Source organism: Phyllobates terribilis, unplaced genomic scaffold, assembly GCF_046119375.1.
Source record: "Phyllobates terribilis strain yellow unplaced genomic scaffold, ASM4611937v1 Scaffold_36__1_contigs__length_13169755, whole genome shotgun sequence".
NCBI classification, from domain to species: domain Eukaryota; kingdom Metazoa; phylum Chordata; class Amphibia; order Anura; family Dendrobatidae; genus Phyllobates; species Phyllobates terribilis.
This window is the reverse complement of record NW_027362796.1, coordinates 4,212,247-4,284,335: the sequence shown is the minus strand read 5'-3', so window position 1 is coordinate 4,284,335 and position 72,089 is coordinate 4,212,247. Positions and strand designations below refer to the sequence as shown.

The 72,089-nt window shown below is 45.3% G+C and overlaps 1 protein-coding gene across 1 annotated transcript; it reads right to left on the bottom strand.

The window, feature by feature from the left end:
• Positions 1–14,820: 14,820 nt before the first annotated feature.
• On the bottom strand, positions 14,821–67,407 carry LOC141182794 (uncharacterized). The gene is made up of 7 exons (XM_073660904.1): positions 67,347–67,407; positions 28,902–29,051; positions 28,593–28,772; positions 28,386–28,509; positions 28,205–28,302; positions 27,581–27,671; positions 14,821–19,890 (listed from the first exon to the last, which is right to left on the bottom strand). The coding sequence occupies exons 2-7, from the start codon at positions 28,971–28,973 to the stop codon at positions 18,362–18,364; spliced, it is 2,094 nt and encodes a 697-aa protein (XP_073517005.1). The 5' UTR covers positions 28,974–29,051; positions 67,347–67,407; the 3' UTR covers positions 14,821–18,361.
• Positions 67,408–72,089: the final 4,682 nt, after the last annotated feature.

Sequence of the window (72,089 nt, the reverse complement as noted above, 5' to 3'; positions counted from 1 at the left end):
CCCTAGTAATTCGGTCAAGAACTGGGAGTGAGAAGATGTGGCTGTTGGTTGTGGCACATTTTCACCTTGGCCACAGCCCCGTCCTCTGCACGCACCATCACCAGAACGTCCAGTTCCACGTCCCTTGCCACGTGCCTTGCCCATTGTAAATCAAGTAAAATAGCTTACACTCGCACTATCAATGGAAAAAGGGTAATAAAAAGGAGATTAGAACCGTGGAAGAGGAAAACCACAGTTCTATTTCTCTGGCCTACACCCGACTCTTTTAAACAATCTGAACAATCAGGGAGAAACTATTACTGTTTTTCTTTACGGAAAAAATACCAAAAGCTGGATAATAGAGATTTTTGAACGTGAAACGGCAAAACCACAGTTATAATTTACTTGGGTATACCTGACTCTTTGAAACAGATATATTTGTGTCTGAACAATCAGGGAGACACTATTACAGTTTTTTTTACGGCAAAAAATGCCAAAAGCAGGATAATAGAGATTTTTTACCGTGGAACGGCAAAACCACAGTTATAATTTACTTGGGTATACCAGACTTTTTTAAATAGATATATTTGCGGCTGAACAGTGAGCGACACACTCAAACTGTTTTTTTTTTAGGTAAATATGGCCCAAAAGTGGATAATACAGAGATCTGACCCGTGGAACTGCAAAACCACACTTCTATTTCTCTGGCCTACACCAGACTCTTTTAAACAGATATATTTGAGTCTAAACTGTCACACACTTTTTTTTTTTTTGGGGGGGGGGTCACCAAAAGGTTAATAAGACGGGTATTTGTGCAGTGTGAAGGAGGAAAAAAAAAAAAGAGGATTTAGATGAAAAAAAAAAGGATTTTTCCTGGCCCCCCAGGACCTGGAGCTAAGTCCAGAAATTTCAGAAACAGGAGCGCACAGGACTGTAATGTAGCTTTTGCTGGTATAACCACAGCATCTCCTATACAGCCTGCCTGCCTGATATCTGGGATGGATATTAGTCCTGAGAAGGTCTGTTTGTTTGATTTGGCAGCCTTTACAGACCCTACACTAACTATTTTGCAGTATATATCTCTCCCTAAATCAGCAGCCCTGTCCCTACACTGTCTGATCCCGGCCGTCTGTGTCCAAGATGGCGGCGCCCGGTTTTAAATACTCGAGGTGACGCTGTGCGGCCAGCCAATCAATGTAATGCCCACAACCAACATGGCTCCGGCATTACAGTGACTGGCTGGCAATCCCTGCATGTTCATTGGCTCTGTAAAGAGCTCCAAACATGCAGGGCGGAGACCTGAGCTCCCGCCCGAGTAACCCGGAAATGCTCGGTGCTCGCCGAAAATCCCGAGTAGCGTGTTGCTCGGGCGAGTACCAAGCAGTGTCGAGTATGCTCGTTTAACACTAACTTCCATCAAGGACATGGTATTCCGTATTCCAGCTCTTATTGGAATCCATTTCTTCCTAAAAGAAATGCAGTATCATTATTTTGCAATATACAATTTGCACTGATCAATGTGTACCCACAATTTTTGTTGTCTGCGGATATTTTTAACCATGTTGGATGCTGGTTGCACTAGGATCATAACTTGTCCCATGGTATCGATTATTTCAAAGGGACCCTCCCAGTTACTTTCCCAAAGTCCACTCTTCCTGAAAGATTTAATCATGACTAGAGCCCCTTTTTTGAATTTGGATTCATATGGTGGCTCCATCCTCTGCATTCATGTGGAAGAATGGTTTTCAAGTTTTCCTGCAACAATTGCAACCATTTGGACCTTGCAACAGCATCTTTTTGAGGTGTGGACAAAAATGGTTCATGTGGGAAAATCAATGGCATTTTCCTTCCTGTCATTAGTTCAAAAGGAGTAAACTGAGTTGTGGAGGAAGTTGTTCCTCTAACACTCAACAGTACAAAAGGTACTGCATCCACCCAAGTATTACCTTTGTCCAATAACATTTTGGCAAATCTGGATTTTTTGTCCTATTCATCCTTTCTACAATACCAGCAGACTGTAGATGGTAAGGTACATGAAACTGTTGTTGTACCCCTAGAATAGTACAAACTGCTCGCATGATCTTTCCTGTGAAGTGACTTCCTCGATCAGAGGTAATCATTCTTGGGATCCCCCAAGTACAAAAGACACGATTAACTAATGCTCTAGCTGTAGACAAAGCATCATCTTTCCTGACAGGTAAAATTTCAACCCATTTAGAAAAAACATCTACTACAACCAATGCATACCTGAGACCATTTTTACCTGATGGTAATGGACCAATGTAGTCGATTTGTAATGTAGACCATGGACCATCTGCTGGTGCGGTTCGCAGTAGTGGCGGCTTCTGTCCTTTTGGTCTTGGATTAATTTGGGCACAAATGAGACATGATTGAACAATACTTTGTACAGTCTCTTCCATCTTTTCCCAGTAAAATTTCTCTTTGAGAATGCCTAACAATTTCGGTTGGCCTAAATGACCCAAGCTTTCATGATTATATCTCGTGAACTCATCGTGTAGATGTTTTGGTACAACAGGACGCAAGTCCCTGTTTAAGTCATGACACAAAACCCAATTTTCATGAACAAAGGGAGGTTTTGGAAGCAACAAGAGTTGTATCTTTTTCTTGTTCTTCCGCAAAAGAAGGGATATGCGTGTCTGTTCTTTGAACTGCTGAAACCTCGAGAGGATCAGGTTCAAACATTTATTCTCCTGTCAGGGCTGCCTCTTTGGCTAACATATCTGCGGTTGCATTTCCAACAGATAATTCATCATCAGACTTTTTATGGGCAGGAACTTTGACAATAGCAAAACCATTAGGGGTTTTTGAAGCTATCTCAAAAATTGTTTTCAGTGTGTCACTAGGTACAAGAGTCTTGTTAGAAGAATCTACATAGCCTCGTTTTTACCAAACTGGCAGGTAATCTGTCAATGATCTCACAACATAGGAGCTATCACTGAAGATTACAATGGGACACTGATTGTCAGCCTCATTCAGCTGTAGCACCATTTTTACTGCTTCTAGTTCTGCCCTCTGAGCTGAAAAATTATTCTGTAACTTGTGTTTTACCACCTGTCCTCTTGTGGGATAAAAAATGGCATATCCTGTATAATAGTGCCCATCTGAATAGAATCTGGAACCATCTACAAAGACTGCTTAATCTGTTACCTCTGCCTACCGTCTGAAAAGTGATGGAGTCGGATCCTGAAAGGACTGGAGACAATCATGAGTTTGCCCTTCATATTGCATCAACTGAGGAAGAACATATTTGGCTTTATAATCTACCTCAATTTGATTGGGAGACAATGACAGTAACCAATGGGCAAATCTCTGATGTGACACACCTGGGATATTTTTCTCAATGACAAGTTTTAATGGAGAATGAGGAGTTTGCAGAATGATTTTGTTGAAACCAACAATGTGTTCAGTTGCTCTGACTGCAATGTTGATGCCTACCAAGTGTCTTGCACAAGTTTCAAAACCTCTTTCAACTGGTGAGAGAAGCTTAGAAAAATAGCCAAAAATTCTCCACTCTTCTCCCTGCAATTGTAACAGAACAGCAGACACCGCTGTCTCTGATGTGTGAACTTGCAAAGCAAATGGAGCTGAAGGATCTACTGTGGACAAAGCAGGTGCATTATGTAAATTCATTTTCAATTGTTCAAATGAGGTTTGTTGTTCACCATCCCAAGGACCAAAATAATCATTATTTTCACCTTTCAAAAGATCGTACAAAGGCCTGGCCTTATCAGCAAAATCCTCAATGAAATCCCTAGAATAGTTTACAAGACCCAAAAAATGTCACAATGCCTTGTGTGTGGTTGGGATTGGGAGAGAAGCGATTGCCTCTATTCTTTCCTGCAATGGCGGTCTTTTTTCTGGACTCAACAATACTCCCAGAAACCTGACCTCAGTCTGCATCAATTTGACCTTTTTAGTGTTCAATTTCAACCCTGCGTCATGCAACAGTTCAAACAATTCTGTCAAAAGAGAAACATGTGACTCCTTATCCTCAGTAGACAACAGAATATCATCCACATACTGCAGTATGCAATCAGGCCTAGAAAATCTGGATAATACCTTTACCTACGCCTGATGAAAAACACTAGGTGACAAATGTGCTCCTTGATGTAACCTGCAAAACAGATATTGTTCATCCAAGAAAGTAAATGCAAACTTGTACTGACAGCTCCTTTCAAGAGGTATACTGAAAAAAACATTACTGATGTCTAGTACAGAGAAATATTTTACCTTTGCATTTAGCCTTGCCATCATGTCATGAGTATCGGCAACAATGGGAGCAACATTGGGAGTATGTTTATTAAGCATCCACAAATCCAATATCATTCGATATGTACCATCAGATTTCAATACACACCATAAAGGATTGTTACTTACAGAGTTAGCCTTACGTATGACACCTTGAGCTAACAATTCCTGTATGATCTTAGACATAGAACCAATTGAATCTGGAGGCAATTTATACTGACGCTGTGGAGGAGGATCACGTCCTTCTACATTCACAATTACATCCTTCATTGTACCCACCTCATTCCTGAACTGAGCCCAAAGAGAAGGAAAACATTGTACAATATCAGTCAGTACTTCATCACCACCAGTTTCAGGCCATAAATTATCTGATGACACAACATCATTCATGCAAATGCTTCCAACATGGCTATATTTACTAGGGTCTATGACTATGGGTTTACGTCCATTAGAATCTTTCCAGATCACTTGATTCCCTAGATCAATTACCCATCCTAATCTCTGCATAAAATCTGTGCCAAGTATATTCTCAGAATCACGACAATACCAAATGTCAATTTCTGTTTTGAAAGAACCAGGTATTTCCAACATAACATTGGGAACGAGCTTTGCTTTTGCTTTTCCTTTTCCGCTGAATCCAATAATATTACAACTTGGAGATTCTGGTTTTACCATCAAATCAAGGTTATTAACACTTAATTGCGCCCCTGTATCAATAAGAAACACAGCACTTTGTTCTGCCAAAATCACATTGAGAAATGGTCTTCCACAGTCATCCAATGAGTCACAAATTCCAATGGATGGGGTGTGGGAGCATTCTTTGCTAGTCAGAGAGATGGAGATGAGAGCAGATCAGTGTCTTCTAAAAGCACTGTCCCTGCAATTTGACTCCTTCACTGTCATTTCTCTGATCTGTCTGATTAATGGAGCATACTGTGACTGTGTTTGTGTATTGTCAGTGTGAGGGTATGTGAGAGAATTGAATGGAGGAGCGGAAGGTTTGTTGGATGATTTTGGAATAAGTCAGTTTCCCTTCCAAGCTTACCTGTTCCTGGTGTACCTGCCTCTGATTCTGCTCTCAAAAATGTCCTGCCTTGCCACTTTAAGTGTTCAGGTATACCACAAAAATAACAATGGATATTGTTCCTTTGTGTGATATTTTTACCTCTATGTTCAGTGTAATCTCTGTTCCTAGATGTTAATGTGGGTTTAGGGTTTGGTTGATTTTCTCTGATGTCAGTTGTCTATCTTTTTCCTCATGAACTACAGCTATTTTTGCCTTGACCTGGTTCCGCTTCATGGATTTCCTAATTTTGTCGATAAAAGGTGTTGCCTCCTGCAATGATGTCTGAACACTAGTCAATGTCGCTGAAACAGGATCTAGGTACTTGAATTTTGTTACATACAATTTGATCATCGCTGTTGGTTCCTCATTAGGCCCAACAGGCATCACCATTCTATAGGCCTGTTCAAATTTGACCAAAAAAGCAAACAGGTCATCATGGACACTCGCACTCAATTGTTGCAAAATGTCAAGAGAGGGCATGTCTCCTGTGGTACATAATAGCAATTGTCTAAGTCTGTCTTCTTTTGTACTATGTGTCAGTTCAGTATCATCATTTAATCTGGGTGTAGTCTGTAATGTTTTTGCCATATGTGAGGGTAACCATACTCTGAATGTCTTGTTTTTTTTGTTCATCATTAAGATTGAATTTATTTATTTGTATTAGATTCAAAAATGTCTGCATTATCAAAAGCATCCATCTTCTCATTGTACTTTGGAATGTCTTTTACAATTTTCATTAATTGATCGTGTATTTTAAGATTGATTCGTGCTGCTCTGTCATGTAATTTTTTCCTTTGTAATTCATTTCCCTGTAAACCTTCTACTGAAATATCTGGATCTTGTGTGTCTGGTACAAATGATGTAGAGGTATTATCTTCACTTTTACTATTTAATCTTGTACTTACAGAAACCTTTTTTATGTCTTGGTGTAATTTGGACAATAACTCTGTCCGAGTATCAATTTGATCCAATTGTTCAATATGTTCTGCCAAAATCAAACAATTTGGACAATCAAAGTAATCCCCGTCAGCGTCTTGTGTCTCACTCAGTATGACTGGTCTCTTGTGTGTCCACCTGTTTGTCAGTATGAGTGATGTCCTGTGTGATAATCCATGCTTTCTGTGTGTCAGTTTTTTCAAAAAGCAAATTATTGTACTCACGGACCATATGCATCACATTTTGAAGTTTTCTCTGTAACTTTTTTACAGAAAAAAAACTTTTATCAATACTAAGATTCTCTGCTTCACATTGGCTATACAAACTAGACCATAATTGTGCATCTGTATGACTATGAACAAACTTAAATTGTATGTTACTTTTTTAAGAATAGTCATGAATAAAATCCATTTCTCACCTATGGAATGGCTTTTCCTCTCCTGGATTGATCCAACCGTCAATGGATGGTCCTTTGTGGCTTTTCTGTGTTCCGCAGACCTCCACGTGGTTGTATGCTTTGGAGACACTCCTCAACGTCCTGTAGATTCCGTCTGATCCTTGTGAATGTATGAAATTCCTAAGACTTGTACAAGTAGATTTTTAGCACAAACTCTCTCCACCCCCATTTGTACAAGGAGAAGGATTCCACACAAAAATAGCACAAAAAAAATCAGAACTGGCTGTGGCTCGCCATTAAGGTTAGAAAAATTAAGACTTCCTTATTTTAGGTAAGGACACGGTGAAGATAGAAGAAAAGCAATATTGAGTTGTGCGGATAAAACAAAAGCTATTTAATGTTCATTCAAAAGTGATTACAAAAATGGAAAAATAGTTCATAGCACACAAAAGAAGTATCAGGTTAAAAAGAGAAAGGAAGCAATTATAAGTTCTTACGTATCCAGTCTTAGAATCATGAGATGATCCGTGGTGGAGATTCTCAAGGTGTGAGATATCTACTCTCCATACAACTGTCTCTGCTTATATACCATCTTGCCCCATAGACATACATTGGAGACTATTTTTACAGTTTTATAACCCAATATGGCGACTTGCTGATATATTAGTAGCTTCTCCATATTAAGAAAAACTAGTAATGGAATATGCATTTTGACTACGTGCACAATTACCTCATGTTGACATATTTTAAACATATGGCTAATGATCATTAGTTATCTCCAAATAACCCATATTGACAAGAGCCCTATAGGTTTGACATATAGAACAGGTGTCTCTGCCAAGATCTTCAAAATATCCCCTCAGTCTTTTTCTGAAAATATTTAAACCTAAGCATGATTCGGACCAAAGCTTATGTTTTTTTTTTATCATAAGAGATTAATCGGCTTTCTGTGGCAACTTTGCTTCCATGTGCCCCATGCAGCCTGATTAATTGCAGAGATCATATGGGACGAAACATTTTGTACAGTTTTATTGTAAAGTGACATAAGTTTCTTTTGGCTGAGGGTCTGACTGGTGGTACCCCCACTGTTCCATAGGACAGGCTCTGGAAGAGGTCATGCTACATATTTTACAGAGGGGTAAAAATACTCCTCTTAGCAATTTTGATGAGTATGTTTAGCCAACATGATTTGCAGTAACCCAAATCTATAGTACATGGATAGGTATACATAATACTAAAATCTCACTATTAAGGGAAACTGTATCGTATAAACGAAGCTTACAAATGGTCCTCATTAAATATTTCAAACTGCAACCCATCCTTTTCATGTGTCAGGATGGGTTGCAGACTTAAGAAACAGCTCAAGAAATGCAACAATTGTCAGAGGAGCAGCGCGGGGTAATTGTTGAACAACCATACGTCACTCAGCCACTGGGCAGGGCTGTGACATGAGAACAAATATAACCTCCCCGCTGACTGAGCACAACAGGGTTTTTTTCTCTCCAGACTCAGTTCTACATGCTCAGTCCGTCGCCATTCCCTGTTGTAACGCCGTCAGGCAGACAGAGCAGAACGGGTATACAGTTAAGCATAGAGGAGGATGAAGCAGAAGAAAAACCCCTGTTGTGCTCAGTCAGCGGGAGGATTTATTTTTTATCATGTCACAGCCCTGCTCTTTGGCTACCTGAGGTTTGTTTGTTCATGACGCCGCTTCTCAGAAAGTTGAGACACTTCTCAAGCTGTGTTTCTTCATTCTGCAACCCATCCTGACACGTGACTAGGACAAACTGCACTCTGAAATATGTGACAAAGGCCATCTTTATGACATTGCTGGAGAACCCCTGGAGAACAGTTTTATTGTTTTGGCATATTTGAATGCTGTATCACCCCATGCATTAAAAGGAGAACAAAGAACTAGTTTGAAGGCTGCGATTAGTTATCACCTAATCCTTAACCCCGTCATGACATTTGACGTACCTATACATCATGGTCGGATGGGGTTTCCGACTGATGTTGTATAGGTACGACATGGCTATCATGCGTGGCACAGAAGCTGTGACAGCGTGATCGCTGCCAGGGTCTTGGCTACATGATAGCCAAGCCACAATTCTCATAGCCAGGTGCAGTGCCTGCACCTAGTGGTTTAACCCACTAAATGCTGCGATCGATATCAATCGCAATATTTAGTAGGCTAGGAGAGGTAAGGGATTCCCTCTCCTGTCCAATCATTGCCCCCAGAATGTCATCGAGAGGGCCCTATGGTTATCAAATCAACCCGAGGTCGTCATGATGACATCCAGTCTGCCAGCAACAGTGGTCTGCTTAGATGATGCCAGTAGCATGGGTAACTATCCTCCTAAACATGCCTCTCTTGGGCTATAAGCCTACAATTTTAAGTGGGCAGGTAGAAACCAACACTAAATAAAAGCACCCTTGGGCTGATGGGTGGAGTGCAGAGTCAGAAAAGGAGGCAGTCAAAACTCCATGGTAAACTGCAAGAAAACAAAAAACCTGACCAGCACCTCCATATAGTGTGAACAGGTGCACGCTGCAATGACGGCATAACATATAATAAGAAAGCACAGCAGCACACTGTAAGGGCCAAGACACATGCAAACACTGAGAACATAAGAGCTAAACTGCATTATTGCTAAATAAAATGTACTTACAAAAAATTAAGGTTCTTAGGCTTGTAGCCTAAAAGAAGCATGTTTAGGAGGATAGTTACCCATCATGCGGAGGTCACCTTGCAGTGGTTGATGGGCATACATAAATTTGCCAATTTATGTGCTAAGAACCTTCATTTTTTTGTAAGATGCCAGTAGCATGGTGTAAGAGGCTTATGTCAGTGTAACACTGGTGTGATGCATTGCAGTGATGGTGCATACAATTCTGTGACACACCTCTGGTGTCAATATGAGCACTGCACCCATAGATGTCTTCATTGAGAGTGGTTATTTATAAATGGGATCATTTAAGGGGGGTCTATGAAAGAGTTAAGCTAGCACCAGGACTCGTTCATCCAGAGCAGACGTCCTCAGGAGAGATTTGCTGCAGGATCAGCCTAGGGTCAGCGGTGCTAATACCCAGAGTCCATGTATATGCAGTAAGTGAATAGAAGAATGGTAGCACTCACCATAGGTATGTGGGATCTGCAATCTTTATTTGGATAGACATAAAGGAGAACTGGTGCAGGAGGAGTGCGGGGAAGAACGTTACTGGACTACGGCCATTTCACGTTTAATTGCGCTTCTACAGGTCCACTGTACATTATACGGATGTAGACCCGTAGAAGCAAAATCAAGCGTGAAACGTCCGTAGTCCAGTAACGTTCTCCCCCGCACTCCTCCTGCACCACTGTTCCTTTATGTCTTTATCCAAATAAATATTGCAGATCCCGCATACTTATGGTGAGTGCTACCATTCTTCTATTCACTTAAGGGGGATTCTGCTGTTCTGGAACCTCAGGGGCTCTGCCAATGTGACATGGCACCCACAAACCATAACAGAAAAATCTGCACTGTAAAATGGTGTTCCTTCCCTTCTGAGCTACGCACTGTGCCTCAAAAGTAGTTTTTGACCACGTATGGGGTATTGACGTATTCAGGAGAAATTGCATAATAAATTGTATTGTTTGTTTTCTCCAATTACAAACTTAGGGCCAAAGTAACGTTTTGGTGGAAAAAATGATATTTCTTTTGCTCAGCTCAATGTTATACAATTCTGTGAGTCGCCTGAGGGTTAAAAATGCTCACTACTCCCTTAGTTGAATTCCTCTAGAGGTGTAGTTTCCAAAATGGGGTCACCTGAGGGGGTTTCTGCTGTTTTGGCATGTCAGCGGCTCTTCAAATGAGACATGGTGTCCGCTACCTATTCCAGCCAAAATGGCATCCCTTCCCTTCAGAGCCGCGCAATGTGTTAGTTTTCCACCACATAAGGGTTAACAGCTTACTCAGGAGAAATTGCACAACCAATTTTGGAGTCGATTTTCTCCTGTAACTTTTGTGAAAATAAAAAAATTGGGGCTAAAACAACATTTTTGTGGGGAAAATTAGTTTTTTTTATTTTCACGGCTCATGAAGCACCTTGGGGTTCAAGGTGCTCACCACACATTGGAAAAATGAGAAATTGATGATAAACTTTTAACCCTTCTAGCTTCCTAACATAAAAAATTATGTTTCAATAATGGTGCTGATGTAAAGTAGACATGTGCGAAATGTTATTTATTAACTATTTTGTGTCGCAGAACTCTTAAGTTCAATGGCATAAAAATTAAAAATTTGAAAATTGTGAAACTTTCGCCAAATTTGTTATATTTTCACAAATAAAAGCAAAAAATATCGTCCTAAATTGACCACTAACATGAAGAACAATTTGTCAAGAAAACTCAATCTCAGAATCAATGGGATCCGCTGAAGCTCCAGAGTTATTACCTCATAAAGTGCTACTGCTCAGGAAGGTGAAAAAACAGGCTCTGGGGAGAAAGGGTTAATAGGACTTACAGGAGGAACCGGTCCAGAAAGCAGAAGATCCATTGAGTACCTGCCACATACAGTATTCTGTGATAGAACTAGGAGAGGAATAATGGCGGTGAGGACTTCTCTGGGCTTCTGTCCTTCATCCTGCAGTCGTCTGAATGGATCTAATGTGGACGGGAACCAGCTAAGCCGCATTCTGTACACAGCTGTTACCTCACTGTTCACACCACACAGAGACCCCAAAAGAGTCTCAGTGCTGAAGGGGTTAATGCCCCCCCAGCGCCCAGTAAAGGGGGATCTCCAGATACCTCCACCTGCAGAGCCGGTGGAGAAACTTCTCCGCAGTCAGTGACATTTCCGGCATTATTTGCCCCTCACTACTGGCACAATTACCCCGCGCCGCCTTTTCTACAGTTTTGTGTGTGGAATGTAACGTGGGATTTTCTCTGCTTGGAGACAAATAGACGACACATGAGGTGATTATTACCAGTTACCGGACGTCTACTATATGGCGGCATATGATTGTGCTATCCACTTCATACCAGGAGCTAAAATGCAGAAATCTCGTATGTTTAACCCCTTCCAGGGAGGGCGGCCTTGAAAAACTATATTCAGAAGAGTCCAGCTAAGGGCTCATACCCATACGTGAAAAAAAAATTCCGTATTCTGGACCGAAAAACGGAAGAGTTCCATGCGATTTTGATGAGAGGAAAATGCGATTTTTCGCACCTAACATCCGTATGGGTTTTTTTTCTCTGCAACTATTATTCTGCCATCATTTACAGGACCATTTACAGTGTTCTGTGCTACAGAATGATAATGTATCCATAAAAATCGGATGGCATATGGCTGGTCCCATTAACTTGCATTGGCGAGTCTCGTCCGATATACGCAGTATGCTGCGATTTTTTTCTCAGTCCAATTTCAGCTGAGAAAAAAAATCACAGATGAGATGTACCTCATAGATTAACATTGATCAGAGTGCAATCCGATTTATTATCGGATTGCTCTAGTCTGTTTTTCTTGCATAGGGCTCATACTCATCTGCGTGAAAAAACGGATGAGTGCAATCCGATAAAAAATCAAAGCATGCTGCAATTTGCCACATATATCGGACAAGACTCGCCAATGCAAGTCAATGGGCGCGAGAAAAAAAAAACGGATGGCACACGGACCATCCATATGGCATCCAATTTTTACGGCTACATTACCATTCTGTAGCATATAACACTGTAAATGATTATCGAATAATAGTTGCAGAGAAAGCAAAATGCATTGCATACGGATGTCATATGGATGCTAGGTGTGAAAAATCGCATAGTCCTCATGAAAATCGCATGACACTCATCTGATTTTCCGGTCCATATATCAAAACGTTTTTTTCACACATATGGGTATGAGCCCTAAGGGTCATATACGGCCATCCACCTCTCCAGTCACAGAGGGGTGGGTGAAGATCTTAGGCAGCACATTCAGGATGCTCAGGACAGTGCGCAGGAAGGTTTACCTATGAACAAGCTTTATGTACTGCCCTCTTTACGTGTAGATCTTTTTGATGAAGAACATGATTCCGTTTTAACTGGGCACGCGGGTTCGTCTGCCACTAGGAGATCTCTTTCTAGGTCCTTTTGGTGGCAGAATGCTCTTAAGGATATTGGAGAGTATGTTTGGAAATGCAAAGTCTGTTCCAAGGCTAAAGCCTCTCATCAAGCTCAGTGGGTTATTTCTTCCCTAACGATGTTTCGTTGCAGCCCTGGACCCACTTGTCCATGGACTTTGTCAATGATTTGCTTAACTCTGGTGGTATTACTGTCGTGTGGGTGGTGGTGGAACGTTTGAGCAAAAAGGTTCTTTTGGTCCTGCTTCAAAAGTTGCCAACTGCTAGGATCTTAGCAACTTTGTTAATTTCTCATAGATTAAATTTCATGGTGTTCCCAAAAATCTAATTTTTGATTCAGCGGTTCAATTTCTGGCTAGTTTTTGCTCCAGATTGGGTAATAAGCTGCTTTTTTCTCTCAGTCTATCATACCGAGACTAATGGTCAACCAGAAGGATGAACCAGGAAATAGAGCAGTATTAGTGATGTTTTGTCTCCTCTAATCAGGAAGACTGGGTGGAATTTCTGCCCCTTATCGAGTGTGCTCTAAATAACTGTTCCTCAAAGGCTACCGGGACCTTGCCTTTTTTTAGCTGCTGTAGTTTTAATCCAGTGTTTGGGAATATTTCAGGATTACAATCTTCCCTGCCAGAGGAGGAGAGATTTTGTCCCCAACTAATTAAGGTCTTGAGGGAGGACAAAAGGGATTTTTGGTAGCTAGTGACCAGGCCAAAAGTGGTGCTAACTGCAGACGTAGGAATGCTTCTATCTTTAGGGTGGGGGATTTTGTGTGGTTGTCCTCAAAATATCTGCACTTAAAGATCACATCTAAAAAGTTTGCACCTAAATTTGTAGGTACTTATAAAATTATTACAAATTTAAATCCTGTGACAGTTAATTTGCAACTTCTTATTACCTGGAAAATCATAATTCTTTCCATTCTTCTCTTTTCAAAAAATTTGAGGGGACCTCAAGACATAAATGAGGTGGATTTGGAAGGGTGTCGGGAGTATGAGGTAGAGCGAGTTCTTAGTTCCAGGTGGGTCAGGCGCTGTCTGCACTATCTCGTTAAGTGGAAATATTATGGTCCTTAAGGTAGCTCCCAAGTTAATATGGGGGATCTTCCTGCGATCAGATAAACAGATTATTGGGTGGGGCTGGGGAAAACCCAGCAGTCATGGTACACATTGGTACCAATGACAAAGTTAGAGGAAGGTGGAAGGTCACAGGGAATTAGGAGAGAAGTTGAAGTACAGGACCTCTAAGGTAGTGTTTGCAGAAATACAGCCGATTCCACTAGCGTCACTAGAAAGTTAGCGGGAACTTAAGGAGATAAATAAGTGGCAGGATAAAGGGTTTGGGTTCATGGAGAACTGGGCCTACTTCTGTTGGCTACAGGCTCTACGATAGGGACAGGCTGAACCTCAACTGGGGGGGGGTGCAGATGTGCTGCAGTGAAAAATGGTCAGATGGATGGAAGAGCTTTTAAACTGGGATCTGGGGGGAGGGAGGTTTTTTGTGAAAATAAGGGGATAGAGTAGACAGAGAGAGAGACAGTAGGGGTCAATGAGGATTTAGGGGGCTGGGACATTCAAGGAAAGTAAGGAGGCAAGAAGGAGTAATAAATAGTTAATAGTATTAAATGTCTGCTGGCAAATGCAAGAGGTCTTGCAAACAAAATTAATGAATTAGAGACTCTTAATGTCAGCCACAGATTACAATGTGGTGGGCATTACGGAAACCTGGCTGGCAAGTCACGACTGAGTGATAAACAGAGGATTACACTACATTCAAAAGGTTAGGAAAGATAAAAAGGTAGAGGGGTGGGTATTTTCATTAAATCCAACTTAAGACCTGCGCTAAATGACGACATTGGAGGGGAGCTTCGACAATGTAGAGTCAGTATGGGTAAATGTACAAGGAAATGCCAATAATGTAACGCTGTTAATTGGAATTTGCTACAAGCCTTCTAATATAGCTGAACATGTAGAGGATGAAATGCTGCAACAAAAACAAGTCATGGTCAAAGTGTTGGCTCCCTTGAAATTGTTCCAGAAAATGACGTAATTCTCCCAGAAAATTATTGCAATTACACATATTTTGTTATACATGTTTATTTCCTTTATGTGTATGTGAACAACACAAAAAAAAACAGATAAAAAAAGGCAAAGTGAACATAATTTCACACAAAACCACAAAAAATGGACCGGTCAAAATTGTTGGCACCTTTTCTCAAAATTGTGGGGTGTGGGTAAACAACTTCGTTTCAAGCATGTGAAACTCGTTCATACTCAATTGTGGCAAGTAACAGGTGTGGGCAACATGAAAATCACACCTGAAACCAGATAAAAAGGGAGAAGTTGATTCAATCTTTGCATTGTGTGCAAGCGTGTGCCACACTAAGCATGGAGGACAGAAAGAGAAGAAGAGAACTGTTTGAGGACTTGAGAACCAAAATTGTTCTAATCTTGAAATTCTTGATATTTTTCAAGTCCATCTCCAGAGATCCGGATGTTCCTTTGTCCATGGTGCACAACATAATCAATACATTTACAACCCATGTCACTGTAGCTAATCTCCCTGGATGTGGACAGAAGAAAAACTGACGAAAGGGTAGTCCAGATGGTGAATAAGTAGCCCCACCAAAGTTGCAAAGAAATTCAAGCTGTCTTGCATGCTCAGGGTGCTTCAGTGCCAACGTGAACCAGCCGTCAACATTTGAATTAAATGAAACGCTATGGCAGGAGAATAAGGCGGACCCCACAGCTGACACAGAGGCATACAAAAGCTACACTGCAGTTTGCCAAAATGTACATGAGTAAGCTAAAACCCTTTCTGGGGAAGCGTCTTGTGGACAGAAGAGACCAATATAGAGCTTTTCGGTAAAAGCACATCGTTCTACTGTTTAAACAGAATGAAGCATGCAAAGAAAAGATCACAGTAACTACAGTGGAATATGGTGGAGGTTCAAAGATGTTTTGGAGTGGTTTTACTGCCTCTGGCATTGGGTGCCTTCACTGTGTGCAAGTCATCATGAAATCTGAAGATTACCAAAGGATTTTGTGTGGCAATGTAGTGCCTAGTCTCAGAAAGCTGGGTTTGCGTTCTAGGTCATGGGTTGCCAGCATGGCAATGACCCCAAACATACATCAAGAAGCACCCAGAAATGGATGGAAACAAAGTGCTGGAGAGTTGTGAAGTGACCGCCAATGAGCTTGGATCTAAATCCCATTGAACACCTGTGGAGAAATCTTAAAATTGCTGTTTGGAGAAAAATATTAAAATTTGAGAGTCTTCAGTAGTTGATACCTTTGGCTAACTGAAAAATTTCAAGACTACTCAGGTCTCTTTTCAGACACAGTATAACACAAAATCTGAAGTGTCATATATTTATACACAACAGGGCACAGGAATAATGCAATAGATAAGACAAGTGGCGTGAAGCAGAACTATTAGCATGGGAGAGGGAGAAGCAGTTGTGGCCATGAATATTGGAACAGTTCATTGATAAGGAGTGTGAAAGTTTTATTGTCCTGTGATTGAGGTCTGGTCCATGATTGTGACGCCCAAAACGGTCTGAGGAGCACGTTCCTTAGTTGACATAAATCCATATGACACATTAACTTCTGATCTGTGAGTGTGTCAAAGATTGTCATAAGTTTGTAATTCCACATTTTTCTGTCTCTCTGAGATTTGAAGTTCCCTTTTAATACAAGTAATTTCATGTCCATGATGCTGTGATCAGGGATAAAAAATGTTTGGCCACAGGTAGATCTATTCTTTTTTCTTTTATTGTGTGGCGATGAGAATTCATCCTTGTTCTAAGTTTTTGCCCTGTCTCCCCTATGTACAGACCGCCAGCTGGACATTTGGTACATATAATTAAGTACACTACATTAGAAGTGATGAAGCTGAAAGTACCTGGGATCGTGTGGTTGTCTCCTGATTTGAGTTGGGAATCCTTATCTTGTCAGTGGTCATTATAAATAGACAGGTTTTACATTTTTTTCTGGCTGCAGGGAAAAGTTCCTGTAGCTGTTGGAGAGGACAGGGAGTTTCTGATAATGATGCTTCTTAGATTTGGGGGCTGCCTAAATCACAGAAGTGCTGGGTCTGGAAATATAGATTGTAATCAGCATCTTTTTGTAATAATGGTTGTAATTTCCATGCAGATCCCATTGGCATCTCCAGATTTGGATTGTAGGTGACTACTAGAGACACCAGATTGCTTTCTTGTTTAGTTTTGAAATGTAGGAGATGATTCCTTGATATTCTGGTGGCTCTTGCAATCTGGTTTACAATTGTTCTTGTATGGTAGCTCTCGTTCAAAAAGGCCTTTCTGAGGCCACCAAGGTGTTAATTTCAGTACAGGAGTAGTTGAGTGTTAAGTTGATGGTGAGATGAAATTGATTAAAGTGTTCATGGAACGTCTTAAGCTGTTGCTGAGATTCCGTCCAGATGATTAAATTATCGTCAATGTAACGGTAGTAGGCAAGAGGCCTGATGGGACATGAGGACAAGAAGTCACTATAAAGCTTGGCCACAAAAAGATTTGCGTACTGTGGAGCCATTTTACTTCCCATTGCTGTACCAGTCTCCTGTAGATAAATGTTATCAAATTCAAATAATTGTGGGTGAGGATGAATTTTGTAAGTTTCACCACAAAGGTGAAACAATCCTCCTTGTCTGTTTTCTTTCTACCACTGTTAGGTTTCTGGGAAGTTATACTTATTCCTTTTATTTTTGGTTCTCATTAGCTTGCCTTCTTTGCCCTATATGAATGTGTCTTAGTTTCTCACTCTGGGTTTTCATATCTTCACACTTTTCTTTCCTCTTGTTGACAGTGTGTTGCGGCCTCCCCTCTGATTCCTCAGGAGGTAAGAGAAACTCTTCAACTGCCTATTAGGGAGTTAGGTCTGAGGTGTTATTTTTAGTTAGCTAGGGCCTGTCTGCACAGAGACCAATTGGGTGTAGTTGCTGCATTCTTCCCTGTGTGGGTTCTCTGGTGGCAATCAAGATGCGCTTTCTGGTTAAAAGATTTCCCAAATTTTGAACATGAAAAAGGCTTCTCTGCCCAACTCTCCTGAATCTCTTTTGCTCTTTATGATCCAAACTAGTCTCACAAAATACAAAAGTTCTTTAATAAGCTACCTTATACAGGCTGCTAAGAATATCATTCCTCGTCACTGGAAAAGTACTTCTCCACCTACTCTGGAGGAGTGGTTCTGTGACATAGCTCTTCTAAATAGGATGGAACATTTGATTGCCCGATCCCCCACTGGTTGTGATAGATACTGTGAGTCTTGGAGAGACTGGATTGAATTCCAGGAATCCGATGCCTACCGTCTTACATCAGACTGATGTGACCCACCCTTTTCTCTGGTGCGTTTCTTCTCTGTCCAGATTGTGCTCCGCATTGGTTCACGTCTGGCTGCACTATGTATGGTTTCCATTGGATTTTACAATTGTAATACTGATGGCCTAAAATGTTCCATTCCTTCCTTTTCCTTCCTATAACTTGATGTTTTATTGGACGTTATACTTATATTCTATGATATACTGATGCTGATATTGTCCTGGTTATTGTTTTTTTTTTGTTTTGTTTTTTGTATTTTTGTAATTGAAAATTATTTAACCTTTCAATAAAAATTGAATTTTGAAAAAGGCTTCTCCCCTGTGTGACTTCTCTGATGTTTATTAAGAGTTGCTTTCCGCGTAAAATATTTCCCACATTCTGAACATGAAAAAGGCTTCTCCTCTGTATGAGTTCTCTGGTGAATAACAAGACCATATTTCTGTTTAAAATATTTCCCACATTCTGAACATGAAAAAGGCTTCTCCTCTGTATGAGTTCTCTGGTGTATAACAAGACCGTATTTCTGTTTAAAATGTTTACCACATTCTGAACATGAAAAAGGCTTCTCCCCTGTGTGACTTCTCTGATGTTTATTAAGAGCTGCTTTTCGTGTAAAATATTTCCCACATTCTGAGCATGAAAAAGGCTTCTCCTCTGTATGAGTTATCTGGTGTATAACAAGACCGTATTTCTGTTTAAAATGTTTACCACATTCTGAACATGAAAAAGGCTTCTCCCCTGTGTGACTTCTCTGATGTTTATTAAGAGCTGCTTTTCGTGTAAAATATTTCCCACATTTTGAACATGAAAAAGGCTTCTCCTCTGTATGAGTTATCTGGTGTATAACAAGACTGTATTTCTGTTTAAAATGTTTACCACATTCTGAACATGAAAAAGGCTTCTCCCCTGTATGAGTTCTGTGGTGTTTAACAAGATTGCATTTCTGTTCAAAATGTTTACCACATTCTGAACATGAAAAAGGCTTCACCCCTGTGTGAGTTCTGTGGTGTTTAACAAGACTTGATTTCTGGTTAAAACATTTCCCACATTCTGAACATGAAAAAGGCTTCTCCCCTGTGTGAGTTCTCTGGTGCCTAGAAAAATTTGATTTGTGGTTAAAACATTTCTCACATTCTGAACATGAAAAAGGCTTCTTCCCAGTGTGAATTCTCTGGTGAATAACTAAATCTGATTTCTGGTAAAAACATTTCTCACATTCTGAACAGGAAAAAGGCTTCTCCCCTGTGTGAATTCTCTGGTGACTAACTAAATATGATTTCTGGTAAAAACATTTCTCACATTCTGAACATGAAAATGGCTTCTCCCCTGTGTGAGTTTTCTGGTGCTTAACAACATTGGATTTTTTTGTAAAACATTTCCCACATTCTGAACATGAAAAAGGCTTCTCCCCTGTGTGAGTTCCCTGGTGTTTAACAAGATCTGATTTCTTGTTAAAATATTTCCCACACTTGGAACAATAAAATCTATTCTCGGCTGTGTGAATTTTTTGATGTTTAGGAAAAGATTTTTCGAGAGGAAAACTATTTCCATATTCTAAAAATGTCTTCTTTGCTTTAGGAGCAGTTTGTTTTTTAATGCTTAATTTGTGACTATGATTTTCCTTAGTAGTCAGTAATGAATCAGAAGACAGGACCTGTTTCAAAGGATCAGATGACAAATCTTTGCTGTGAAGGGATGATGGTATATCTGGAGTAATAGCATTCACTTCAATTGTATATTGTGGGATCTCAAGATCTTCTGATTTAAAAATTGAAGATGTCAGCTGTCCCTCTGATCTCCAGGTACAGTTATCTGCTAAGATAAAAATCTATTATTTTTCAATAAAATATCCTTGGGTTTTATTTTTTTAAATTTCTACTTAAACAGTCTATAATAATGGCAAGTTATGTACCGTATTTTTCGGACTATAAGACGCACCGGACCATAAGATGCACCTAGGTTTTAGAGGAGGAAAATAAAAAAATAAAAATTTAAGCAAAAAATGTGGTCATGATGCACTTTTAAGGGGGAGGAGGGTCTTCTGCTGACACTGGTATAGGGGTTATGTCCCCCAATTCTGACAATATCCCCCATCCTGGTATATATGCCGCCCCATTCCTTTTATACGTGGTCCCAATCCCCATCCTGGTATGCCTGGCATCCCTCCATCCTGGTATGCATGGCACCCCTCATCCTTATCCTGGTATGCATGGCACCCCTCATACCTATCCTGATATGCATGGCACCCCTCATCCCTGTCCTAGTATGCATGGTACCCCTCATCCCTGTCCTAGTATGCATGGCACCCCTAATCCCTATCCTGGTATGCATGGCACCCATCATCCCTGTCCTGGTATGCATGGCACCCCTCATCCCTGTCCTGGTATGCATGGCACCCCTCATCCCTGTCCTGGTATGCATGGCACCCATCATCCCTATCCTGGTATGCATGGCACCCCTCATCCCTGTCCTGGTATGCATGGCACCCCTCATCCCTGTCCTGGTATGCATGGCACCCCTAATCCCTGTCCTGGTATGCATGGCACCCCTAATCCCTGTCCTAATATGCATGGCACCCCTAATCCCCATCATGCTGCACATTAAAAAAAAATAAACACTCCTACTCACCTTTCTTCTCTCTCCTCAAGCGCTGCATCCTGTCTGTCTGCACTGATCTCTCCATGTGAGCCGTGCATGATGTCACTGCCATGCGCGGCTCACAAGGAGAGATCAGCTGCCGGAAGTCACTGCTTCCCACGCCGGGACTGTGTGCGCGGGGAGCAGTGACTTCAGTCTCCTTCATAGCCGGCACATAGCGGAGCCGCGCTGCGGCTGCTGGCTATCTCCTGTGCCCGCTCATTAAAGGGCATGAATATTCACCCCCTCCCCATGCCCATGGGCGTGGAGAGAGGTTGAATATTCATGCCCTTTAACAGCGGGCATAGGAGAAAAAAAAAGGAGGAAAAAAGTGCGTCTTATAGTCCGAAAAATACGGTAAATACATTGAATTAATTATTCACCAAGACACTGACATTTCAAAATCGAATAGAAAACCTCATAGGATGAACCAGTAGAGCGTTGTTTTCAACTGTTTGTTCATTCTGCCTCCCAAATATGGAATAAAAAGCCACCAAGTTATGTAGGCAACAATAATACCAATAAAAACTTCTACTCATCTCACAAACAACAAGCCCCACTCAGGTCCATCGTCTGTAAATGAAAAAAATCATAGTTACCGGTAACAGGATTTTACAGAGCCCATGATAGCACCACCTGAGAGATGGTATCCGCCCACCCAGGACAGGAAACCTGCTGAATAAAAAAGGCGGTACCTCTCCTCCACATCAGTTTTGTTTTTGAGCATGAGAGGACCTCCAGACAGTATGTTAGTACACAACTACCACCAATAAAACATTTCATACTATACACCCATATATAGAGAACACCATAAGTGATCAAAAAAGGGGAGGGGGGCATATGAGGGTGCTGTCATGGGCTCTGGAAAATCCCATTACCGGTAGGTAACTATGATTTTTTTCCCTTTCTCCTATGATGGCACCACCTGAGAGATTTATATAGAACAGACACCTTAGGGATGGATCACCGCTTGCAACACCTTTCTCCCAAAGGATAGATCAGCAGATGAAGAAAGATCAAGCCGGTAATGGTTATAGAAGGTAGAAGGAGATTACCATGTTGCTGCCTTACATATGTTATCAATGGACACTTCCACCTTCTCAGTCCAGGAGGCTGCACTAGCTCTGTGGAATGGCCCTTCAGTTTCTCTGAAACCGGCACATTACTAGGGAAATATGCTAAGCTAACGGTGTCCCTGATCCATCTAACTATAGTTCCCCTTGTAACTTTAAGTCCCTTTCTTGCTCCCTGGAAGGAGACAAATAAGGCATCACTTCTCCTCCAAGGCCTTGTTACCTCCAAATACTGAACCAAAACCAGTCTAACATCTAGAGTTTGAAGCCTCTGTTCCTCTAAATCTTTTGGGTTAGGATACAATGAGGGGAGAATGATCTCCTGTGTTCTGTGGAATTTGGAGGCCACCTTCGGAAAATAGGCCGGGTCTGGTCTTAACGTAACTCCATCTACAGTGACCTGTGTAAAAGGATGATTTACTGACAGAGCTTGTAAGTCACTAACTCTACGGGCTGATGTTAGCGCTATCAGTATCGCTGTCTTCAGAGTGAGAGTTCTTTCTGTCACACTTCCTTAAGTCTCAAAAAGGAGACTTAGTCAGGGCTTCCAGGAACAGGTTTAGATCCCAGGGAGGCATTCTCGGGGTAGCAATAGGTCTGGATCTATCGCACACCTTTTTAAACCTGATAACCCATCTATCTGCTGCCAAATTATAGTTATATAAAGCTCCAAGCGCTGATACTTGCGCCTAAAGGGTACTGGTAGCCAACCCCATAACTAAGACCCTTTGAAGAAATTCCAGAATAGCTTTAATAGGAATTTTAACCTTAGCTGACTGCGCCGAAATAGATAGGAATTTTGCCGATGTCCTACCATAGATCTTAGTCGTCACAGGCTTCTTGCTTTTGAGCAGAGTAGTGACTAGACCTGGGGAAAACCCTTACTGGATTACTAACAACCTTTCAAACTCCAGGCCATCAAAAGCCCGACCTCTGAGCATGGAAGACTGGGCCTTGCTTGAGGAGATCTGGAGCATCTGGAAGGACCCATGGATCTGACTGGGACATCCTCTTTATCCAGGTGAACCAGGGTCTCTTGGGCCAGAATGGGGCGATTAGTATGACCCTTGCCTGTTCCTCTCGGATCTTCCTCAAAATCGTTGGCATTAACATTAGCGGGGGGAAAGCATAGGCTAGGCCAAAGCTCCAGGGTATTTGTAATGCATCTACTTTCTTTTGGATTTAAGGAGCAGAAGATCCTTATTTTTCTGTTTTGTTTGTTTGCGAAAAGATCTATTTCTGGTTGACCCCAGCGATCCACAATTTGCTGGAATACTGTTGGATTCAGCTCCCATTCGCCCTGCTTCAATATATTCTGACTCAGAAAATCTGATCTTTAGTTTTCTTTGCCTCTTATATGCAGAGCCGAGAGCATAAATTGATGTTCTGCAAACTGTAGAATCTGCTCTTTCACTAACAGGAGAGGTCGGGATCTCGTGCCCCCGATGATTGACATAGGCGACTGTTGTCCTGTTGTCTGACATGATTCGGATGTGTTGTCCCTGTAGTTGGGAACTGAACTTCATCACTGCACTCTTTACCGCCGACAAATCCTTCATGTTTTGAGGAGAAGCCTTTCTCGCTGTCCGACCAGACTCCTTGTATTACACGATCTCCCAGATGTGCTCCCAGCCATCTGAGCTTGAGTCCGCTGTAATTATGTCCCACACCTGATACGACCAAAGAACTCTCTGTGACAGGTTCTCCCGATCCAGCCACCATGCGATTGAGATGATGGCTGTATTGGAAAGTGTCATCTTCCTGTCCAAGTGTCCCCTGAGTCTAGAGACATAATTCTGTTTTTCTTGTCTTCCGGTAGCAGACAAGTCTATCCCTCTGAGTCCAAGATAAGCCCTAAAAAAGACGGAACCTTCCGAGGCTCCAGGTTTGACTTCTCTAGATTCAGTATCCATTCAAGATTGATCAGGCTGGCTCTGACTCTTGTCAATGCGAGTTTTCAATGCTCTCTTGATCTGCATACTACCAGGAAGTCGTCAAGGTAAGGGACAACTAGAGTATCTTGTTCTCTCAAATGCGCCATTACTTCCAGAATGATCTTCATAAAGATTCTTGGAGCCATGGAGAGGCCGAAGGGCAGAGCTGTGAACTGAAATTGCCTCACACGATTGATGATATACACAGCTACTCTCAGATACTGCTGGTATCCTGTATGGATTGGGACGTGGTAATAGGCGTCCTTCAAGTCGAGGACACTCATATAACAACCCGGGAATAACACCTTTATGGCTGATATTATACAGTACAGACCAAAAGTTTGGACACACCTTCTCATTTAAAGATTTTTGTGTATTTTCATGACTATGAAAATTGTACATTAACACTGAAAACTATGAATTAACACATGTGGAATTATATACTTAACAAAAAAGTGTGAAACAACTGAAAATATGTCTTATATTCTAGGTTCTTCAAAGTAGCCACCTTTTGATTTGATGACTGTTTTGCACACTCTTGGCATTCTCTTGATGAGCTTCAAGAGGTAGTCACCGGAAATGGTCTTCCAACAATCTTGAATTAACACATGTGTTAATTCATAGTTTTGATGCCTTCAGTGTGAATATACAATTTTCATAGTCATGAAAATACAGAAAAATCTTTAAATGAGAAGGTGTGTCCAAACTTTTGGTCTGTACTGTAGATTCCATCTTGAAGGGTCTGTAGATTAGAAAGTTGTTTAGGCCCTTCTAGTTGATTTAGGCCCTTCAAGCCGTCCGGCTTCTTTATCAGAAACAGGGGCGAATAGAATCCTTTGCCCTGCTCGCTTATTAGTCTCTCTCAGAACCTTCTTTTCCACTACGTTTACTATCTCTTGCTCCAGGGCTGTTAGCTCTCTCGGCCTCCTGGGAGACGAAATCCTGAAGGTCTGCAGGAGAATGGATCTGAATTCCAGTCTCAGTCCTGTCTTTATAATCCCTAATATCCAGGCACTGGATGTAATTTTTTCCCAGGTAGGCAGGAAGTGGGACAGTCTTCCTCCTACCTGGGGAGGCCCATCACTTAGGGTTTTTTCTGTTCTCAGAGGAAGGGCCTACGAACATGAAGCCTCCACTCCTTGTCCTTCTATCTGCCCTGGTCTCTGGAAAATTTACCTATTCTATACTTCCTTTTACGAAAGGAAGTCTTGTACTGAGGCATCAACACACTGGAAAACCCGTGTTTCTTATCTGCGGCTTTATCCAGTAGGTCATCTAGAGCTTTGCCAAAAAGAAACTCCCCTTCACACGGGATTGAACACAGTTTCATCTTAGACTGTACATCACCTGACCAGCTCTTGAGCCACAGAGCTCTGCGAGCTGCGTTGGATAAATTCGCTGATCTGGCGGCCAGCCTTACTGAATCTGCCGACGCGTCCGCGAGGAAGGCAGCCGCCCCCTGCATTAGCGGAAGACTGGCCAGGATTTTTTCCCTTGGAATGTCCCCTTTAATCTTGTCTTCTAGCTGCTGCAACCAGACCATCATTGACCTGGCTGTGCAAGTGGCTGCGACTGCCCGTTTCAATGCTCCCGCTGGTCACTCCCAGGTTTGTTTTAATAAGGTTTCCGCTTTTTTATCAAGAGGATCCTTGAAAGCTCCTAAATCCTCAAACGGCAGGGCGGATTTTTTTTTTAGAGAATTTTGATACTGTCACGTCAATTTTTAGGGTTTTATCTCACCTGGTTGATTCTTCTTCCTCAAACGGGTATCTTCTCTTTGAAGGTGATGGTAACTGCCCTCTCCTATCAGGTCTTTTCCATTCCCTGTCGATGAACGATCCTCTCTTTGACGGGGAATGTGCGCCTCTTCTTCTGATCCAGACCCCCAAACATAATGTCCTGAACAGTCCTAGAGGTCTTGGTATCGGCTATGCCCATAGTTGTTCTGATGGCTTTAATCAGCTTATCTGTGTTTTGCGCTGGAAAACATGGCCTACCTCCTGTATCGCTATCTGAGGAAGATGATGATGAGGATAACGAGTAGGTAGGAGAGGAAATAGACTTCCCCTTGCCCTGGAATACTACAGATTCCTCTGAGTCTGATGTATGACGTTTCAGCTTCCTACTCTTTTTACGTGTAGCCAACGTCTTTAGGGAGTCCCTAACCTCCGTCTGGATTAAAGATTTTAAATCCATAGCAAAATTAGGTGTTTCCTCTGATATGGTTTCTTGGATACAACTCGAGCAAAGCTTTTTAGTATAAGTGCTGGGAAAATTAACACCGCACAGCTCACACTACTTGTTATTCCTCTTGGCACTACACTTTTGGGGTTTTTCCTAGTACAAAAAATATGGTGAACTTTCATGTAGATCACTCACTACTCTGCCGTTCAGGGTACCGGAGATTGAGGCTGGATAAATTCATATGATTGCTCCTGGCTGGAGGTTGTGGACTCGCGACCTGCCCTGCTCCTCTGGCTGGTCTTGCTGCCGCTTGTCCGACTGCCACTGCTGCGGCCTTGATGATGGAGCTGCTGTTGCTGCTGAGGCTGCTTTGGTGGCTTCTGCTGCTGCTGCTCTGGAGATCGCACCCTACTAAAGCTGGAAGCATATTGCCGGAAGCTGCCAGATACAGCCTTGTTCTCCTCTGGTTCAGTCCTCTGTGCTCAGCTCCCGGCTTGTGTATTTGTTTCTGTTGGGACCCCGACCCGTTTACTGACTACTCTTGTGTCTTCTGATTTTGTATTTTCTCTGCTCTCCTGGTTCTGACCCGGCTACCTGACTATTCTTCTTCCCATCTCACACCATAGAACAGCAGGTAACACCGTGGCCCAAGCCTAGGGGTCTCTGTATAACGCCAGATCCATGTAGAAGGGTTAAAGAATAATGAGCAAAGCAATCCCTGGGATCTGGAAAACAGGGTAGATAGCGCCAAACCTGTTTGTGGTGGCCATCTTTTGAGCTGCCAAGTGACCACGATACATTGTGTCTGCAAACTAATCCACCAAGATCAGCATTCAAACAGCTAAATGCCGCTCCTTCCCTTCTTAACCTGCCTTGTGCCCAGACAATAGTGTACAACCGTATATAGGGTACTGTCAGATTAAAGAGAAGTTGGAAAATAATTTGTATAGTCCATTCATTTCCTATTATCCTTTGAGAAGAATTCCAAAATTATTCCCGCATAAAGTGACACACATCAGATTTGAAAAAATGGGGCCTGATTAGGAACACAAAAGTGGCTGTGGGAAGGGGTTAAATCAGAGTATGTTGAGCACCAATTACTGTAGTCAAAAACTGAATATAGACAAGAACACATCTACTGAAATGATCAAACTCAACAGTCTTCATCAAAAAATGACTAATGGAGTTTGGCCAGAAAGACTGGACCTGGTCTTGTAGGGACCATATGAGCACATTCAGCAGCACAGAAGGGAGAGAAGGTAGATTCATCCAATAAGATATCAAGGTTCTAGGAAGCCAACAGCATCATTACCCTCCGCTTTCTCTTACAGGCCCATCATAATATTTTTCTTTAAGTGATTTTCTAACTTGTCAGCACATTCTACGTACGCTGTCATTTGGCTTTGTAGTTTACAGATCTGGGCAAGTAACGGTCAGCGTCTCCTAATCCCAGGGGGTAGGTGAATTCTCCAGGTTGTAAATTCTATAGAAAAGGTCTTTCACAATTACACAAAGTAATTTGAACATTTTCGCACGGAGGAGAATGTTGTGGTCTAGCAGCAAAATGGTGATCACCCGATTGTGATACGGCCGGACTACACCACCGATAAAGCAGCCACAGCCGGTGACTGAGAAGAATCTGTGACTTCTCTGCCTTTAGTGGTTACTACTCACCTGGGTAGTCATATGTAGGAATCTCCTCTTTACACCACTCATCAACCCTCACATATGTCTCTGTAGTATTAATATGGGTCAGATCTTCACCCTGAAACAAATATTGTAAAAGTCACAGACAGATGGAGAGGTCACATCTATGATCAGCTCTAATCCTGCCATCTCCACCGTTCTCATTACACAAGTATAAAACATATAATACTGGTGGATAAAACAAGACTGAGCACCAGGGCTGTGGAGTCGGTAAGCCAAAACTCCGACTCCTCAATTTCCATGACACCGACTCCAAGACTCCCTCATACATGGTCCATTATTAAAGTGATAAATTTACTGTAGCACAGATTCATCTCAGCTAAAAGTCTAGACCCTTAGATCAGGAATACGACAGACATTTATAGGACATTTCATAACTTTCCCAAATTCTTATGAAAAAATATTCCCCACAAACTGCATTGAACTACTGTACCCAATTTATTATATATTTTAGGAGTCGGTCCATTTGATACCACTCCAAATCCACCAAAATGGGCTCCGACTCCGACACCACAGCCCTGCTGAGCACAAGACCTTCACAGCCGTCTACACATCATAGAGAAGATCTCATGATATCTTCTCTCTATCTACCTGATGATCCTGAGGAACATTGGGATCTTCTTGGTTACAGTCCTGTGGAAGAAGAGGACGGTGACATCTCTCTGGCGTTGTCCTCTTACTGGATAGAACTGGAGAAAACACATACAGGGACTGAATTCATTCTTTACATACAGATAATTATAGGCCGTGTGTATTTAGTCCTGTTTATTACCTGGTGATGTGAGAGGCTGAGGAACCTCCATCATGACATCTTTGTACAGATCTTTGTGTCCCTCTAAATACTCCCACTCCTCCATGGAGAAATAGATAGCGACATCCTGACACCTTATAGGAACCTGACACATACAATGATAATGTCATCCCCCCGATCCCTTCATAGCTTTACTGTATAATGTCCCAGCATTCCCAGCAGTGTCACCTCTCCAGTCAGCAGCTCAATCATCTTGTAGATGAGTTCTAGGATCTTCTGGTCATTGATGTCCTCATGTAGCAAGGGTTGAGGTGGAGGTCCTGTGATTGGGCTCAGGGGTCTTTCCCATCCCTCAGACACAGGGGCCTGACAGCGCCCACTAGAGGTCCTCTTCACTACTGTGTAATCCTGGTTATGGAGAGATACATTAATAAATCTCACTACAGACATTTCCAGAGTCCTCACCTCTCCAGTTCTGTCCATCTGTTATTCCTATAGATAAGAATGATGTAATGTGACGTCATTAGAATCTCTCACCTCTCCAGTAAGCCGGAAGAGGATCTCTAGGGTGAGGTGTAATATTTTCTCTGCCATCTTGACCTTGTCCATATCCAGTTTTGATGGGTAAATCAGGAAAACTCTCTTATATAGAAGATTGTCACTGAGCGGATCGAATATTGTAGAGACCTGAATGAGAAGAAGATAAGTAGATATAACATCATAAAAATCCTGTGTAATAATACAATTACTGGAGATAATTAGAGAAAAATATGAGGAGATTTATAATTTTATACTATTTAGTTTTTTTCTTTATATCTGCTAATAAAACCTATATATTTTAGGCCACAGACAACAAGCAGTTTCTTCCTCGGAGTCTGCAGCTGAATACGTTTCTCATAGACTCATCTTCAATAACGCTAGTTGTCGTCTCATTTACGGACACTACAATCGGCATTAGCAATACTGCAGGAGATATTCATTACACGTGACATGAGAAATAACTACTTCATGATGAGGACGACATTTTCATCTTCTTATACAGCTCCAGAAACATATTTGGCCAGAGTCCATCACTGACTACATCTCCACCCGTCTATATGAATGTTTCCCGTCTTCCCCGGACTGTAATCTTCTATCTCGTTAGATCTTATGTCTGATTCACACACAGAAGTTTGATGCTTTTATGAAACCTTTTTTGTTTACACAAATATTGTGGGCAGAAATTATTAGATATCAAAGTTTCCAGGTAAAGTGATTTATGGGGTTTATTTCTGGCCTTAGGCGTTCCTATATTACAAGAAAAACACCAGAAAAAAAGCAGAAATTAAAATGTTTCAAAAGAAAATTGGCACCAACAATTCTTATAAAAAGAAAAAAACATGCAAAAATCATAAGACACATTTTGTTATTTTCTAACACATTAAACATTTGTTTTAATATAATTAATTCCTTTGAGCACCAGAACATAGATGTACACCGCAGGGATGGCACAGGTGCGGCTGCAACATAAACCCTGGCAGTTTACCAAATTGCTGCTGTCAAAAGCAAACATGGCATCTCAGAAGGTGTGACAGAGTTTGGCTGAATGCCCCTCCTCCCCCAAGTACTCAATAGTATGGGGCTGCCTAGTTACTATGATACTTAAATACCTAATAATGGTGTCTGGGCCTGCAATGTACGAAAGTCTATTAGGCTGGGCCAGAGGCAGCGTCAAATGAGTTACATTTTAAAGCCCCCATACACATTAGACTAAAGTTGCATGGAAGTAATGAATTCAGGGGTTGGCTAACTATATAATGACAGATGATGTCAGGGCAGAGAAGGATCTGGCATCCTGAATTTTAGAGGCTAATTGTTTGCTTTTCCTGTAGATACTCCCCTGCTAGAGGAGTCTGGAGGTGACCCTCATACAGACCACAAGAAAGCTGGAATATTTGTGTGTATGGTGGAGTCGGGAGAGATAGTCATCTGCCAAATGACTGTTCAGCCAACACTTATCTCGTGTATGGGGCTGTTACGTACACTACTCAAAAATATAAAGGGAACACTTAAACAACACAATGTAACTCTAAGTCAATCACACTTCTGTGAAATCTATCTGTCCAGTTATGAAGCCACACTGATTGTGAAGCAATTTCTCCTGCTGTTGTGTAAATGGTACAGACAACTGGTAGAAATGAGATTCAATTAGCAAGACACCCCCTATAAAGGAGTGGTTCTGCAGAACATTTCTCTGTTCTCATCCTTTTTGGCTGTTTTGGTCACTTTTGCATTTTATCATTGCTCTCACCCCTAGACGTACATTAGCATGAGGCAGTGTCTACAACCCAAGGAAGTAGCTCATGTAGTGCAGCTCATCCAGGATGGCACATCAATGAGAGCTGTGGCAAGAAGGGTAACTGTGTGTCAGCACAGTGTCCAAAGCATGGAGCATATACTGTACCAGGAGACAGGTCAGTACACCAGGAGATGTGGAGGGGGCCTTAGGAGGGCAACAACCCAGCATCAGGACCGCTACCTCCTCCTTTGTGCAAGGAGGAACAGGAGGAGCATGCCAGAGCCCTGCAAAATGACGTCCAACAGGCCACTAACATTTATTTGTCAGCTCAAACTGTCAGAAACAGATTCCATGAGGGTGGTATGAAGGCTTGAAGTCCACAAGTGGGTGTTGTGCTTATAGTACAACATGGTAAAGGGTCATTGGCATTTGGCAGAGAACACCAAGATTGGCAGATTACACATTGACGGCCTGTGTTCTTCACGGATGAGAGCAGGTTCACACTGCACACATGTGACAGACGTGACAGAGTCTGGAGATGCTGTGGAGAACGTTCTCCAGAATGACCGGTTGGCAGTGGGTCAATAATGGTGTGGGGAGGCATTTCCTTGTAGGGCCGCACAGCTTTCCATGTGCTCGCCAGAGGTAGCCTGACTGCCATTAGTTACCGAGATGAGATCCTCAGACCCCTTGTGAGACCATATGCTGGTGCAGTTGGCCCTGGATTCCTCCTAATGCAGGACAATGCCAGACCTCATGTGGCTGGAGTGTGTCAGCAGTTCCTGCATGATGAAGGCATTGATGCTTTGGAATGGCCTGTCCATTCCCCAGACCTGAATCCAATCGAGCACATCTGAGACATCATGTCTTGTTCCATCCACCAATGCCACATTGCATCACAGACTTTAATTTGGTGGAGTCATATTTCCCGACTCTGAAGACCGTATGCTGCCACTGCACTTGGCAGGCCCAGTCCAGATGGTATGGAGATAAATGAAGGAGACCAAAGTCCAAAAATAAACTTTACTTTACTTAACAAGAACTTGATGACAAGTATATATATCAGATAACAGGCACAACACTTTATGAATGTTTCTCCTGCATTATGCAGAGTCAAGAACTTTTGTTAAAAGCTACAACAGTATAGCAAGCCATTATGGGAAGGTCCATCATCCCTGTAAGGACCATACAGGTTGAGATGTGTCGTTACAGCCCTTGTTCGTCTAAGATAAGGAATCCTTCCTTAATTCCCTTTACTCACAGTGGCATGTAAAGGTTGAAACATCCATGGTCAAAATTACAAAACGGAAAATGGGCCGATGCAAAAGTTTGGACACCCTGATTGGTTAGTACCTAGTAGCACCATCTTTTGCAAGTATCACAGCTTGTAAACGTTTTTTGTAGCCAGACAAGAGTTTTTAAATTCTTGTTTGAGGGATTTTCATCCATTCTTCCTTGGAAAATTCTTCCAGTTCTGTGAGATTCCTGGGTCGTCTTGCATGCACTGCTATTTTGACGTCTAGCCACAGATTTTCAATGATGTTCAGATCAGAGGACTGTGAGGGCCATTGTAAAACCTTCATCTTGTGCCTTTGTGGTTGTCTATTGTGGATTTTGAAGTGTGTTTAGAATCCATTATCCATTTGAAGAAGCCATCCTCTTTTCAACATCAGCTTTTTTTACAGATGGTGTTATTGCATTAAGAATTTGTTGAAACTTCATTGAATCCATTCTTCTCTCTACCCATGAAATAATCCCATGCCATTGGCTGCAACACAACCCTAAAGCATGATTGATCAACCTCCAGGCTTAATGGTTGGCAAGGCATTCTTTTCTTGAAATTCTGTGCTCTTTTTTCTCCACACATACCTTTGATCATTGTGGCCAAAGAGTTTTATTTTAACCTCATCAGTACACAGAACATGTTTCCAAAATGCATCAGGCTTATTTAGATGTTCTTTTGCATACGTCTGACACAGAATTTTATAGTGAGGACTCAGGAGAGGTTTTCTTCTGATGACTCTTTCATGAAGGCCATATTTGAGCAGGTGTCTCTGAACAGTTGAAAAATGTGCAACAACTAAAGAATCTTCTATATCTTTCTGAAGGTCTTTTGCAGGGGGGGTTTCTGATTTGCCTCTCCAGCAATCCTACGAGCAGCTCTCACTGAAATTTAGCTTGGTCTTCCTTGCTGTTGCTGTTAACTGCCATTTCTTAACCACATTTCGAACTGAAGAAAGAGTGTAAAGATAAGTGTCCTAAAATATGTATGCACATATACATACATATATATATATATATATATATATATATATATATATATATATATATATATATATATAAAGTACAGACCAAAAGTCTGGACACACCTTCTCATTTAAAGATTTTTCTGTATTTTCATGACTATGAAAATTGTACATTCACACTGAAGGCATCAAAACTATGAATTAACACATGTGGAATTATATACTTAACAAAAAAGTGTGAAACAACTGAAAATATGTCTTATATTCTAGGTTCTTCAAAGTAGCCACCCTTTGCTTTGATGACTGCTTTGCACACTCTTGGCATTCTCTTGATGAGCTTCAAGAGGTAGTCACCGGAAATGGTCTTCCAACAATCTTGAAGGAGTTCCCAGAGATGCTTAGCATTTGTTGGCCCTTTTACCTTCACTCGGCGGTCCAGCTCACCCCAAACCATCTCGATTGGGTTCAGGTCTGGTGACTGTGGAGGCCAGGTCATCTGGCGTAGCACCCCATCACTCCGCCTCTTGGTCAAATAGCCCTTACACAGCCTGGAGGTGTGTTTGGGGTCATTGTCCTGTTGAAAAATAAATGATGGTCCAACTAAACGCAAACCGGATGGAAGAGCAAGCCACTGCAAGATGCTGTGGTAGCCATGCTGGTTCAGTATGCCTTCAATTTTGAATAAATCTCCAACAGTGTCACCAGCAAAGCACCCCCACACCATCACACCCCCTCCTCCATGCCTCACGGTGGGAACCAGGCATGTAGAGTCCATCCATTCACCTTTTCTGCATCGCACAAAGACACGGTGGTTGGAACCAAAGATCTCAAATTTGAACTCATCAGACCAAAGCACAGATTTCCACTGGTCTAATGTCCATTCCTTGTGTTCTTTAGCCCAAACAAGTCTCTTCTGCTTGTTGCCTGTCCTTAGCAGTAGTTTCTTAGCAGCTATTTTACCATGAAGGCCTGCTGCACAAAGTCTCCTCTTAACAGTTGTTGAAGAGGTGTGTCTGCTGCTAGAACTCTGTGTGGCATTGACCTGGTCTCTAATCTGAGCTGCTGTTAACCTGCGATTTCTGAGGCTGGTGACTCGGATAAACTTATCCTCAGAAGCAGAGGTGACTCTTGGTCTTCCTTTCCTGGGGCGGTCCTCATGTGAGCCAGTTTCTTTGTAGCGCTTGATGGTTTTTGCAACTGCACTTGGGGACACTTTCAAAGTTGGCCCAATTTTTCGCACTGACTGACCTTCATTTCTTAAAGTAATGATAGCCACTCGTTTTTTTTTACTTAGCTGCTTTTTTCTTGCCATAATACAAATTCTAACTGTCTATTCAGTAGGACTATCAGCTGTGTATCCACCAGACTTCTGCACAACACAACTGATGGTCCCAACCCCATTTATAAGGCAAGAAATCCCACTTATTAAACCTGACAGTGGACACCTGTGAAGTGAAAACCATTTCCGGTGACTACCTCTTGAAGCTCATCAAGAGAATGCCAAGAATGTGCAAAGCAGTCATGAAAGCAAAAGGTGGCTACTTTGAAGAACCTAGAATATAAGACATATTTTCAGTTGTTTCACACTATTTTGTTAAGTATATAATTCCACATGTGTTAATTCATAGTTTTGATGCCTTCAGTGTGAATGTACAATTTTCATAGTGATGAAAATACAGAAAAATATTTAAATGAGGTGTGTCCAACTTTTGGTCTGTACTGTATGTTTTTTCATACTACCATGTATGCGAATTCATATATATATACACAGGTGCATCTCACTAGAATATCATCAAAAAGCCATTTATTTCAGTTCTTCAATAAAAAAAGGAAACTCATATTATATAGAGTCATTACAAACAGGGTGATCTATTTCAATTGTTTAGTTCTGTTAATGTTGATGATTATGGCTTAAAGCCAATGAAAACACAAAAAAGTCATTATCTCAGAAAATTAGAATAATTAACAAAAAAACATCTGCAAAGGCTTCCTAAGCATTTAAAAAGGTCCCTTAGTCTGTTTCAGTAGGCTCCACAATCATGGGGAAAACTTCTGACTTGACAGATGTCCAGAAGGCAGTCATTGACACACCCCACAAGGAGGGTAAGCCACAAAAGGCCATTGCTAAAGAAGCTGGCTGTTCACAGAGTGCTGTATCCAAGCATATTAATAGAAAGTTGAGTGGAAGGAAAAAGTGTGGTAGAAAAAGGTGCACAAGCAACCGGGATAACCGCAACCTTGAAAGGATTGTTGAGAAAAGGCCATTCAAAAATGTGGGGGAGATTCCCAAGGAGTGGATTGCTGCTGGAGTCATTGCTTCAAGAGCCACCACACACAAACATATCCAGGACATGGGCTACAAGTGTCGCATTCCTTGTGTCAAGCCACTCATAACCAATAGACAACGCCAGAAGCGTCTTACCTGGGCCAAGGAGAAAAAGACCTGGACTTTTGCTCAGTGGTCCAAGGTGTTGGAATCAAGGTCCCAGAGTCTGGAGGAAGAATGGAGAGGTCACAATCCAAGCTGCTTGAGGTCTAGTGTGAAGTTTCCACAATCAGTGATGGTTTGGGGAGCCATGTCATCTGCTGGCGAAGGTCCACTGTGTTTTATCAAGACCAAAGTCAGCGCAGCCGTCTACCAGGAAATTTTAGAGCAGTTCAAGCTTCCCTCTACTGACAAGCTTTTTGGAGATCGAAATTTCATTCTCCAGCAGGATTTGGCAACTGTCCACACTGCCAAAAGTACCAATACCTGGTTAACAAACAACAGTATCACTGTGCTTGATTGGCCAGCAAACTCTTCTGACCTTAACCCTATAGAGAATCTGTGGGGTATTGTCAAGAAGAAGACGAGAGACCCCAGACGCAACAATGCAGATGAGCTGAAGGCTGCTATCAAAGCCACCTGGGCTTCCATAACACCTCAGCAATGTCACAGTTGATCGCCTCCATGCCACGAAGCATTGATGCAGTATTGATGCAAAAGGAGCCCCGACCAAGTATTGAGTGCATTTACTGAACATACATTTCAGTAGGCCAACATTTCAGATTTTAAAATAATTTTCAAGCTGGTGTTATAAAGTATTCTAATTTACTGAGATAATGACTTGTGTGTTTTCATTGGCTGTAAGCCATAATCATCAACCTTAACTGAAATAAACTCTTAAAATAGATCACTCTGTTTGTAATGACTCTATATAATATATGAGTTTCACTTTTTTGTATTGAAGAACTGAAATAAATTAACTTTTTGATGATATTCTAATTTAGTGAGAAGTACCTGTATATGCATGTGTATATACACTGCGTGCCGAATTATTAGGCAAGTTGTATTTTAGAGGATTATTTTTATTATTGATCAACAACTATGTTCTCAATCAACCCAAAAGACTCATAAATATCCAAGCTTAATATTTTTGGAAGTTGGAGTGTTTTTTTTTTAGATTTGGCTATCTTAGGAGGATATCTGTTTGTGCAAGTAACTATTACGGTGCAGAATTATTAGGAAACAATAAAAACCAAATATAATCACACCTCACTTGTTTATTTTCACCAGGAAAACCAATATCGGTGCACAAAATTTAGAAATAAACATTTCTGACATGCAAAAACAAAAAAATTAGTGATCAATATAGCCACCTTTCTTTATGATGACACTCAACAGCCTTCCATCCATAGATTCTGTCAGTTGCTTGATCTGTTTTCGATCAACATTGCGTGCAGCAGCCACCACAGCCTCCCAGACACTGTTCCGAGAGGTGTACTGTTTTCCCTCCCTGTAGATCTCACATTTTATGATGGACCACAGGTTCTCTAAGGGGTTCAGATCAGGTGAACAAGGGGGCCATGTCATTATTTTTTCTTCTTTTAGACCTTTACTGGCCAGCCACGCCGTGGAGTGGTTGGATGCATGTGATGGAGCATTGTCCTGCATGAAAATCATGTTTTTCTTGAACGATACCGACTTCTTCCTGTACCACTGCTTGAAGAAGTTGTCTTCCAGAAAATGGCAGTAGGTCTGGGAGTTGAGCTTCACTCCATCCTCAACCCGAAAAGGTCCCACAAGTTAATCTTTGATGATACCAGCCCATACCAGTACCCCACCTCCACCTTGCTGGCATCTGAGTCGGAGTGGAGCTCTTTGCCCTTTACTGATCCAGCCAATGGCCCATCCATCTGGCCCATCAAGAGTCACTCTCATTTCATCAGTCCATAAAACCTTTGAAAGATCAGTCAAGATATTTCTTTGCCCATTCTTGACATTTTATTTTATGTTTCTTGTTCAAAAGTGGTCATTTTTCAGCCTTCCTTACCGTGGCCATGTCCCTGAGTATCGTACACCTTGTGCTTTTTGATACTCCAGTAACGCTGCAGCTCTGAAATATGGCAAAACTGGTGGCAAATGGCATCTTGGCAGCTTCACGCTTGATTTTCCTCAATTCATGGGCAGTTATTTTGCGCCTTTTTTGGCCAACACGCTTCTTGCGACCCTGTTGGCTATTTGCCATGAAACGCTTGATTGTTCGGTGATCACGCTTCAAAAGTTTGGAAATTTCAAGACTGCTGCATCCCTCTGCAAGACATCTCACAATTTTGGACTTTTCAGAGCTTGTCAAATCTCTCTTCTGACCCATTTTGCCAAAGGAAAGGAAGTTGCCTAATAATTAAGCACACCTTATATAGGGTGTTGATGTCATTAGTCAACACCCCTCCTCATTGCAGAGATGCACATCACCAGATTTACTTAATTGGTAGTTGGCTCTCAAGCCTATGCAGCTTGGAGTAGGACAACATGTATAAAAAATATCATGTGATCAAAATACTCATTTGCCTAATAATTCGGCACACAGTGTATTGCCTTATGTGCCTATGTCCCCATGTGTCCCCACACTTATATATGCCCACATGCACATAAATATAATTGTGCCTCCACACATATATAGTTGGCCCCCTTATAATAATTCCCCCACTTTTCAGATATGCCCAGGACAAGAAAAGTCTGGGCATGTCAAAAGAAGATGGACAGATGTCCATCTATTGCCTGTGACTATAGGCTGACATGGTTAATTACCATGTCAGTAGAGAGTCACACTGCTAGGATAAAAGGATCAAAGAGATCCTTGTCCTGGCAATAGCCGCTGCCTGCAGGCGTCCAGACGCCAGCACTGATATAATCATATCAGTGTGGGCGTCCCGCACTTCAAAGCGCCCTGCCGCCGGGTGCGCAAAGGTGCATACAGGGATGCCTGTGCATGCAGTGTCATCATAACGCCATGCTGGCACTCGCGTCCTGCATGCTTGGCAGGAGGACGGCGGAGGTCGTGGCAAAACGGCAGTGCTTGCACGCTCTACTCTTCTACTTCCCTGCCTGCCTCCACCTGACCTGCCGCTGTTCCCCTCCTCTCTAGCTCCACGTGTCATCCTTTGCCCGCAGTCCCTTCATCTCCTCTGCTCTCCAGCCTCAGCCCTGCTCCCGTCCTGCACTGTACTCCGCAGCAGCCCCTTCATCCATGGCCGCCTCCTCCTCTCTGTGTCATCCTCTGCCTGCAGTCCCTTCATCTCCTCTGCTCTCCAGCCTCAGCCCTGCTCCCGTCCTGCACTGTACTCCGCAGCAGCCCCTTCATCCATGGCCTCCTCCTCCTCTCTGTGTCATCCTCTGCCCGCAGTCCCTTCATCTCCTCTGCTCTCCAGTCTCAGCCCTGCTCCCATCCTGCACTGTACTCCGCAGCAGCCCCTTCATCCATGGCCCCCTCCTCCTCTCTGTGTCATCCTCTGCCCGCAGTCCCTTCATCTCCTCTGCTCTCCAGCCTCAGCCCTGCTCCCGTCCTGCACTGTACTCCGCAGCAGCCCCTTCATCCATGGCCTCCTCCTCCTCTCTGTGTCATCCTCTGCCCGCAGTCCCTTCATCTCCTCTGCTCTCCAGCCTCAGCCCTGCTCCCGTCCTGCACTGTACTCCGCAGCAGCCCCTTCATCCATGTCCCCCTCCTCCTCTCTGTGTCATCCTCTGCCCGCAGTCCCTTCATCTCCTCTGCTCTCCAGCCTCAGCCCTGCTCCCGTCCTGCACTGTACTCCGCAGCAGCCCCTTCATCCATGTCCCCCTCCTCCTCTCTGTGTCATCCTCTACCCGCAGTCCCTTCATCTCCTCTGCTCTCCAGCCTCAGCCCTGCTCCCGTCCTGCACTGTACTCCGCAGCAGACCCTTCATCCATGGCCCCCTCCTCCTCTCTGTGTCATCCTCTGCCCGCAGTCCCTATATCTCCTCTGCTCTCCAGTCTCAGCCCTGCTCCCGTCCTGCACTGTACTCCGCAGCAGACCCTTCATCCATGGCCCCCTCCTCTCTGTGTCATCCTCTGCCCACAGTCCCTTCATCTCCTCTGCTCTCCAGCCTCAGCCCTGCTCCCGTCCTGCACTGTACTCCGCAGCAGCCCCTTCATCCATGGCCCCCTCCTCCTCTCTGTGTCATCCTCTGCCCGCAGTCCCTTCATCTCCTCTGCTCTCCAGCCTCAGCCCTGCTCCCGTCCTGCACTGTACTCCGCAGCAGCCCCTTCATTCATGGCCCCCTCCTCCTCCTCTCTGTGTCATCCTTTGCCCGCAGTCCCTTCATCTCCTCTGCTCTCCAGTCTCAGCCCTGCTCCCATCCTGCACTCCAAAACCAGGGGAGGAGTCCTGAGGAGATAATTTGCATATTCCCACTGCATTTTGGGGTAAGTGAAGAGTCTCCGCGAGCTCAAAGAACACTGGATTTTGGCTGTTGGAGCTGAAAAGAGGACATCGGTAAACCAGGGGAGGAGTCCTGAGGAGATAATTTGCATATTCCCACTGCATTTTGGGGTAAGTGAAGAGTCTCCGCGAGCTCAAAGAACACTGGATTTTGGCTGTTGGAGCTGAAAAGAGGACATCGGTAAACCAGGGGAGGAGTCCTGAGGAGATAATTTGCATATTCCCACTGCATTTTGGGGTAAGTGAAGAGTCTCCGCGAGCTCAAAGAACACTGGATTTTGGCTGTTGGAGCTGAAAAGAGGACATCGGTAAACCGCGCGCCTACCGGCGCGAGCATTTTGGAGCTTTTTTCACTGTTTTCAGAACATTAACAGTAAGAACATGGAAGAGTCCAGGAGCCATTTGGTGAGCTCCATATCCTGCTACATGTTCACAGATTTGCCAGTGGAAAAGCCAAACTTCACATGCCAGAAATGCAAGCTTGTGTCCCTGTTGGAGGAAAAGTTGCGAAATCTAGAAGAGAGGTTAACTACCTTGAAAATCATTAAGGAAGGTGAAGAGTTCTTAGACAGAGCAGAATTATCTCTTCATGATTCAGAAAGAGAAGAAATTCGAACTGCACCTGATGAAACAGAGGAATGGAAGCATGTGACCCAGAGAAGCAGGAGGATCGAGAGGCAGTCAGCACCCATACTGCTCAGGAACCAGTACCAGGCTCTCACGCAGGAGAACCATGAAGAAATACAGCAAAATAAGACTTTGCCAGCAATGAATAACCTTGTAAGCCCTCAGAATCCTCCTGGATGGAGAAAGAAGAATGTTGTGAAGAATAAACGGAGAGTGGTGGTCATAGGGGATTCCCTGTTAAGAGGAACAGAGGCCGCTATCTGCAGACCAGACATAACCTCAAGAGAAATGTGCTGTCTTCCAGGAGCAAAAATTAAAGATGTGTCTGACAGGATATCAAGACTCTTCAGACCTACAGATCACTACCCATTCCTGCTAATACATGTGGGGACAAATGACACCGCAAGAAAGGACCTGGTAACCATCTGCAGTGACTTTGAAGACTTAGGCAAGAAAGTGAAAGAATTGGGAGCGCAGGTGGTCTTCTCATCCATCCTCCCAGTGGATGGCCATGGAACAATGAGGTGGAATAAGATTCTACAGGTGAACAACTGGCTACGTCGATGGTGCCGTCAACAAGGATTTGGATTTCTGGATCACGGAATGAATTACCTATACGATGGACTACTTGCTAGAGATGGGGTGCATCTTACGAAGACTGGAAAACATGTATTTGGAAGTTGCCTTGCTACACTCATCAGGAGAGCTTTAAACTAGAACAATGTGGGAAGGGAAGCAAAAGGCCAGAAAAAGCCATACAGCTGACAAATACTATTGAGATCTCTGCTACTGGAAGTGGAAAGGAAGAACAAAGACAAAACAATTTAAATAATAAAAATATGGGAGGAAGAGAAACCAATCACAAACTAAAATGTTTTTATACAAATGCACAAAGCATGGGCAACAAACAAGGAGAATTGGAACTACTAACGCAGGAAAAGGAATATGATATCATTGGAATCACTGAGACTTGGTGGGACGATACACATGATTGGAATAAAAGGCTAAAAGGATACAAATTATTTGCAAGAAACAGACTTGATAAACGAGGAGGAGGTGTCGCATTGTATGTTAGAAAAGCGTATATCTGCACAGAGATTGAAGCTTCAGAGACTGGGAGTTCTGTGGAAACTGTTTGGGTAAGACTACAAGGAGAGAACAACGGAAAGGACACGATTGTAGGCATTTACTACAGGCCACCTGGGCAAGCTGAAGATATGGATGAACTCTTTATGTATCAAATGACCAAGTTCTCCAAAAAATATGACGTAGTGGTCATGGGAGATTTCAACTATCCAGACATTTGTTGGGAATCTCTCTCAAGTAAAACTAACAGGTCAAGCAAATTCTTATCCTCTCTTGCTGACAACTTTATCTTCCAAAAGGTAGGGGAGAAAACAAGGGGATCTGCTACTTTGGATCTAATCCTTATAAACAGGGAGGAAATGGTTGAGGAGGTAAAGGTGGCTGGGACCCTAGGAGGCAGCGATCATGCTATTATAGAATTTTGGATAACTAGAGGAGGAAGACATGTGAAGACTCAAACTTCAAGGTTAGATTTTAGAAAGGCAGATTTTAAGAGACTCAGAAAGAGAATAGGAGGGATCCAATGGCTGGATGTCCTTAAGGACAAAAATGTCCAGGAAGGATGGGAAATTTTTAAAAATGAGATTCTCAAAGCACAATCGTTAACAATCCCGAAAAGTAGGAAGAATGGGAAGCATTTAAGGAAACCAGGATGGATTAACACAGAACTTAAACACATGCTAAAAAGAAAGAAAGAAATGTTCATTAAATGGAAAGAGGGAGGCATATCTAAAGAAGATTATAATGCAGTCTGCAGATCCTGTAGGGCACGTATCAGGTTAGCTAAAGCTGACAATGAATTAAGGCTTGCAAGAGATGTCAAAATCAATAAAAAAGGATTTTGGGGGTATGTCAAAAGTAAAAGAAAAGTCAAAGATGCTATAGGATTTTTACAGGATGAAAATGGAGAAATGGTAAGAGAGAATGTTGAGAAGGCCGAACTTTTTAACTCCTATTTTGCATCTGTTTTCTCTCAGAAAGAAAATGTAACATCAACTGATCTTCACTGTCCTTTTAAAGGAATAGAGGAATCCAAGTTATCTGTAAACAGAAAGATTGTGAGGGAATATTTAGCTAACATAAATGAGTTCAAGTCTCCAGGTCCAGATGAATTACACCCCAGAGTACTGAAGGAGATCGTAGAAGAAATTTTAGAACCACTCTCCATAATCTTTGAAAATTCTTGGAGAACAGGAGAAGTCCCAGAAGACTGGAGAAGAGCAAATGTTGTTCCTATCTTCAAAAAGGGGAAGAATGTGGACCCAGGGAACTATAGGCCGGTGAGTCTGACTTCTATACCAGGAAAGATCTTTGAACAAATTATTAAACAACATGTATGTAAGTACATGGATAAGAATGAAGTGATTAACCAGAGTCAGCATGGGTTTGTAACTAACAAGTCATGTCAGACTAACTTAATTTCCTTCTATGACAGAATCACTGACTGGGTGGATCAGGGAAATGCTGTAGATATACCGTGTTTCCCCGAAAGTAAGACCCCCCCGAAAGTAAGGCAGGGTGGGGGGTTTCGGGGGGTCCGCCAATGTAGGGCACCCCCCGATTGTAAGGCAGGGTAGCGGGGGGGGGCCGGGGAATGTAAGGCTGATTCGTCACAGGCTCCCTAGCCGGCTCGCAGCTGATTGGCCGATCAGCCTGTTCGTCACAGGCTCCCTAGCCGGCTCGCAGCTGATTGGCCGATCAGCCTGTTCGTCACAGGCTCCCTAGCCGGCTCGCAGCTGATTGGCCGATCAGCCTGTTCGTCACAGGCTCCCTAGCCGGCTCGCAGCTGATTGGCCGATCAGCCTGTTTGTCACAGGCTCCCTAGCCGGCTCGCAGCTGATTGGCCGATCAGCCTGTTCGTCACAGGCTCCCTAGTCCCTGCTGGCCATCAGCTCGAGTGTGATTGGCCAGTCAGCCGGCTCGCAGCTGATTGGCCGAATCAGCTGCGACGTCACCGCCTGCAGGCTCGCTCCGATTGGTCCAGCTTCCCCGGCATCCGAATCGTCAGCCCGGCACCGCAGAGGAGATCGAAACAGAAGGAAAGTAACGGTAAGTTCCGAAACTCTCTCTGTGTGTGTGTGTGTGTGTGTGTATACGATATGTGTACGGTATGTGTATGGGTGCCGTATGGGGCTGTGTGTGTGTGTGTATACGATATGTGTACGGTATGTGTATGGGTGCCGTATGGGGCTGTGTGTGTGTGTGTATACGATATGTGTACGGTATGTGTATGGGTGCCGTATGGGGCTGTGTGTGTGTGTGTGTGTGGTGGCAGAGTGGGGGGCAGAACCACTGTATGGGGAGGCTGCATACTGTTCAGCCTGTTTTTTTTCCCAATGTAAGGCCTCCCCCGAAAGTAAGGCAGGGTGGGACTTTTGGGGGTAAAATTAATGTAAGACAGGGCCTTACTTTCGGGGAAACACGGTAGTATATCTTGACTTCAGCAAAGCATTTGACAAAGTATCTCACACCATCCTTATTGAAAAAATGACCAAGTATGCAATGGACCAGGCAACTGTTAGGTGGATTCATAACTGGCTTAGTGATCGGACTCAAAGGGTGGTTGTAAATGGCTTCACATCCAGCTGGATGAATGTCTCAAGTGGGGTACCACAGGGCTCCGTCCTGGGAGCTGTATTGTTCAACATCTTTATCAATGATTTAGATGAAGGAATTGAGGGTAAACTGATTAAATTTGCTGATGACACAAAGCTAGGAGGGATAGCTAATACTAGAGAAGAGAGAGAGAGGATTCAAAAAGACCTAAATAAACTGGAGCAGTGGGCAGCAACCAACAGAATGGTTTTTAACAGGGAAAAATGCAAAGTACTACATCTGGGCAATAAAAATGAAAAAAGCATATACAGAATGGGAGGAATAGAGCTAAGCAACAGTACATGTGAAAAAGACTTAGGTATACTAATAGATCATAGACTGAACATAAGTCAACAGTGTGATGCAGCAGCAAAAAAGGCAAATACAATTCTGGGATGTATTAACAGAAGCATACAGTCTAGATCACGTGAAGTCATTATCGGTCTCTACTCCTCTTTGGTCAGACCGCATCTGGAATACTGTGTACAGTTCTGGGCACCACATTTTAAAAAAGACATAGACAAACTGGAGCAAGTTCAGAGAAGAGCGACCAGAATGGTGACTGGTCTGCAAACCATGTCCTATGAGGAACGGTTGCAGGATTTGGGAATGTTTAGCTTGCAAAAAAGAAGACTGAGAGGAGACTTAATAACTGTCTACAAATATGTCAAGGGCTGTCACATTGTAGAAGGATCATCTTTATTCTCATTTGCACAAGGAAAGACTAGAAGCAATGGGATGAAACTAAATGGGAGGAGACACAGATTAGATATTAGAAAAAACTTTTTGACAGTTAGGGTGATTAATGAGTGGAACAGGCTGCCACGAGAGGTGGTGAGTTCCCCTTCAATGGACGTCTTCAAACAGAGGCTGGACAGACATCTGTCTGAGATGATTTAGTGAATCCTGCTTTGAGCAGGGGGTTGGACCAGATGACCCAGGAGGTCCCTTCCAACTCTACCATTCTATGATTCTATGATTCTATGTACTCCGCAGCAGCCCCTTCATCCATGGCCCCCTCCTCCTCTCTGTGTCATCCTCTGCCCGCAGTCCCTTCATCTCCTCTGCTCTCCAGTCTCAGCCCTGCTCCCATCCTGCACTGTACTCCGCAGCAGCCCCTTCATCCATGGCCTCCTCCTCCTCTCTGTGTCATCCTTTGCCTGCAGTCCCTTTATCTCCTCTGCTCTCCAGCCTCAGCCCTGCTCCCGTCCTGCACTGTACTCCGCAGCAGACCCTTCATCCATGGCCCCCTCCTCCTCTCTGTGTCATCCTTTGCCCGCAGTCCCTTCATCTCCTCTGCTCTCCACCCTCAGCCCTGCTCCCGTCATGCACTGTACTCCGCAGCAGACCCTTAATCCATGGCCCCCTCCTCCTCTCTGTGTCATCCTCTGCCTGCAGTCCCTTCATCTCCTCTGCTCTCCAGTCTCAGCCCTGCTCCCATCCTGCACTGTACTCCGCAGCAGCCCCTTCATCCATGTCCCCCTCCTCCTCTCTGTGTCATCCTTTGCCCGCAGTCCCTTCATCTCCTCTGCTCTCCAGCCTCAGCCCTGCTCCCGTCCTGCACTGTACTCCGCAGCAGACCCTTCATCCATGGCCTCCTCCTCCTCTCTGTGTCATCCTTTGCCCGCAGTCCCTTCATCTCCTCTGCTCTCCAGCCTCAGCCCTGCTCCCGTCCTGCACTGTACTCCGCAGCAGCCTCTTCATCCATGGCCCCCTCCTCCTCTCTGTGTCATCTTCTGCCCGCAGTCTCTTCATCTCCTCTGCTCTCCAGCCTCAGCCCTGCTCCCGTCCTGCACTGTACTCCGCAGCAGCCCCTTCATCCATGGCCGCCTCCTCCTCTCTGTGTCATCCTCTGCCTGCAGTCCCTTCATCTCCTCTGCTCTCCAGCCTCAGCCCTGCTCCCGTCCTGCACTGTACTCCGCAGCAGCCCCTTCATCCATGGCCCACTCCTCCTCTCTGTGTCATCCTCTGCCCGCAGTCCCTTCATCTCCTCTGCTCTCCAGCCTCAGCCCTGCTCCCGTCCTGCACTGTACTCCGCAGCAGCCCCTTCATCCATGTCCCCCTCCTCCTCTCTGTGTCATCCTCTGCCCGCTGTCCCTTCATCTCCTCTGCTCTCCAGCCTCAGCCCTGCTCCCGTCCTGCACTGTACTCCGCAGCAGACCCTTCATCCATGGCCCCCTCCTCCTCTCTGTGTCATCCTCTGCCCGCAGTCCCTTCATCTCCTCTGCTCTCCAGTCTCAGCCCTGCTCCCGTCCTGCACTGTACTCCGCAGCAGCCCCTTCATCCATGGCCCCCTCCTCCTCTCTGTGTCATCCTCTGCCCGCAGTCCCTTCATCTCCTCTGCTCTCCAGCCTCAGCCCTGCTCCCGTCCTGCACTGTACTCCGCAGCAGACCCTTCATCCATGGCCCCCTCCTCCTCTGTGTCATCCTTTGCCCGCAGTCCCTTCATCTCCTCTGCTCTCCAGTCTCAGCCCTGCTCCTGTCCTGCACTGTACTCCACAGCAGACCCTTCATCCATGGCCCCCTCCTCCTCTCTGTGTCATCCTTTGCCCGCAGTCCCTTCATCTCCTCTGCTCTCCAGTCTCAGCCCTGCTCCTGTCCTGCACTGTATTCCGCAGCAGACCCTTCATCCATGGCCCCCTCCTCCTCTCTGTGTCATCCTCTGCCCGCAGTCCCTTCATCTCCTCTGCTCTCCAGCCTCAGCTCTGCTCCCGTCCTGCACTGTACTCTGCAGCAGACCCTTCATCCATGGCCCCCTCCTCCTCTCTGTGTCATCCTCTGCCTGCAGTCCCTTCATCTCCTCTGCTCTCCAGTCTCAGCCCTGCTCCCATCCTGCACTGTACTCCGCAGCAGCCCCTTCATCCATGGCCCCCTCCTCCTCTCTGTGTCATCCTCTGCCCGCAGTCCCTTCATCTCCTCTGCTCTCCAGTCTCAGCCCTGCTCCCCTCCTGCACTGTACTCCGCAGCAGCCCCTTCATCCATGGCCCCCTCCTCCTCTCTGTGTCATCCTTTGCCCGCAGTCCCTTCATCTCCTCTGCTCTCCAGTCTCAGCCCTGCTCCCATCCTGCACTGTACTCCGCAGCAGCCCCTTCATCCATGGCCCCCTCCTCCTCTCTGTGTCATCCTCTGCCCGCAGTCCCTTCATCTCCTCTGCTCTCCAGTCTCAGCCCTGCTCCCATCCTGCACTGTACTCCGCAGCAGCCCCTTCATCCATGGCCTCCTCCTCCTCTCTGTGTCATCCTTTGCCTGCAGTCCCTTTATCTCCTCTGCTCTCCAGCCTCAGCCCTGCTCCCGTCCTGCACTGTACTCCGCAGCAGACCCTTCATCCATGGCCCCCTCCTCCTCTCTGTGTCATCCTTTGCCCGCAGTCCCTTCATCTCCTCTGCTCTCCAGCCTCAGCCCTGCTCCCGTCCTGCACTGTACTCTGCAGCAGTCCCTTCATTCATGGCCTCCTCCTCCTCTCTGTGTCATCCTTTGCCCGCAGTCCCTTCATCTCCTCTGCTCTCCAGTCTCAGCCCTGCTCCCATCCTGCACTGTACTCCGCAGCAGCCCCTTCATCCATGGCCCCCTCCTCCTCTCTGTGTCATCCTCTGCCCGCAGTCCCTTCATCTCCTCTGCTCTCCAGCCTCAGCCCTGCTCCCGTCCTGCACTGTACTCCGCAGCAGACCCTTCATCCATGGCCCCCTCCTCCTCTCTGTGTCATCCTCTGCCTGCAGTCCCTTCATCTCCTCTGCTCTCCAGCCTCAGCCCTGCTCCCATCCTGCACTGTACTCCGCAGCAGCCCCTTCATCCATGTCCCCCTCCTCCTCTCTGTGTCATCCTCTGCCCGCAGTCCCTTCATCTCCTCTGCTCTCCAGCCTCAGCCCTGCTCCCGTCCTGCACTGCACTCCACAGCAGCCCCTTCATCCATGGCCCCCTCCTCCTCTCTGTGTCATCTTCTGCCCGCAGTCCCTTCATCTCCTCTGCTCTCCAGCCTCAGCCCTGCTCCCGTCCTGCACTGTACTCCGCAGCAGCCTCTTCATCCATGGCCCCCTCCTCCTCTCTGTGTCATCTTCTGCCCGCAGTCTCTTCATCTCCTCTGCTCTCCAGCCTCAGCCCTGCTCCCGTCCTGCACTGTACTCTGCAGCAGCCCCTTCATCCATGGCCCCCTCCTCCTCTCTGTGTCATCCTTTGCCCGCAGTCCCTTCATCTCCTCTGCTCTCCAGCCTCAGCCCTGCTCCCGCCCTGCACTGTACTCCACTGCAGCCCCTTCATCCATGGCCTCCTCCTCCTCTCTGTGTCATCCTCTGCCCGCAGTCTCTTCATCTCCTCTGCTCTCCAGCCTCAGCCCTGCTCCCGTTCTGCACTGTACTCCGCAGCAGACCCTTCATCCATGGCCTCCTCCTCCTCTCTGTGTCATCCTCTGCCCGCAGTCCCTTCATCTCCTCTGCTCTCCAGCCTCAGCCCTGCTCCCGTCCTGCACTGTACTCCACAGCAGCCCCTTCATTCATGGCCTCCTCCTCCTCTCTGTGTCATCCTTTGCCCGCAGTCCCTTCATCTCCTCTGCTCTCCAGCCTCAGCCCTGCTCCCGTCCTGCACTGTACTCCACAGCAGCCCCTTCATTCATGGCCTCCTCCTCCTCTCTGTGTCATCCTTTGCCCGCAGTCCCTTCATCTCCTCTGCTCTCCAGCCTCAGCCCTGCTCCCGCCCTGCACTGTACTCCGCAGCAGCCCCTTCATCCATGGCCCCCTCCTCCTCTCTGTGTCATCCTCTGCTTGCAGTCCCTTCATCTCCTCTGCTCAGCAGCCTCAGCTCTTCTCCCGTCCTGCACTGTACTCCGCAGCAGCCCCTTCATCCATGGCCCCCTCCTCCTCTCTGTGTCATCCTCTGCCCGCAGTCCCTTCATCTCCTCTGCTCTCCAGCCTCAGCCCTGCTCCCGTCCTGCACTGTACTCCGCAGCAGCCCCTTCATCCATGGCCCCCTCCTCCTCTCTGTGTCATCCTCTGCCCGCAGTCCCTTCATCTCCTCTGCTCTCCAGCGTCAGCCCTGCTCCTGTCCTGCACTGTACTCCGCAGCAGCCCTTCATCCATGGCCTCCTCCTCCTCTGTGTCATCCTCTGCCCGCAGTCCCTTCATCTCCTCTGCTCTCCAGCCTCAGCCCTGCTCCCGCCCTGCACTGTACTCCGCAGCAGCCCCTTCATCCATGGCCCCCTCCTCCTCTCTGTGTCATCCTCTGCTTGCAGTCCCTTCATCTCCTCTGCTCAGCAGCCTCAGCTCTTCTCCCGTCCTGCACTGTACTCCGCAGCAGCCCCTTCATCCATGGCCCCCTCCTCCTCTCTGTGTCATCCTCTGCCCGCAGTCCCTTCATCTCCTCTGCTCTCCAGCCTCAGCCCTGCTCCCGTCCTGCACTGTACTCCGCAGCAGCCCCTTCATCCATGGCCCCCTCCTCCTCTCTGTGTCATCCTCTGCCCGCAGTCCCTTCATCTCCTCTGCTCTCCAGCGTCAGCCCTGCTACCGTCCTGCACTGTACTCCGCAGCAGCCCCTTCATCCATGGCCCCCTCCTCCTCTCTGTCATCCTCTGCCCGCAGTCCCTTCATCTCCTCTGCTCTCCAGCGTCAGCCCTGCTACCGTCCTGCACTGTACTCCGCAGCAGCCCCTTCATCCATGGCCCCCTCCTCCTCTCTGTGTCATCCTCTGCTTGCAGTCCCTTCATCTCCTCTGCTCAGCAGCCTCAGCTCTTCTCCCGTCCTGCACTGTACTCCGCAGCAGCCCCTTCATCCATGGCCCCCTCCTCCTCTCTGTCATCCTCTGCCCGCAGTCCCTTCATCTCCTCTGCTCTCCAGCCTCAGCCCTGCTCCTGTCCTGCACTGTACTCTGCAGCAGCCCCTTCATCCATGGCCCCCTCCTCCTCTCTCCATGTCCTCCCTATGTGCCGCAGCGGGCAGCCTGTCACACTCTGCTGCTCACCTTCTGACCGGATCTTCTGCCTCTCTTCACCCCACACGACCCCAGCGTTCCTTCAGGCTGCAGCACCCACTCTCCTACCATCAAGCAACTGTGGTCACCCTCAAGCTGGATCTTCAGCTTCACAGTACCTGGACTCTGCTAAATATCGCTGCTATTAACCCCTTGTCCTCTGTAGGGATAGTTAGCGATGGGCAGGTGGATTGTTATTAATGTATGTATGTTTTTAGGTAAGTGGGTGGGAAGTATAATTAGGTTATTGTGGGGCTAATTATATATTATTATTTGTACTGTGATAGTGCGGTAATTAGTAGTATAATAACTGAAGACTTGTGTGTAATAAATATCTTTCATTGGTACGCGGTTTCATCTCAGTTAGTCGCTGTTCAGTATAGTTTATAGCATGTGAATCAGTGTACGTAACATGTGAGGTATTAGCCGGATATTGGTTATTGATAGCCAAGGCCGGCATTAATAATTAATATACGGAATAAAGCCCTGTAACAAAGGGAAAATTGAAAAAGCTTTGATATCTTCTTATGGTCTTCTCCTGCTTTGTGGCCTCCACCATTTTCATTTTCAGAGTGCTCGGCAGCTGCTTAGAAGAACCCATGGCTGCGGTTTTTTTGGCACAAGGTTAGAGGAGGTTTTTATAAATCTGGGAAATTTGCATCACCTGGCCTTTCCTAACGATGATAGTGAACAAGCCATAACCCTAAGGTATGTGCGCACATTGAGTATTTGCTGCAGAAATGTCGGCAACATTTTTGAATCTCTTGGCAGCAAAAACACAACGGCTAATTAAGGTCAGAAACCTTGGTCAAACTGAGTCTCCACACTACAGTTGTGATGTAGTGACGTGTTTGTGCCTGCAGTGCACGGAGTCTCAGACTCACAGGTGAAGGGTGAATGGTGGATCAGGGAGCTTTCAACTCCTGATTCACTATTCTATTCAATGGTATCACCGTCACGGGAATGTGGATGTCGCTGAAACTGTGATGATGGGGAAGGAGAGGGAGGTCCGAGATACTGTTGTGGATCTATATAAACAGATGTAAGCAATGATGCTGCTGAATAATTGATACAGTCACTACCTTACCCTATCCTGTACCTAAACAAAGCTGATACTGGCTAACCGCAGAGGTTAGCACTCTAAGGAACAACAATGGCACCTCCACTCACTGATGGCTGTCCCTCAGAAGCTCTAGTTAACCCTGATATATATAAAAAATACACTGATACATTAAATAGGATCAGATATGTCTCAAGCTATATATAAATGGAAAGGGTATGGCACTCACCAGAGAATGCTTCAATAATCCACCTCAGTGCATTTCCCCACTAGTTTCATCAGGAGGCTTGATACAGGGATGATAATTCATGATGTTCAGCATAGTGTGTCTAATAGCCAGGTGTCCATGTTTAAATATCCCACTTCATCCAAAACCCCTCCCCAGACTAGGAGATCCATTCCCATTCCTAGAGGTGAATTGTCATAGGATATATAGAATGGAGTATGTCTATAATAATGTATTGTGGCTGCGCTACTTCTCATGCGCTAGAGGTCCGATAATGTCCATCCCCTAGTGTTCATGTCCGGAAGTGACGTGCTTTACACTGAAACGCCAGATAAACTGATTGCCTCCGTGCCACTCGTACCTGGGACTGCATGTTAAGGGGACGGTTGCAACAACTTTATTAAAATGGAAAGCAACCGAACCCGGGGTCCGCGATGCAGCCTAGAAGACTGCAGCCGAACACCTACCGGGTAAGAATGTAAAACAACCAACTAAAGTATAAATCCCTCCAGTGTTACTACACACCGGGACGGGAAAAGGGATTCGCACTATCTCCGTTAACTGCACGATAGATGTGCGACAAATAACGTAGCCGTAGCTCTGTTGACTGCACAGAGGCTACGCAGCAGGCGCTAGGAGGTGTGTGTGACTCACGCCGGAGTGTACGTGCTCCCAGCCGGTGTGTGACCAGCCTGCGGATTAACTCTCCAAGTGGCTAGCAGGCAGTGCCAGGGATACGGACCCCGCAGTCTGCTCGGGGTGTATAGCAACCCCCTTGCCGGAGCCAGAATGCCAAACGGGAACTACCTCCCTAAACACAGCTAAGCCTGCCTAAGCGACCTGTGCTAATCAGCCGAGCGAACTCTGGCATCGGAAGGTCACGGAGAGAGCAGCTAGGGAGCACGTGGAGCCCAAACAGACAAGCGTCCACACAAGAGCACAACCTAAATGGAATGATCAGAGCGCACCATGTTTGTGGTCGGGCTATTTAAAGACTAAGCCCTGCCCACAGTCGTATTATTGGTCGCACTACTGATGACGTCACCCGCGACCAATCAGGCGGTGCCAGGTCACCGGATCACCTGACATCCAACCACCAATCACAGTCCGCCATGTCACGGGCATGCTCAGTGCAGTGCACCCTGGACTTAGGCTGTAGCAGCCATGTTCCCCTCCGCAACCTATTCTTAACACTACTAGGAACAAAGACCCAAGAGACAGCTTGTACATCTCGTGCACTAGCTAGGCGTTGGGACTGATGGTGATGCTGAGCAGCATCTGCCCTGGCTGGACCAGAATGGGAGACCACAGAATCCACTGAGGATTCTGACCCAATTTCAGATCCAGCAAACGCCTGACGTCTAACACTGCGCATGGCCGTAGTTATGCACTCCATGCCAGAGCGCATCTAGGGTCATTGCCAGCGATTGCGCATGCCTGGATGTGTGTATTCTATGCTGGAGAGCATTACGGTCTCCTATGTATGACTGTGCATGAGTTCCATGCTGGAGTGCATAATGAATTTGGATTGCGTTCCAGCAATATAGAAAAGTCCCGTCTCTGAGATCAGCATGATAGGAGACTAAAAACAAGAATAGCTCATCCTCCCATCATGCAATAAGCATGTAGATCTACAATATCACTACATAAAATAGGGATGATGGACCACAGTATATTCCTAAATGGTCAAATTTGATCCCTATTGTATAATTAGAGATACACAAGGAACACCACACTTGTTAGTTACTAAATAGTATATGTGTGTGATATAACTGATAAGAAATAATTCTTATATAAAAGCTCAAATATCTCGATGAAGTACAACAATATGTGAACCCCATTCACAGGGAACGGAGTAGCAATGGGTAGAGTATACAATCCAAAAATGTAATCCGGAATGGGGCTGTATTCATACAAAACAGGCATAGGGAATTTGCTCATTGAGTGGCTAGTGAATAACATCTAAAAATTCACTTTCCTTTTTGAGGATACATCTATTGTGATCACCTCCTCTCACATTAGGTTTAACCATCTCAATGATACATAAGATGTCTCCGGTTTCACATCGATGTACACTGTTCATATGTCTCACTAATGGAGTGTCCCGACCATGGTGTATATCACCCAAATTCCCCCTCCCCCACCCTCCTCCTAGACTCCCTCTTGGTCCTGCATACATAATCTAGGGGGCAAGTGCATGTGGCCATATATATAAGTCCTGACGTTTTACAGTTGGAATAATCCCTCTGAAAAAAGGTTTTACCCGTGGAGGAGCTCGAGAAAGATTTACATGGTCTCATCCAATTACATGTACAACGTTCTCCACATCTAAAGAAACCGCAAACTGTTCTATCTAGCCAAGTCCCCTTCGGTGGAGTTTTTTTTTATAGAAACTATGCACTAAACGGTCCCTAATTAAACGACCCTTTCTGAAAGTTGTTTTGACAGTACATCCCACAGCACCCTCAGGTCCGGGTCGACCACAAGTATATAGCAGTGTTTTCTGAGGATATTAACCACTTAACCCCCGAGGGTGGTTTGCACGTTAATGACCAGGCCAATTTTTACAATTCTGACCACTGTCACTTTATGCGGTAATTACTTTGGAACGCTTCAACGGATCCCCCTGATTCTGAGATTGTTTTTTCGTGACATATTGTACTTCATGATTGTGGAAAAATTTCTTCGATATCACTTGCGTTTATTTGTGAAAAAAACGGAAATTTGGCAAAAATTTTGAAAATTTTGCAATTTTCAAACTTTGAATTTTTATGCCCTTAAATCAGAGAGATATGTCACGCAAAAGAGTTAATAAATAACATTTCCCACATGTCTACTTTACATCAGCACAATTTTGGAACCAAAATTTTTTTTTCTTAGGGAGCTAAAAGGGTTAAAAGTTGACCAGCGATTTCTCATTTTTCCAACAAAATTTACAAAACCATTTATTTTAGGGACCACATCACATTTGAGGTCACTTTGAGAGGTCTTTATGACAGAAAATACCCAAAAGTGACACCATTCTAAAAACTGCACCCCTCAAGGTGCCCAAAACCACATTCAAGAACTTTATTAACCCTTCAGGTGCTTCACAGGAATTTTTGGAATGTGGAAGAAAAAAATGAACATTTAACTTTTTTCACAAAAATGTTACTTTAGACCCAATTTTTTTTATTTTCACAGGGGTAACAAGAAAAAATGGACCCCAAAATTTGTTGTGCAATTTTCCCTGGGCACGCAGATACCCCATATGTGGGGAAAAAACACTGTTTGGACGCTCGGCAGGGCTCGGAAGGGAAGGAGCGCCATTTGACTTTTTGATTGTAAAATTTGCTTGAATAATTAGCGGACGCCATGTTGCGTTTGGAGAGCCCCTGATGTGCCTAAACATTGGAGCTCCCCCACAAGTGACCCCATTTTGGAAACTAGACCCCCAAAGGCACCTATCTAGATGCATAGTGAGCACTTGGAACCCCCAGGTGCTTTACAAATTGATTCGTAAAAATGAAAAAGTGTTTTTTTTTCACTTTTTCATTTTTACGAATCAATTTGTGAAGCACCTGGGGGTTCCAAGTGCTCACTATGCATCTAGATAGGTGCCTTGGGGGGTCTAGTTTCCAAAATGGGGTCACTTGTGGGGGAGCTCCAATGTTTGGGCACACAGGGGCTCTCCAAACGCAACATGGTGTCCGCTAACAATTTGAGCCGATTTTCCATTCAATTTGTTAGCGGACACCATGTCGCGTTTGGAGAGCCCCTGATGTGACTAAACAGTGGAGCTCCCCCCCAAGTGACCCCATTTTGGAAACTATACCCCTCAAGGATTTTGTTAAGGTGTATAGTGAACATTTTGAACCCAGAGGTACGACACAGAATTTGATAACATTAGGTCATCATATTGAATAAGTTGTCATTAGTCTTGAGCGCAAGTGCTCGCTACTTGAGTTTGCATCGGGTACTCAGGTATGCACCATGTACTGTGTGTGCTCGAGTGACATGCTCGAGTCCCTGCCCCGCATGTTTCAATGTTATTAGACACCCAAAAAAAACATGCGGGGATCGCTCGTGCATGGCAGGCAATCCCCACGAAGTTTTTTTGGCCGCGAAGCATATGGGGCGGAGACTCGAGCATGTCACTCAAATACCCACGATACTCAATGCATACCCGAGCACCCGATGCAAACTCAAGTAGCGAGCACTTGAGCTCAACACTAGTCGCCATATCGTCATCTTTTTTTCTTACTTTTGAAAAAAATCCCAACCCCATCACAACCCTAACCCCAAACCCAGCCCTAACCCTAGCCCAACCCTAACCCGAGAGTTTATTTTTTACGCCGTTCTTCATGCGGTATAAGTGATTAGACGACTTTATTCTTCGGGTCCGTGCGATTACAGTGATACCAGAATCATATGGAGTTTTTATGACTGACAGCTGTCACACACTAAAAGACGCATTTTTTGTAAAATCTAGTTTTTGCATCGCCATATTTTGAGAGCTATAATTTTTCCCAGATTTTGGCAGACAGTCATGTGACGGCTTGTTTTTTGAGGGATGACTTGACGTTGTTATTGGTGCCATTTTCAGGCACGTGACATTTTTTGATCGCTTTCTATTCCGATTTTTGGGAGGCAGAACAAACAAAAACCAACAATTCAGGAATTGTTTTTTTTTTTATTCTGTTCCGCGTGTGGTAAAATTGATAAGGCAGCTTTATTCTTTGGGTCAGTACGTTTACAGCTGTACCACATTTATATCGTTTTTCTATGTTTTGCACTTTTACATAATAAAAGCAATTTTATAGAAAAAAATATTTTTTAGCATAGCTTTATTATAACTTTTATTTTTCGGCTGATGGAGCTGTATGGTGGCTTGTTTTTTGCGGGACGAGATGACGTTTTCAGCGGTACCATTTTTATTTATATTCGTCTTTTTGATTACGTGTTATTCCATTTTTTGTTTGGCGGTATGATGATAAAGCATTGTTTTTTGCTTCATTTTTATTTATTTTTTTTCCCTTGTTCACTGAAGGGGTTAACTAGTGGGAAAGTTTTATAGGTCAGGTTGTTCCGGACGCGGCAATACCAAATATGTGTACTTTTATTGTTTTTTTTATTTTTATAATAACATTTATTGATGGGTACATTCTATTTTTATTTTTGGTGGATTTTTTTTTTATATATTTTTACAATTTTTTTTTAATTTTTTTTTTCACTTTCTGATAGTTTTTATACATTACTTTGTCCCACTCTGGGACTTTCACTTTTTTTATTCTGATCGCCTGCATGGCACAGGAATGCAGCACCATCCCTGTGCTATGCAGGCTGTCAGCGCTGGACAGGGAGAAGATAGTTTGGAGATGCACTGCGCATGTCCAAACAATCTTCCTGTTGTCCGGTGACCCCGATGTTGTCATCGGGTCGTCATGGCAACATCCTGGAAGCCACGGCAGACAGAGCTGGAGGCCGGAAGAGGAGGTGAGTATCTGCGATCACCTCCCCTTGCCACCGCAATGCTGCGATTGACTTCGATCGCAGCATTGCGGGGGTTAATGTGCTGGGAGCGGTGCGGGACCGCTCCCTGCACATAGTACCGGGTGTCAGCTGACACCCAGCGGCGATCGCGCCCGCACAGCCTGTGTGCGCGCGTGATCGCGATGACGTACTAATAGGGGTCTGGCTCTTAAGTCCCAGGGCACAGATGCGTATTAGTACGTCTAATGTTGTTAAGGGGTTAAAGATATGGTCACTCTGATTGTCACAACTTCCTATTAATTGTGTTATCCTAAATTTTTCTTGGTCTCTTGGTTAGGTATGGAGGAGTGTCTGTCTCTCCCAATTTTCTGCAAACAATTGTGTGAAATCCAAAATGTACTGTGGGTACCTTTTTCCTTGAATTTGGTGTTCATGTCTATTGCCTGTATATTAATATCTGTGACATTAGTACAGTGCCTTCTCAACTGTAAAAATTGGCCCTTGGGTATTCCTTTTTTTAGGGGGATGGAGCGGTGGCTATCCCACTTCCATAGACCATTAGTGCTTGTCGGTTTATGGTAGATGAATGTCCCTAGGGTCCCATCCAGTTCTTTCTTGATTAGTACATCCAGGAAAAGCAACTGGTTATAATTAACCTCTGATGTACCTCTAAGGCCATCGCTATTGACATTGAGTTCCTTGACAAATTCAAGAAATTGTTCACTCGTCCCTGACCAGATGATAAAAATGTCGTGAATATATCTATACCATACCCCAATATATGGTTGCCACCACTTATGATCATCCCAGAATATTGTGGTTTTCTCCCACCAGCTCAAAACTAGGTTAGCATATGAGGGGGCACAGGGGCTCCCCATCGCAGTACCCCTGAGCTAGTGAATAACTTCCTGTCAAAAAGAAAGAAGTTATGAACAAGAGTGAATTTTAAAAGATCCTCCATGAAGTCATTATGTCTGCTACACTCTATTGATCTCGATTTCAAGAAATGTCTTACTCCTCTGATACCATCCTCATGCGGTATATTACTGTACAAAGCCTCGATATCTGGTAAGGCCTGCTCCCCTACATGCATGCATACATGCTTGAGGGTTTACATGTAGGGGAGCAGGCAAAGGGAAAACCAATCCCAGAGGAATCATTCCACGTGCAGGACCTCAGGACTTATTCCAACTGCAGGACCTCAGGCGATATTATGGGAACATTATACTGTGTGTGTGGGGGGAAGGTGGTACTATAGGAATATTACTCTGTGTGGGGACATCATACATACTGCATAAAGGGCATAATGGGGGCATTACACTGTGTGGGGGCATCATAGATACTGCATAAGGGCCATAATGGGGGCATTACACTGTGTGGGTGCATCATACATCTACTATATAATTGTCTTATCCCGTCTGTCTGTGTGTCTGTCTGTCTGTCCAGGAAATCCCGCGTCGCTCATTGGTCCGCCAGCGGCCAATCAGCGCCGCGGGATTTCTGAAAAAAGATGGCGGCCATTAGCGGCTCATCTGCGGGACGGAGCTGAGCGGCGATGCAGCCGGGAGATGACCGGCGCGAGGAGCTCATCTCCCGGCCAGCAACAGCAGAAGGAACCCGACCGCTGGACCCATCTGCGGGACGGAGATGCAGCCGGGAGATGAGCGCCGCGAGGCGCTCATCTCCCGGCCGGTAGCAGCAGAAGGACCGCCGGCGCCGCTGACCCGCCGCTGCGGGTCAGGATACTTCTGCTGCGAGCGCCCGCTATGTCCCGGGTTCTTGCAGCGTAAGTAGCCGCACAGGCAGCGCCGCTCCCCGGTCCTCACCAAGACGATTCGATGATTGGTCGCGGTCTTCGGACCCGACCAATCACTGAGTTAAGCACCGCTGTGCAGATTGGTCGCCGACGCTGCCCGTGACCAATCACCGATTTGGGCGCCAAATTTAAATATCGGCCGCAACCAATCAGCACAGCGGTGTTTAAATATGGAGCCAAGATCGGTGATTGGTCGCGGGCAGCGTCGGCGACCAATCAGCACAGGGGTGCTTAACTTTAAATATCGGCCGCGACCAATCACCGATTTGGGCGCCAAATTTAAATATCGGCCGCGACCAATCAGCACAGCGGTGTTTAAATGTGAAGCCAAGATCGGTGATTGGTCGCGGCCGATATTTAAATTTAGCGCCCAAATCGGTGATTGGTCGCGGGCCAAGACAGCGACCAATCACCGATTTGTGCGGCAGATTTAAATAGCGGCCGCGACCAATTGGATGTCAGCGCCGCTCCCCGATCCTCCCTTCACACCCTAGCCGCATGGATGTCAACGCAGCTGCCCGTGCGGATACTTCCGCTCCGAGAACCCAGGGCATGAGCGGGCGCTCGGAGCAGAAGTATCCGGACCCGCAGCGCCGCTCCCCGGTCCTCCCTTCACACTCTAGTCGCTGATGTCCCCACAGTATCCGCATGGTGTTACAAAGGTCCGGACATTTGTGTTAAAAATTGGTGATTGGTCGCGGGCGCTGCCCGCGACCAATCACCGATTTGGGCGCCAAATTTAAATATCGGCCGCGACCAATCACCGATCTTGGCTCCAGATTTAAACACCGCTGTAATGATTGGTCGCAGACGCTATTTAAATGTGCCGCCAAAATCGGTGATTGGTCGCGCACAGCGTCGGCGACCAATCAGCACAGCGGTGTTTAAATGTGGAGCCAAGATCAGCGATTGGTCGCGGCCGATATTTAAATTTAGCGCCCAAATCGGTGATTGGTCGCGGGCAGCGCCTGCGACCAATCAGCGATTTTTAACACAAATGTCCGGACCTTTGTAACACCATGCGGATACTGTGGGGACATCAGCGGCTAGGGCGTGAAGGGAGGACTGGGGAGCGGCGCTGACATCCAATTGGTCGCGGCCGCTATTTAAATCTGCCGCACAAATCGGTGATTGGTCGCTGTCTTGGCCCGCGACCAATCACCGATTTGGGCGCTAAATTTAAATATCGGCCGCGACCAATCACCGATCTTGGCTCCACATTTAAACACCGCTGTGCTGATTGGTCGCGGCCGATATTTAAATTTGGCGCCCAAATCGGTGATTGGTCGCGGGTAGCGCCAGCGACCAATCACCGATTTTTAAAACAAATGTCCGGACCTTTGTAACACCATGAGGATACTGTGGGGACATCAGCGGCTAGGGTGTGAAGAGAGTACCGGGGAGCGGCGCTGCGGGTCGGGATACTTCTGCTCCGAGCGCCCGCTCATGTCCCGGGTTCTCGCAGCGGAAGTACCCGCACAGGCAGCGGCGCTCCCCGGTCCTCACTAATACGATTCCGCTCCCTGCTCCTCACCAATACGATTCGCGGATTGGTCGCGTGCGGAGAGCGCGACCAATCAGGGATCTTGGCGCTAAAGTTAAACACCGCTCTGCTGATTGGTCGCGGCCGCTGCCCGCGACCAATCACCGATTTGGGTGCTACATTTAAATAGCGGCCGCGACCAATCACCGATCTTACCGCCACATTTAAACACTGCTGCTGCGAGCTTGGCGCAAAATTTAAACAACGCTCTGCTGATTGGTCGCGGACACCATCCGCGACCAATTAGCGAGATTGGCGCCAAATTTAAACAACGCTCTGCTGATTGGTCGTGGACTCCAGCTGTGACCAATCAGCGATTTTGGCGCCAAATTTAAACACCGCTCTGCTGATTGATTGCGGTCGCTGGCCGAGATCAATCAGCAGTATTGGTGCAAAATGTAAACAACGCTCTGCTGATTGGTCGCGGACGCCAGACGCGTCCAATCAGCGAGATTGGCCCCAAATTTAAACAACGCTCTGCTGATCGGTCGCGGACTCCAGCTGCGACCAATCAGCGATTTTGGCGCCAAATTTAAACACCGCTCTGCTGATCGATCGCGGTCGCTGGCCGAGATCAATCAGCAGTATTGGTGCCAAATTTAAACCTCACTCTGCTGATCGGTCGCAACCACCGGCCGTGACCAATCTGCGTTTTTTGTGCCAAATTTAAACAACGCTCTGCTGATTGGTCGCGGTCGCCGGCCGCGACCCATCAGCATTATTGGCGCCCAATTTAAACCCCGCTCTGCTGATTGGTCGCGGCCGCCGGCCTCGACCAATCAGCAGAGCGATGCAGAGCGGGGTTTAAATTTGGCCCCAAAATCGCGGATTAGTCGCGGCTGACGGACGCGATCAATCAGCAGAGCGTTGTTTAAATTTTGCGCCAAAATTGCTGATTGGTCGCGGACGGCGGCCTCGACCAATCAGCGATTTTGGCGCCAAATTTAAGCAACGCTCTGCTGATTGGTCGAGGACGCCGGCCGAGATCAATCAGCAGTATTGGCGCAAAATTTAAACACCGCTCTGCTGATTGGTCGCAACCACCGGCCGTGACCAATCAGCCATATTGGTGCCAAATTTAAACACCGCTTCGATGATTGGTCGCGGTGGCCGGCTGCGACCAAGCAGCGAAATTGGCGCCAAATTTAAACACCGCTCTGCTGATTGGTCGCGGTTACCGGTCTCGAATAATCAGCATTATTAGTGCCAAATTTAAACACCGCTGTGCTAATTGGTCTCGGCCGAGACCAATCACCATAATTGGCGCCAAATTTAAATACCGCTCTGCTCATTGGTCACGTTTACTGGCCGCGACCAATCAGCATTATTGGCGCCAAATTTAAATCCCGCTCTCCTGATTAGTCGCGGCCGCCGGCCTCGACCAATCAGCGATATAGGCGCCAAATTTTAACACCGCTTTGTTGATTGGTCACGGTTGCCGGCCTCGACCAATCAGCGATTTTGGCTCAAAATTTAAACACAGCTCTGCTGACTGCGCCCGGTCGGCCGCATACCTATTCTAGAATACCCGATGCATTAGAATCGGGCCACCATCTAGTACTGTATAAGGGGCATAATGGAGGCATCACACTGTGTGAGGGGCATAATGGTGGCATTACACTGTGTGGGGGGGAATCATACATACTGCATAAGGGGCATAATGGGGGCATCACATTGTGAGGGGCATAATGGGGGCATCATACATAATACATAAGAAGCATAATGGGGGCATTACACTGTGTGGGGGGATCATACATCCTACATGAGGGGCATAATGGGGGCATTACACTGTGTGGGAGCATCATACATCCTGCATAAGGGGCATAATGGGGGCATTACACTGTGTGGGGGCATCATACATCCTGTATAAGGGGCATAATGGGGGCATTACACTGTGGGGGCATCATACATCCTGCATAAGGGCAAAAAATTGGATCAAACACCATGATGCATAGTACAATAAACAGGGTACTCCTTAATCGAACATAGAGCCTAGAGAAAATGGAGTAGGACACCCAAACAATCAGAAACAAGGAAAAACTTATTTCAATTTAAAAACACTTTTATTAGATAGAAAAATTAAAAGAGTTTCCTTTTCAATATATATATGTGACACTAATAGAAAGAGGTCATACAGGGTAAGAGAAACACACATAGCAGTTACGGCAACTCGTTTGTGGGTCCCCCGGTAGAATAATGCAAAAAAAACCCGTCAAAGGGTACAAGATAGCATAGTGTGTATGCAATGTATACCATTATAGGGCGTAAGTAAGAGTTCAGAGTCAAAAAACAGGAGAAAAATGGCCACCACTCAGATAAGAGAAATAATGGCCAGGATACAGAGACAATGCATAGTATAGGACTCACCCATGGGGACTAGGGTAACCACGTGGCCGTACTGCAGCCCCGACGCACGTTTCGCGTGGCTTCCTCGGGGGGCTGTGGTTGTGGATGGGGTGGGCACCTTTAAATATACCTCAGGATTTTTTGTCATTTGCTGATACTGTGTCTTTTCACAGCGTGTGGATCTGAACAGATGGATCACAAAATACGTGAGCAGACGTGGCTCACGCAACTTAATAAGGTCTTCGGGGAGGAAACCACCGTGGTTTTAAATACGAGGGAGAATGAGGACTTACTTGATGAATTGAGAACCCTGTATAACAAAAAAATCCGCCTTTGGTGGAACAAAGCGTTTCTTGAGCGCTACATCATTAGGGGACTGATCCCCAGGGGTCTACGGATCCAGGTTTTTCCAGCACATAACTTTGATGATGATGCACTAAAGACCCAATGGGAAAAACTGTCCTCGGTATGCTCCAAGGGCTTTATGGAGCTTTTGATCAAATCTAATGAGTCTTCTTTACAAATTATTGAGACAGAGATTGATCGTCTCCAAAATTTGATATCTACTAAATTGACCCCTGAGGGATGGAATAAATTCAATACTGATTTGGATTCTGATTTTGTGAAGTGGGAAAAGGAAATAGTGGCTACCAAAACCAAAAAATATCAGAGGGATCTCTCTGATTTTAATTCCAAACGGGTCTACAAGTGGAGAGGACACAAGGGCCCCAATAGACAAACATGGGAGAATCGGTGGAACTCAGTGTCATCATTATCCTCTATGGATGAAGGGACCTCCACAAGTAATCAATCCAATGTCGGTGGCACTAAATTTGTGAATGACAAACAGCATGGACAATTAAGGGGTAAAACCTACTCAAAACGTAAATTGACACCCCCCCACTCTCTGGAGAAAAAATCAAAACCAAATAAATTAGAGGTAATTAATTTGTCCACACACACTCTTTCTGACTGCCAGATTGAAGTACTCTCTTTGGGATTGACTTTTGTTCCGACTAACGGTTATAATTTCTTCACAGTATTGAAGGACTTACAGCTTTTCCTTAGAAAAGTAATTCTACGTAGATTACACATGAAACCAACGTTTGATATGAATCCTGACACGACCCTGGAGAGAGAGGCTCTATCGGCTCTGGAAGAGCTAGAGGGAGAGGGCAACTCCGTTAACACAGGTACTTTCCCGTGTTCTATTCTGGCCAGATCTACCACATTTCCCCCCTTCTCCCTCTGCCCACAGGTGGAGATATTTAATAAATTGGTTAGTAGGGACCTTAGGGCCCTATCGGGTGGACCCAAACACCACAACCTTACAATCCAACAGAAAGAAGCTTTGAAAGAACTACAATCTTTTAAAGATGTAGTTTTTAAACCTGCGGACAAGGGGGGAAATGTTGTGATCTGGCCGGTTGTGAAGTATGAAAAGGAGGCCTTCAAACTCCTTAGGGACCGTGCGTCCTATGATACTTTACCTAATAATCCCATGATATCCTTCAGTGCCGACCTTCTCGACATTTTGGAGCGGGCATATGAACAGGGCATTATCCCTAAAAAAAGTTTTTGATGGCCTTTGTACCAAACACCCAATAGTTCCCACGTTCTACCTACTCCCTAAGGTTCATAAAAATCTCTTGGACCCACCGGGACGTCCCATTGTCTCTGGCATTGGAGGGCTATGTGACCCTATCTGTAAATTTATTGAGCATTATTTACATCCACTTGTGGAGACGTTGCCCTCCTATGTCAGGGACACTGGAGATGTCCTCGGTAAAATTGATGGTGTATATCTTGATCCGGGTAGTCTGCTGGTGGCTGTTGACGTTGAATCATTATATACCAGCATTGGCCACACAGATGGATTGCGTGCAGTAAGTTTTTTTCTTGAGACTAGCAGTCTGGATGCCTCACTTCGTGCACTGGTCCTCGAACTACTGGAATTCATACTTACCCACAACTTTTTCACATTTAAAGACCGTTTTTTTCTTCAGAAACGTGGCACTGCGATGGGTGCGGCATGTGCGCCATCTTACGCCAACCTCTTTCTCGGTTTTTGGGAGAGGGAGGTTCTCGGCGATGGCGCGTGCGCCGCCTCCCATGCGCAGTGCTGGTATAGATACATAGACGACATTTTTATTATTTGGCAGGGTTCCGAGGCTGAGCTTCACAACTTCATTACTTTTCTTAATATTAATCAAATGAACATCAGACTTACGTATACATGGAACTCTACCCACATAGACTTTTTGGATATCGGTATTACTGTCCAGCAGGATGGCCTACTTCAGACCGACGTGTTTCGTAAGAAAACATCGGTCAATGCACTTTTGCATGCAACATCAGCCCATACACCGGCTACTATTCGGGCCATTCCTGTTGGACAGTATCTTAGAACCAAACGCATTTGTTCTACCGATATGGCGTTTGAGTCTCAGTCTCGGGACCTGCGCCAAAGATTTCAGGAACGGGGCTACAGTGCACGGAGCATTAAGAGAGGCTACAGACGTGATAAGGGGACCCCACGTGATCTCCTCTTGACTAGTGTTGGTAGATCGTATGAAAGAGATCCTCCATTAAGATTTATATCAACGTATAACAGCCACTGGCAGACCATTCGGGGGATCCTTGAGAAGCAATGGTCCATCCTCAAAACGGAACCGGTGCTTGGCAGGATCCTACCTGACAGACCTTTAATGACAGCCAGAAGAGGAAAAAGTTTGAAGGACTCACTAGTCAGGAGCCACTATGTGGTCCCTACGCCAACCCCATTTGGGATAACTAAATCGCGATGGGGTTGTTATCCTTGTGGATCATGCATGGCCTGTCGTAATATCACTAGGGCTAAATCTTTTTCCACCAATCATGGCAGGGAATTTAAAATCACCCATCACATCTCTTGCAGTTCTACACACGTTATTTATATGGCCACTTGTCCATGTAATTTGAACTATGTGGGACTCACGTCTCGTGAATTCCGGGTTCGTGTTAGGGAACACGTTAGGGATGTGGTGGCCGCAAAGGATGTGTTGGATGTGTCAACACTTAAGACTGTCCCGCGGCACTTCAGACTGCGCCATAACTGCGACCCCTCCCTCCTTAAGTTTATTGGTATCGATATGGTACATTTGGGTACTAGGGGAGGCGATTACAAATGCATCTTGGCGCTGTTGGAGTGCCGCTGGATTGCGATTTTGGATACGGTGACCCCTGGCGGTCTCAATGAATACAACAGTTTCTCTTCATTCTTGTGAGTTCTCCTCTCCTTCGTTTTTAAATGTGGATTTTCATTTTAGTATTATATATGTTTCTATTTTTTTATTTATTTTTCTGTTCTCTTTATCATTTCTTCATATTTAGGCACCACCATCTATACCTCCGCACTATTTAGGATGAGTTTCGGACGAATGTGGGATGGGCACCTATAGTGCTTATGAATATTCATCGTTACAAATAATTTTTAGGAGCCAATTTATTGTTACTTATCATGCACCCCGGCTCTTGATGACACGATTCCCGTGAATGGTGACAACTGTGCAACTACTGGACTCTCCACATGCCTTCAATTTGGCAATATATACTACACTATACATTTAAACTTGCCTGTCCCTGTCGTTCTGTGTAAATGTGATAACCACTGCTGCGCTATGTATGGGCAAATATGCTCCCTGTTTTATTCACACTGATGCATACTTATGGTGATATTATTGTGCTGTTTAGGCATGAATGGGACACTCACCGTGTCCATATCTTGTCCCACATCCAACTCGCAACAATGTATGTTTTTTGCCCTTTTCTTTGCCCTCACCCGCCATGGCGGCGGCTGAGCCGCGCATGTGCAGCGCCGCCCTCCCTTGGCCGCGTCCCGTCGGGCTTCCGTACGTGGGAGGTGTGGGCGGTGACGTCATTTTAGTATGTCGCTGCCCGCGCTTCCCCGGGAAATTGGCCGGACGTGACGCGGTATGGGGGGATGTTGTCGCTCCACATGCGCTGCACTAATCAGCGCTGCATCCTGAGGTATATTTAAAGGTGCCCACCCCATCCACAACCACAGCCCCCCGAGGAAGCCACGCGAAACGCGCGTCGGGGCTGCAGTACGGCCACGTGGTTACCCTAGTCCCCATGGGTGAGTCCTATACTATGCATTGTCTCTGTATCCTGGCCATTATTTCTCTTATCTGAGTGGTGGCCATTTTTCTCCTGTTTTTTGACTCTGAACTCTTACTTACGCCCTATAATGGTATACATTGCATACACACTATGCTATCTTGTACACTTTGACAGGGTTTTTTTGCATTATTCTCCCGGGGAACCCACAAACGAGTTGCCGTAACTGCTATGTGTGTTTCTCTTACCCTGTATGACCTCTTTCTATTAGTGTCACATATATATATTGAAAAGGAAACTCTTTTAATTTTTCTATCTAATAAAAGTGTTTTTAAATTGAAATAAGTTTTTCCTTGTTTCTGATTGTTTGGGTGTCCTACTCCATTTTCTCTAGGCTCTATCCTGCATAAGGGGCATAATGGGGGCATTACACTGTGTGGGGGCATCATACATACTGCATAAGGGGCATAATGGGGGCATCACACTGTGTGGGGGCATCATACATACTGCATAAGACGCATAATGGGGGCATTACACTGTGTGGGGGCATCATACATACTGCATAAGGGGCATAATGGGGCATTACACTGTGGGGGGCATCATACATACTGCATAAGGGGCATAATGGGGGCATTACACTGTGGGGGCATCATACATCCTGCATAAGGGGCATAATGGGGGCATTACACTGTGGGGCCAGTAAAGGGGTCCTGTACTATGAGAACAATACGTTTCCTCCCTTCCTGTCTCCATAGTTGGGTCGTATGTATCTATTACAGGAAACAGAACAAAAACCTTATGATTCTTATAAAGGGGCAACACAAGACCCCAAAAGAGTCTCGGTGCTGAAGGGGTTAATGCCCCCAGCGCCCAGTAATGGGGGTCTCCACATACCTCCACCTGCAGAGCCGCCACCACATATATGGCTGCTCTGTGCGCACAGGAGCTGTGATGAGGTCACAGGAGGGGAGGAGTCACGGGTCACATGATCAGGGGCCTCAGTGGATGCAGGACTCTGCTGTGCTGGTTGTCATGGTGCTGGATGAGCTGAAGTTTATGTGTGGGGTCAGGAGGGGTTTACAGTGTGGATGTAGCAGAGCCGCGTGTGTACGAGGTGTACGGAGCTGAGCCGTGTGTGTACGAGGTGTACGGAGCAGAGCCGCGTGTGTACGAGGTGTACGGAGCGGAGCCGTGTGTACGAGGTGTACGGAGCGGAGCCGCGTGTGTAAGAGGTGTACGGAGCGGAGCCGCGCGTGTACGAGGTGTACGGAGCAGAGTCGTGTGTGTACGAGGTGTACGGAGCAGAGCCACATGTGTACGAGGTGTACGGAGCGGAGCCGCGCGTGTACGAGGTATACGGAGCAGAGCCGTGTGTGTACGAGGTGTACGGAGCAGAGCCACACGTGTACGAGGTGTACGGAGCAGAGCCGTGTGTGTACGAGGTGTACGGAGCGGAGCCGCGTGTGTACGAGGTGTACGGAGCAGAGCCGCGTGTGTACGAGGTGTACGGAGCGGAGCCGCACGTGTACGAGGCGTACGGAGCGGAGCCGCTGTGTACGAGGCGTACGGAGCGGAGCCGCGCGTGTACGAGGCGTACGGAGCGGAGCCGCGCGTGTACGAGGCGTACGGAGCGGAGCCGCGCGTGTACGAGGCGTACGGAGCGGAGCCGCGCGTGTACGAGGCGTACGAAGCGGAGCCGCGTGTGTTTACGAGGCGTACGGAGCAGAGCCGCGTGTGTTTACGAGGCGTACGGAGCAGAGCCGCTTGTGTTTACGAGGCGTACGGAGCAGAGCCGTGTGTGTACGAGGTGTACGGAGCGGAGCCGTGTGTGTACGAGGTGTACGGAGCGGCGTACATATGGAGCCGTGTGTGTACGTTGTGTATGGAGTGGAGCCGCGGGTGTACGCTGTATCCAGCTGTATACTCCCTGGTTCGGTCAGAGACACCGCGGCTCTTTATCAGACTGTAGAAGAACTGACACTGGACACTCGGTAAAACTGCGCTCGGACGTCTCTTGTTTCTCGCACAGATATTGATAACATAAGATGGAGTCAGACGAACCCTCCTACAAAACCTGATAACAAAGTCATTACTACAGGACTGGATGAGAAACGGATTTATTCTACAAGAAACGCTGGGGCCACAAATGAGAGAATCCGGGCCTCGTGGCTGGATACTCCGGACCCCCGGCGTGTTAGGACCAGACGGGGTCTTTGTCCCTGGAGCTTCTCTGCTCGGTATAATGAGACTCTGATCTTGTTCTTATAAAGAGGGTTGGAGTAAAATAGAAGCTGCCTGAATATGAGGACCTTGTCTGATCTCTATGTCCTTGTGTACAGAGCTATGGAGATAGCGCTATTCTCTGTATAATAGATGTGATGTCGCTGGAGCCCTAATATTCCTGTACAGGGGTCTTTGTAGAGATAATCTTACCCCAGCATTATGGATTGGGAGAAGGGAAAAAGGGATTGGGGACATTTTATTGTAATTTCCCTTTAAAAAATGTAATAAAAAAAAATAACTGATTCACTGGTTAACGCAATTTTTCTGGCAAAAGGTTTTAAGACCTATTTTAAGTCAATTTTGGCTGCTGATTACGAATACGAACTCCGTTTTTGGCTATCACATCAGGATTTCGAGATATTTTCAATTTTTGATGAAAATTACTCCTATTGAATGTTTTTTGATAAAAACACGTGATTTTTGGTACTACATTTTGTATATTTTTAATCAAGGAATAACAAAGATTACAAAGTCTATGTACAGCAAATCAAATATACTTACAGAATGAAGCTACAAAATATAAAAACACATATATATGGCACACAGATGAATGGCAAATGGCAGTTATTTGAACTTTCTATCTTGGCTGATCTGTGATGTACAGCTTCTGGGTTGTCTCTCATCAAGCTCCAGCAATAGTCAGCCATCATATGTGAGTCCCACCGGCCTTGATACCGTTCTTCCATTGTTTTAATGTCCTGATGAAAACGCTCACCTTGTTCCTCGCTCACATCCCCAAGCTTCTCTGGAAAAAAGTCCAAATGGCTGTGTAAATAGTGAATCTTGATACTCATTCTACATCCAAGATTTCGCAGACTCATTAGTAGCTCTTCCACAATCTCTTCATAGTTGTCTGCTTTCTTATTCCCTAGAAAATTCTGCACCACATTACAAAATGCGTTCCAAGCTCTTTCTCCTGTCTCATTCATTGATGTGATAAAATTTGGGTCTCTCATAAGTGTTCTTATTTGAGGTCCATCAAATATTCCAGCCTTTTTCTTCTCTTCACTAAGACCAGGAAAACTTGAACGTATATAGTTAAAGCATTCTCCACTGTGATTGAGAGCTTTGACGAACTGCTTCATCAATCCAAGTTTTATGTGCAAGGGAGGAAAGACAATGTTCTTCCTATCCACTAGAGGATCATGGATGACATTCATATCGCCAGATGCCAATCTGTCGCTGAGGCCATTCAGTTTTCACCCAATGCTCTGCTGTAGCTCTACTGTCCCAGTAGCACAGAAAACAAGGGTGTTTTGTGTACCCTCCTTGCAGACCCAAAATAAAGTTAACCACTTTCAAATAAACACAAATTAACCACCCATGAACATTATATTGTAACCTCTCTAGAACAATCCTGATGTTTTTATATTCTTCTTTACGTTTTACAGAATGACCTATTGGTACAGAGCCATACTTATTTCCATTGTGTAACAGAACACATTTTAAACTTCTTTTGGAACTATCAATAAAAAGCCTCCAATCCCTTGAATCATATGCTGGAAGTCCCATAAAGAGAAGTAGCCCTTCAACATCAGTACAATAGACAAGCTGGCCATCTGAATGGAAGGACTTCCGCAGTTCTGCTTCCCTGTTGCGATAAAATGAGACACTTGTACCAGGTTTCAACATTCGATTCTCCTGTAGTCTTGAAGCCAATAGTTCAGCAGACTCTTTTGGTAGATAAAGATCTCTAACCAGATCATTCAATGCAGACTGAGTAAACAGAATTGGTTTGTCACAATCTTCATCACATGGCTGAAAAATATCTGGCCTGTCTTCTTCATCAGTATAACAATGTGAGGAGAGATCTGTGTCAACGTTTTCTGGAAGCGCAGTAAATTTTGGAACAAGTATGTCTTCACTATGGGCAACTGGTCGAATAGCTGAAGACATACTCGGGTATTGCAAATATTGCTTGTTTTTCTTATTGAAACCTTTTACGTCGACAAGGCAGAAATAGCAGTCTTCTAAATGATTGCTTGGTTCTCTCCAAACCATAGGAACTCCAAACTGAAGTTTAGCATTCTTTCCTTGAGACCATGATCTCAAGCTCTCAATACAGGTTTTGCACACTTTGTGAGGAGCCCAATGCTTGTCTTGGTCTCCAAGTTTTACTTTGAAGTACGCAAAATACACCCTCTTAACAAAGTCAGTAATGTTGCGTTTCCACAGATGTAACAAAAAATATTTGGATCATTTGAGCACTGTCTTCTGCGAGATGTAGAGGCCATTGTTAGATCAGCAAAACATCCTGCAGAGAAATACAAGATAAAAGTTGTTAGCTACCTGAGTTGTTCATTGAATTTCTGTACCCCCCCCGCCACACACACACACACACACACACACACACCTGCCCACACATACACACAAACACCTGCCCACACACACACACCTGCCCACACACACACACACACCTGCCCACACACACACACCTGCCCACACACACACACACACCTGCCCACACACACACACACACCTGCCCACACACACACACACCTGCCCACACACACACACACCTGCCCACACACACACACCTGCCCACACAGACACCTGCCCACAAACACACACACACACACACCCATATACACACACTTGCCCACACACACAACTGCCCACACACACACCTGCCCACACACACACACACACACCTGCCCACACAGACACCTGCCCACACAGACAACTGCTCACACACACACACACATATACACACACACACATATACACACACACACACCTGCCCACACAGACACCTGCCCACAAACACACACACACCCATATATACACACTTGCCCACACACACACCTGCCCACACACACACACCTGCCCACACACACACCTGACCACACAGACACCTGCCCACACAGACAACTGCTCACACACACACACACACACACATATACACACACACACACACCTGCCCACACAGACACCTGCCCCCACAGACACCTGCCCACAAACACACACACACCTGCCCACACACACACACACACACATATACACACACACATATACACACACACACACCTGCCCACACAGACACCTGTCCCCACAGACACCTGCCCACACAGACAACTGCTCACACACACACACACATATACACACACACACATATACACACACACCTGCCCACAAACACACACACACACCCATATACACACACTTGCCCACACACACACCTGCCCACACACACACATCTGCCCACACACACACACACCTGCCCACACAGACAACTGCTCACACACACACACACACACATATACACACACACACATATACACACACACACACCTGCCCACACAGACACCTGCCCCCACAGACACCTGCCCACAAACACACACACACCTGCCCACA

What these genes read in the sequence shown, in the direction of transcription:
- LOC141182794 (XM_073660904.1), bottom strand. Translation starts at nt 28,973, where the DNA reads ATGGACAAGGTCAAGATGGCAGAGAAAATATTACACCTCACCCTAGAG. An exon ending in TCAGCCTCTCACATCACCAG is followed by an intron (nt 28,303 to 28,385) that starts GTAATAAACAGG and finishes TGTTTTCTCCAG; the next exon opens with TTCTATCCAGTAAGAGGACA. An exon ending in TCCTACATATGACTACCCAG is followed by an intron (nt 19,891 to 27,580) that starts GTGAGTAGTAAC and finishes TTATCTTAGCAG; the next exon opens with ATAACTGTACCTGGAGATCA.